General features: G+C 35.4%; 1 long non-coding RNA gene across 1 annotated transcript; it reads left to right on the top strand.

Annotated features, from left to right (window-relative positions):
- Positions 1 to 39,753: 39,753 nt before the first annotated feature.
- LOC109121345 (uncharacterized) lies at positions 39,754 to 52,950 on the top strand. Its single transcript, XR_002028744.3, has 2 exons — positions 39,754 to 39,974; positions 52,671 to 52,950. It is a non-coding gene; the product is annotated as an uncharacterized lncRNA (long non-coding RNA).
- Positions 52,951 to 72,089: the final 19,139 nt, after the last annotated feature.

Genomic DNA, 72,089 nt, shown 5'->3' with positions numbered 1-72,089 from the left:
TCCCATACTTCATTTATTTTTTTATCTTTTTTTCTTTTTGTTGTGTAGTTCAATGATCTCCTTTGATACTACGTTTTACTTACAAGTGAAATGATTCAATCTAGTCCCATACCTACAATAAATCGAGTAAGTAATCCAGAAGACTTAGGAAATGATTTGACTACCTACTCACAAGTTATATTTCATATTCTTGTTATATTGGGCATGAATGTATTTATAAGCCAATCTTTATTGATTATGCACATTCTTTGACTATTTGCATAGTATAAAGATATTGGGGCATATATTCACACTCCAAATGATTGAATAATTATGTTTTTCTCTCTTTATTGTAATAATATAAAGGTTATTTGCTATGCACATTATTTGATAATTTGTATAATATAAAGATTATGGGGCATTCATTAGCCATTATGTTTTGCTCCCTTTATTGGCATAAGACAGTAAAAGTTAAAACTTCATTCTTATCAAACACTAATGATTGATATTCATAATCTCTAGCTTGCTTAGTTCACTTGGAACTTAGTTTTGTTCTTCTATGATCTGTTGTTCACTTTGAACATGTTACGTTCTTTCTTTCTTACTTTCATGCTTAAATCTTTCTTACTGAAATAGATCATGTGAGCTAACATGAAATCCAGTGTCTTACCCACACTGAAAGGAGGTGGTTCACAAGTTAAAGTGAACTAGATCATGTGAATTAATATTAAACCTAGTTTCTTCTCCACAATGAAAAGGAGCGTTTCATCGGTTAAAGTTAACCAAGCCCAGGTCTTCCCCACACTGAAAAAAGGTGGTACATGCAAAAGTGAAACCGAATACACTCTTGAGAATTCAACCGACATAGATCATGTTAGCCAAACATGAAATCCAATGTCTTCCCCACACTGAAAAGAGGCAGTTCACCTGCCAAAGTGAAAAAGAGTGCTACCTATCTCTCTTAGGTGGAATCCACTAGCTATTTCCTATGCTGGCAGCATAATTCAAAGACTAGAAGATTTTGGAGAACCTTTTCCACCTTGGTGGTAGCCTCATCCCCTGAGGCTTACATGTTCTGCACAAGCTCATTTCTAGTCTATTGGTGCTTTTCTCAATTTCTTATAATTTATAACTTTTAGAGTTGACTTATTCATTATGGAAGATTGCTTCTTGTATGAGGTATACTTAACTCAATGGATGACTTGTCATCCCGTTGTTTACTTGATGAATGTGAACATAATCTTACATTATCATTTTAGTGTGAATGAGACTTTTCTCACGATTTGTAACACCATTTTATATGAGTATCTTTAACATAATTGTTTAGGTGAAAGTGACTTGGATGACTTCCTTTAACACCCCATTCTATATAAATTTCATAACTCATAAGCTTTTAGTTATGTCATTACTCACCTTGTCTCGTTGAATGTTCTGTGGTAGTCTTGTACCATTCTTAATGAAAGTTATGGAGACTCTTTATTGTGATTCTATGTACACAAGTTTATTTAGATAGGGTATGTTGGGACTTGTCCCAATCATTGGCATACAATTGGTTATGAATTTCATTGAGTTACATTTGTAATGCTTAATCTTTAACATGTATTTGTCCTTACAAGAAACATCATAATTTAAATTACCCATGTAAGATTGGTATGATTTAGTCATTAACCAACTTTATATCATATTTTGGAAATAATTTTGTAAGCCAATTTATTGGCATAAGCCAAACTTTCACTAAACATTGTCATGATATTTTCATGGAACCTTTCTCCAATTAACTTCATGCATATACTATAATAATCTTATCATTTTCACCAAGACAACTTTTAACATTTGATTAGATTAGATCATAAGAACATTTCAGTGCTTAGTCTGGCTAAGCTAATAAGTTAATATTGCATTGAAGATTCATTAACTAGTTTTGATGCTCATTCTTGTTTGCTCTTGGAAACATTGCCTTCCAAACACTTACAAACATATATATTGTGAAAGACAAACAGTATTCGAAAACTTTATCTTTTTCAACGTTAAACTGAATTTCATAAATGACTTATAACAATTTCATCTTCTCGAAGACAATTGGGCATTAATCATACGACTCTAACATATAGGTCTCATTCGAATTATTAAATCATAGAAACATACACATAATGATAAGTTAGCACCATATACCAACAACATGTTCGAGATTTTGCATAATACATACTACTAGAATCGGAAATAGGGATAACTTGGGAGATGAAAATTCAAAACTTTTATTGGGAACACACTCTAGTTTTGGTTTCTTGAATTCAAAAAGAGCCTCTTGGATAAAGGAAACCATAATAGAAAACCCATACCTTACTGTAGAATTGATTCTACGAAGATCACCTTATACTTTGCATGAAAACCTTGAAGAACCACCTCGAAATTGCCTAAGGAGAATTGAAAATATTTTCTATTTTTCTCACGTTTGCTTACTATTTTGGAGTCGTGCTTTTATAGTGATTAATCGTGAGTCTAAGTCTTAGGAACTAATATTGACTAATTAAACTTAGGCTAATTAACTTAATTAAATAAATCAATTATCTAATTACCAAAACACCCCTACTAATTTGACTAAAAATAGGAGAACATTTGACTTGGCAAAATATTAAATTTTCCTAACGGTTTCGGCTTTGACCTTGGATTTTAATTAATTAGTTAAGTTTATTATTTAATTAATTAATTGACCTAGGGTAATTACTACAGTAACCCTAAGTCACTAGGATTATAACCAACCTCTTTGGACCATCCTAGGTTAGGTACTAGGATATTTCTTTAATTAGTTACCCGGCTAGTTTTACCCGGTTTGATTTTAGGATCTTGGGATCACTAGTTAGTTAATTTCGGTTAGTCCTAGGTTAGTTAGTTAGTTAAGTATGTTTGTTAGAACCTAGTATTTTTTAGGAAGCTAGGCCCTATGTGGCTTTACCCGCATGTGCGCCTGCCCCCTAACCGCCCTTACCGAATTCAGTTGGGGCTTGGTCGGTTAGTCTCTTGTACATGTGTTGATGCACATTTAGTGTCCAATGAACCTCACTATGTCCTTTGGCCCTTCTTAAACTACATGATCATTTTAAATGATGATGTGAATGGAACATAGGATTGACACTTAGATGCCTCGTACCTAATGTTTGTAATATGAAGTCAAAAAATTTAAATTAGGGTCTTCATTGCAGGTACAATTCCTTAACAAGCTTGGATTAGAGCATTTAAACATCAAAGTATATCTTAATATATAGAAAATTGACTAACACCCTTAAGCCAATATTCTCTAACATGCCAAATATTGCTCAATATTGGGCATTAGGATGCCTATGTACCCAATACATATTCTTAAAACTTAACAGACTCTTCACTAGATGAGTACATTTTCTTAAATGTTACATAACTAAGCCATACATCAAATATGATGCTTAATACGAAGTAAAGGCAAGGGTTAGTAACTTAGACAAACGTAGTTGGACTAAGTTGCAGTGTGAAATTCTCTAAATGCCGGAACAAGGATTTAGAGATACCTAACTTATCACATTGCATGCAAAACACTATGAAGAATTGTTATAGCTAGAGATACGGCGTTATGAACCTATGGGGAATACTTATACCCTAATTTCTCTCACAATTTGGTAAACACCATAGATTTAATCCTTTTACTTGTTTTACTTAGCAATATTAAAAGACTTTTTTCACAAAATCCCCCTTTTATTTCCTGTGTTTGAAAAGGACTTAACTAAATAGAAGTAATGGTACATTGAAGTTAAGTCTAAACCATATTCCTCGTGTGATTGACCCCAACCTAATAGTTGGGTTCTTTACTTGAGACGACTGCTTATACTTCTTTCGGGAGGTATAATTTGAGCATCTTAGCTTACACGAGAGTCACTAGAGTGGAGATATCACCTTTATGATTGAAGTTTCTATAAGAGCTGTGTTGTCTCCCCTTCGAGATTATATTGATGATCTTGCTACTAGCGTCACAGCCTATGAGAGCAGGTAGGTGAAGAGTTCTGAGGTTTTAGATTAGAATATTGTGGTAGACGAATTGAGGAAGGATGTATACCATTTGAAGTCTACTGACTTCATATCATTGATTGCGGTTGCAGATGATGAAGATGCTCATGAGACTTCAGAGATTACTCATAACCTGAGAAGGACATAGTGGGGTTGTCGGAGTTGATGATTTAGATGTTGAGACTGCTTAAGAGTAGAAAGATGTACAAGAGGAGAGTATCGTTAGAGATCTATCTCATCTTAGAGAGGCTAAGGGAGACCTTGGAGACTTCGTTGTGACAGAAAATATCATGATAGATGTCGCAATACATGCATCAATTACATGTACACCTTTTGCTACTCCAAGAAAAGTTGAGATTTTTTAGGAGACTCTAGGCATTCAGGCTTTAGTCAAGGCTATTGCACCTGACATTGATGCCTCAATAGATGGAGCGACTTCCTGGACATGATCCGTTCTTTATCTCTCTCTCTATTTTATTGTGATTTACTTTATGGATATTTTTATACCATTTGCATTTGAGGGGATATAGTTTTTATTTGTTGTGGGGTGAGATCCACCTTTCGTGGGCTATTAGTAACTCATGTTTTTATGTATATATTTGGGTTGTTATTTTTTATTGTGTTGTATACTGCTTTTTGCGAATGTTTGAGCTTCTGTCTCCTTGTGTTTTAAACTGCAAATATTTAACCCACCAAAAAAAATATTCTTTCCGCCATTTCTTGAATGTACTTGAATATTAATGTTCTTAGGCAAATTTTACTCTCTGTTTGATCGATACTGATGACTTGGACAATGCTTGCAATCGAACTAACATGAATGTGCGGCTACAACGATGCCAAATGAAGTTTCATACACAATATGTAAACTCTTTGCATCTCGTTGTGGTGAGCCAATTATCAAATTGAGTTTCTTGCGATGAAAATTGCATACTTGCGAAAGTGTGGAGTCTTCAATTTGGTGTCAATGCCTTGTATGATGAGCATACCATGAACCATACATGATGACATCTAGAGTTTGCATTGTTATTCTAGTAGACTAAGTGATACTAATTCATGATATTATCTTAGGCCCCGTTAAAAGAGTGTGAACCAATTTGACATATAACTCTCTTGTGGCTTTCCTTGTGAGTGTGCGAACCTCTTTTGAACACCCCTTGAATTTTAGCGTTTCGTGGATGATACTTGACCTCTCTTAATCTACCTATAATACGATTGATTGGTGGTTGGATAAATATCAAACATAGTCTAAACGCCTAAGTTGGGGTGTGTTGAAAATAGAAGGCAAGTGAAAGAGTAAAAAAAAGTCTCCTTTAATCCATGGTGTTGAGAAAAATGGAAACCCTCTATAAAAAAATATAGAGAGAAAAAAAAGGAAAAATCTAAGAGAAAAAAATGACGAAAAAGATCAATTCATGGAATATTGTTATGAAAATACAAAAAGAATTGGGTATTGTGAAAGATCCATGAAAAATGAATAAAGGGATGATTTTTGAGAACAAAGAAAATAATGAAGAAAGGACAACGGAATTGTTATGAGCACCATATCTCATGAGGATAAAAGTCACCTAGCCTAAATGATCTTAGCTATAAACTCTACCCCACTACAATCCTTAAAAAAACTTTTTGATCTTGAGTGAAAGGAAATGAAAGTAGATTGGAAAAAATGGGTAAACCTAATGGTTAATTCATGCATTGTGTTAATCTTTATGAGTGTGAGCGTTGAAATTGACTTTGAAACTTTAAATTGTGAATCATTGTGTGTTAATATGGAATTATTATTTATGTGAGGGAATTTGATTACTTTGGTTGAGCTTGAACTTCCATTTGAATGTATAGTGAGCTTGAAAATCTTTTGATAATGGTGTGTCACAACATAAGTATTTGAGTTCACATTTGATCCTCCCATGAGTGAGTTGAGTCATGTTGTGCTCATTAATGATTGAGTCTTCTATAGAGCTATCTGAGACATCATCTTCGAACTGTTGAACTTTAGGAAAAGCAAAATATTAAGTTTGAGGTGTTGATAAGTCCATGATTTGTACTCATTTAGGGATACATTTTGATATATTTTGTGTCCTCAAATGCATATTTTTTCTCAAAAACAGAAAAAATGCCCAAAAGTTTTAGGTATTTAGACTTGGAGACAAAGCATGAAAAAATGAAGCAAAAAGGAACCAAGGCAGCAGAAAGATTAAAAAAATAAAGACCTAAGGATCGTTGAACTTGTTCGGCATATCATCAAAAGGTCTCATCCTTGACTTTTGTTCGAGTGAGCTAATCCCTTAAGGAAACAATCAAATGGGTACTGAAAAGCAACAATCGTCATGTCACCGAGCTATTTTCCGAAACAGTACAATGTCCCCAATGATCCAAACTACAAAGATTTTGTAGGCTAGTGCAAGACGAAGATAAACATAGCAAAGGTCGAATCCCCGAGTTCATCAATTATCCTAGCTAACTGCACCTAGTGGTCCTTCTCAGCATAAATTTTGAAAACTATAAATACTTGTTAATATTTTTAGCTTACAATCAAATTGTGTAGTTTATAATAGTAATTTTCAGACTTAGCTTCTATTTTGAGTTTTTAGAGCTTTTGGGAAACTTCGCTCTTGAACCTTGGAGACTTGAAGATCTTACCTTGAAGAAATTCGGAGTGGGTGTTGGAAGTCTTCATCCTAGACTCGTTCGAAGTGACAATAAATCATCCCCAATGGATGTTATCTCTATTTGGTATCATTTTCTTCCTTTTCTCTATTTCTACCTAAAACCCCAATTATTTAGGTGTGATTTTGTGGATATGAGTTAATTCTATTGTTCGATGTTGCTTATTGTTAGCGTATTCGTTGTTTAAATATGATTTTCATTTATTAGTTGTGTTTGAATAAAATGAGATTGAGTCTCAAAATACGATTTACCTTAGCTCTTTTAGCTTTCTTAAGAGAGGGGTTTTAAAACTAAGACTGCTAAATTGATAGCCAGTGGTTACTTGGTCGTCATGATTCAGCTAGAGAGAGTGAATCCCAGTCCATCTCCCTGACTTTTAGCTCGAGCGAGTAATTGGGATAAGGAAGAGGTTGTGCTTAAATGCTTCACTCGGTGTTTGAGAGAAACCCAGTTGATTCAGGGTATGTTGCTTGAGGGAGAAGATACCCCACCAAAGTCTAGGCTAGTCACATATATTCAACGATATACTATCAATAGAAATAACCCTAATGTGTCTTTTATCTCATATTACGATCACATACCCAAGAATATTGTTTCCCCATTAATCTCTCTCTCTCTCTTGTGTCAACACCTCTAATTTAAAATGTTTTCATTCAATAATTTCTCGTAGCTATGAATAGCATGGTATGATTTGTGCTTGGATGAATCATTTAAAAAATCATTCCCTATGGAAATGATGTACACCCTTTGTTGGGTTATATATTAAGTAACAATCGTCCACACTTAGTATTAAATGAAATGGATTTCATGACATTGATCAGTCTACCATTAGCTCTTGTGATAGTGGGGTCACATTAGAAAGTGTAATATATAGAGGAATGGTGATACAAGTTTAGAAAAGTATGAGCAATTATATTCAAAATATTCTCCAGATATGATAGAATTGATAACAATATTCATAGTGTTTTCCTTGACATCGCTTGTGCCTTCCATGGATTTTTTCAGGGTGACATTAACAAAACATTAAATGCGTGGGATTTTTATTTTGAAAATGCAATTTCAAACCTTAGTCCAAAGGAAGTTTCTCCAAAGGGATATGCATTGTTTGGTGTTTCATGATCTAGAAAGGGATATGGGAACATAAATCATTTACATGAATCACCTTGAGACTTAAAAAAATGGAGTAGACTCTTCAAACCTCAAGATGTCCATGACGTTTTGCAAGGAAATAAAGTTGGTAAATTTCATCATCTTTATTTTTGTTATACTTTATTTCAAAAAAAAATCATTTAATGTGATATACAAATTGCTTATAATTTGATGTCACTACAAGAAACTTGTAGTTTTTAATAATAAAGGAAGAAATATCCACGAATTTGGTTTGAATTTGCATCGACATTTATCCATTAGTTTTTGGGAAAAATACAAATTAATGGATGAATATACTTTTCTTCATATTTTTGTGCTAGAAATAAACCGAGGAAATTTGTTTATTTTCATTCTGATATAATCAAGGAATAATGCCCAAGTACCCCCTCAACCTATGCCCGAAATCTCAGAGACACACTTATACTATACTAAGATCCTATTACCCCCTGAACTTATTTTAGTAATAATTTTTTACCCCTTTTTATCTTACGTGACACTATATTGTGGGCCCAATGATTGTTGACTTTTTTTTTCGAACTAGTGCCACGCATGCTAAAAAGGGGTAGAAAATTACATATAAAATAACTTCAGGGGGATAATAGAACCTTAGTATAGTATAAGTGTGTCTCTGAGATTTCGGGCATAGATTAAGGGGGTACTTAGGTATTTTCCCTATAATCAATTTACTTAAATGATACAACATAGTTTTTTTTCATATTTGGGCTATTTGAATTTAATTCAAAATCTATGTTTTAAATTTTTAATTAAACTCAATATGGGTAAAAAGAATTCATTTTCAATAGAAATAAAAAAAGACTTTTGTTAATTAATAATTACAGTACTAAAAATGCTAATTTTGACTCACTTTGTTAGGTTGCTAATGACTTCTTAAGAAAGAATACAGACACACTTCATCGGTTAAATTTCACACAAAAATATTGAGAAGCCCTCAAAAATAAATTTTTATTTTTTTAAAACAAATCAATGTTCATCTGTATTATTTTATATATATTATCTTACAAAAATGAACAGACAAAGATTGAAAAATGAGGACAAGTTTGATGAGTTGTGTATGTGTTTTGCTGAGTATTTATAAAGACATAGAGGAGCATCATGACATATTTGATTTCTTGAATTATTATTTTATAAAGTGCCAAAAATTCCCCTCAACTATTTGGATCGATTTTAAACTACACTCCAACCATCTTTCAGCCATCAAATACTCATGTCACTCACATTTTGGCGAAAACAAATACCTTTATTTCTAATTGGCCAACACTATTAAGGTGTATGGAGGTTAAATTTACACTAAATCACATATGTTAAGGGAAAATTGGACCCTCATCCATAAGAATAATTTGAAAAGACTTTGGGTTCGGACTAAGTTTAAAATAATAAAAGTTAAACCACGCTACTTCTCCACTTACCCACCCCCACCTTCTAACACCTTGGAAGTTGGAAAGTCAAATTTTAAGGAAAACTTGCAGAGTTTTTACTGAATTTGTGAACTACGAGTTGAATATATGGACTATAGGAAGACCTAAGAGCAATAAAAAGGAATATGTAGAAGTTGATATTTGAGATTTGATTTTGGAATTTCATGTTTTTGAAGTTTGAAGTACGACTTGGAAAGACGAACCATAGGGACTTTGATGAGTCGTAGATAGATGTTGGGTAAATGATTGAGATTTTATTTAAAAATCAGTCCTATATATGGATTTTACAGGTCGTAGAATGGGTTTCATAGAGATATACACAGTTAGTGATATTTTTCAGTTAATATTGATGTATACGGACCGTAAAATATTTAGACGGATGGTTGGAAGGTTTCGTAGAAAGTAAGTTGAATTTGAATTTCAAGATTTCGTTCTACGCTTAACTAGTACAGACCATAGAAATTTCTATGAAACCGTAGCTCCAAACCGTACAAGACATCCAACAATTATATTTTAAGGGTATGTGCATCTTTTCCTATCCATTAAAATGTGTATACTATATCATTTTACCCCTATATCTAAATCCTATAACTACGCTTCTACTCCTAAAACTACCCCTACTCTCACATTCTCTAAGATTACTAATCCCATTCAAATTCATCCCCTGCAAATTCTTTCAAGTCTCAAGAAAGAAGAAGATAAGGTTTCTCAAGTCTCATTTTCAGTATTGCTTCTAGACTTTGAATGGAAAGCTATGTAGAGTTTCATCAATAGGTTCCATTAACCTATTAAGCCGTAGAGTTTTCTCAATTCTCCAAGTTCAATTTCATCGATTTGATTCAGGTTGAAGTAGAACTGGATTGATTCAATTGTTTGATTTTGATCTTATCATAACATTTTTTGAGCCAATTAAATGCTTTTCAATTGATTTAAATTGTATCCATGGAATTTTCCTGATTTTGATTTTGAACTCTTAAAGGCATGAGTTCTTTAAAAAGCTATTAATCTATGAATAATGTTTTTATGAAAACTATGCAAGAATTATGAAAATGAATGTTTTATATGTCACGACCGGGGAGCAGCCCCTAGAAGTAACACACCGTACTCGACCTCTAGGACGTCTTATACAGGCCCATAGACATCTTTCGATGCATTATAGTAAAACAGCGAAAAATCTAAAACTTTTCATAGCACATCATATGCTAGAATTATCACTTCATATACATATAATTATCAAAAGTACATAACTCAACTCTAAGTTTCTTTGACATCTTAAGACATAACTAAATAGAATAAAATAGGGATACGACCCTCAACAACATAAAATATAAGTCTAATCTATTATATAACCTTAAAAAAGCATCTTTACATAGGCAACCCTTGAATAATAGGGGTTACTTTACTTGAACTTGGGACAACTATCCAACCTCTTTAATTAGGAGACATCCACTAGCCATCAACACCTACAATTTGTATAAAAAATTGAAGAAGAATGGTATTAGCACAAGAATGAAATAAGCATGGAAACCATTCAAAAACATGTTTTTAAAGAGGACATTTCGTTTGAAGTTATAAAACATTGTTTTGGTAAACTTCAAGAACATAGAACCATATTAAGCACAATATAGTTCACATATATCAGATAGACATGGATACTATTTATATTAACACATAAAACCATTTATCAAACTTTGAGGCATATTCAATACATACAATGCACTACTTCTATTTTAATCTTGCTTCTTTCCATAAGTAACCCTCAAGTGTACTTAGTACAATGTATCACATTGAGGTCACCTTGCAATAGTATTTAATAGATATGCTTTATGCACACAACCACATATATTCATAAGTCTTAAGGACATCATAGGTCTCAATTCCACATAAGAACCATAACCTAAGACAACTTCTAAGTCAAACTAGTGCCATGTATAGGTATCATCCAATAATGATACTTCCACCATGTGTACCTAGGAAGTCACCCTAGACAGGGTATAACAAACTTAACAGGTCATAACACCTTTATTTATAACTAGACATAAGGCACATACTTCACATCATCATATAATGACTCTTTTTATTTTACTACAACCTTGGTCATAACACATTTAGTTCATAACATATTAAACCATCCTCATAACCCCTTCACAAGCTTACTTGTGCCATGTACACATTGTTTCCCATACCCCCTACATATACTAAGTTAACCCATTAGTTCAATTCACATGCATAATCATAATTCATATCTTGACATAGTGAAGTGACTTAACATACATTTATACGATTCATAAGTAACATCACATAAGTCTTACTTTTATAAAAGTACTAATCTTATCCACTCTTGGAGTTCAGTAGTGCAATGCATGGGTAGGGCCGTAGTCCTACTTATACTAAGTAACCTAATCAAGGAGTTTTGATTAGAGTCCATAATATTATCTTAGTTCATTTATTACTTTGGGATACATAGATATAATCGACATAGACCATGGGAGCTACATGAAATTTGTTTTCCTCCTCCCACAAAAAAAAGAGAGGGTTAATGCTTGTCTAAGGTGTAACCAATAATACATAACTATTTAGGTGTAATCCACAAGCTATAAAAAATGGGGGCACGTATTTATAGACCATGGAGATTACCAGCGCAGAGGATTCCATCTCATGATATAACATCTAAGTTCGAAACCTGGACTTGCTAAACGTGAAGGTTCTCTTGTGCAAATCCGGACTTAATAAACGTGAATCCCCCACTCTGATTTGTCATATTCACTCGCTATAAGACTCTAACTCCCATTTAAATATATTTAAGTTATTAATGCATTATTTCATAAAGAAGGCTTTAGGAGCTTGCTCATTTATACGTCATATTGCTCAAAGGTTTGTAAGATGAGAATTTCCTTTCATCATACACCCTACTTCATGTGAGAATGTCCTTTCAAATATTCATACAATCATACACCATGTGCGTGTGCATACAATGTGAGATCTACCTTAACATAACACTACTAATCACACATATTCATAACATTATTAATCATATACTTACATACATAGAAATAGGTAATGATGCATAGGGGAACTACCCTCTCCTTAGTCATCATGAATCTACCCTAATCATAGTCATACATGAAGTTTGTGTGTGCACATTAGTCAACATGATCACATAGTGGCTACAACCTAACATTGAAGAAGCCACTCGCTAAAGATCACAACACATGTACAACATTCCTCAAATATCAAGTCATACAGACATATAGAGTATTAAGGACTATAGAATACGCATGCACATTACATCATAGAAGACAAGAACATATTCAATCATTAGAATAGAAGACTCCTAAGAAACTCTGACCGCACATTTATATAGGGTTCATATAGGTAGGGGTCATACAACAAAAGTTTTCATAAATATTATCAATCTAGACAACCTATTACCCTAATATGATCATTAAATATACACAACATCATCCACCTAACTATATCATGGAACTAGTGTGGAGGACTATTCATATACATCATGTAACATCAATTCTCTTAAACATAATATTAGAATCAAGGCTAAATCCTTCAACTTTTTGTAAACATGGAAATCATCATATAAATTCATTTTTCATCTATTTCCTTATAGAACATGATCATAACATAGAAACATGTATAAGAATGTAAACACCGCCACCATAAGTGGATCATACCAACAATCACAATTCAATTTACATTCTATGGTAATAAGAATAAATAAGTCAGCTTACAAAATATCAAAGCTAATGATAATATTAATAAATTATCAACAATTAATAATCAATAAATATATATATAAGACAAGGATTAATCATTATACTATAATCAAATAACAATTGAATCATAATCTAATCAGGATCACAAGACCCATAACATATCATAATTTGGGAGGATAAAGCGATCATGGGTTGTTAAAGGAATTAGATTTAAAATCATGTTAAAACAATATATTAATGATATATTCAATGTTAGAATTCCTTTGAAATAACTTTAACAATGAACCTATGTCTAGATTGAACGATTGTATTTTTTACTTAGAATCATGTTTGAAAAAGCTTTCAAAGGACTACATAGATGAATGGTAATGTAAGGATGAAGGATTAACATACATCACATTATGAAGATCATAAAATCTAAGAGTAAATCTCAAAGAATCCACCTCCATAGCTTGTTCTTGACCTTCGTCTTCAATGGAAGTTTTGGGAGAGTTTGATTTGAGAGGGAAAAATTAGATTTGAAGAATGAGTTCTAATTAAGGTTAAAGGTATACATACTAACTTAAAAAAGATAAAATCAGTTAAACATACCATATATAGTCTAATTATAACATGGGATGAATTTCCTATTCACCCCAAAAGTGGACAATGTGCAGGCATCGGAGATTGCAGCTCAAACGATGTCCCTGGACCAGAGGGCGTCGATGGAGTGATGGGTTGTCATGCACTCCGTCGATGGTGATTGAGGCTCCCTTATTGGTGGATGATCTCACACACCTAAGTTTGGAGAAATTCCCTAGTTGATGGGGGTATCGATCAGAGTACTGGGCATCGTGGCGTAGACTGATACTCACAAGGCAATCTACTGCCAACTTTCGGGTCCTCCTCAAGAACACTTTGGGTCTATGGTATAACGTATAACATACCAAAGCATACTAGAACAATAGAATATCTAAGGTCTTACTTTATAATATCTCGGAAAATCTTGGACGTTTGACCTCCATACCACTTCAAATAAAGTATACACATTGTAAAATACTTAATTAACATGTTATTAACATTTTAGGCACATGTGAGGCTCTACACACCTATAATAATTTTGTGGGTCTTTACATTATAATCCTTGTTTATTTAAGATAAGTATAAATGAACTTGTGAAATGATATTTTCACATAATAAGGAATCGTGATTGGTGAAAGGTTTTCTCACACATGCATGGTACAAGATTCAAGGAGTTTCTATGATGACCTTAGATTGGACAAGTGTGTTAGTTGTTTTTTCCATATATGATTTTATGTTTCTGAAATTTACTACTTTGTAGGGATCTACCCTAGCATGAAGAGAACTTTGAGGTTGAGGCCTAATTATGATAGTCTCTATTAGAGGTGTCAAAAATGATCCCAAACAATGGTAACCCACCAAAAATTTTAAGGAGTTGGACTCAAGATAATTCAAAAATTGGGTTCAATATGAATCCATTCAAGCTTAACCCATTTTGCAAAATCATTAATTGAGCCTAATTCAATCTCAAATATAAACCTGTTTTAAAATTCATAACTAAGATATGTTCCGATATCAAAGTTATAAATTATTATCTATTTAACATATTTTAGGATTTATCTATCTATTTGTTAAAGTTTTTTAAAAAAATCTTGAGTTTAATTTCAAATTCTGATTGTAAAAGTTAAATATCATTATTTATAATCATTAGGATTAATCGGTTCTAATTGGGTAGGTCAAGACCCCTATTTTGAACCCATTTGAACCCAATTCGTTTGAGCTCAAAGTAAACTTGGGTGGGTAAAGACCCAATACCATTTCTATTTAAACACATTTTAGTATCTCTAGTTTTAACCTAACCCGCCCATTTGAAACACCTAGCCTCTAGTAGAAATCTCTAGTTCCAAATTTTGTGCCCCATAGGATTGCCATAAAAGGCCTAGCTAGTGGACCCACATATGATACATAGATCTATATTTGAAAGTATACTCTCTCATATTTATATATAAGTTATATTAGATTCCATGCTATAGCTTATATGGTGTATTATAGATCATAGATAATACCCCCCAAAATGAACTAAATTGCTTTCAAATATTTCTATGACGCTTTCCTTATGTTTAAAGATACATTGACCATGTTCATGACTTATGATTTTTCTTCAAAGGTTTTATATTGCTATAGGTTGTATGAATCATATTTTCTTTTATGTCCCATTATGATTATGTTTCATATATTTGTGCATATCCCTCATACTAATTGGTACATTCCCCCTACTAATGCATACTTGTTCATACACTATTTAACTAATGTAAGGTCTGAAGATCTTCCTCCTTCGGTGGATAATGCTTGATAATCCAAAGTTAAAGAAGTTTGTGATTCCTTAGGTTTCAAAACCATGTAATATTTATTTTACTTTCATATGTCATGAGTTTTCAGTCTTTTACGTCGTGTAAGTGTTATGTTGCAGCCATTTCATGATGCATTAGATTTTCTTATCTAGACTATGTTAGGATTTGTCTTTTATGTATGAATTTTTCACTATATGATACTTACTTCTACAATTCTCATGTTACAATTATATTATATATATTCATGTAGAGTGTCTTGTGTATGACATCTTGGGTTCATATACATTATATCAAATATAGGATGCTCTTTGGGTCGTGACAAACTTTGTATTTGAGCTAAGTTTTAGAAAAAAGACCGAGTTTGTCTGACAAGCCGCGTTTAGTAGAATCTAGCTTATAAGTGTAAGTTCATCACATTAACAAATAGGAGACCATAATGCATTTCAGAAACAACACTTTTTTCATTACTTTAAAGTCGTGCCTTATAGTCTATGTCTAAAAGAGTCTCTTTCTTAAATCATTCCCAATTTTTTAAGATATAGTACCCTTAATAGCCTATGTGAGTAGGAATGAGAGTGAATATGTGAAGCCCGCGGTTCCTCATGTTTTCAGAGTTGTTAGTAACTTTTCAAATATTGTCTCAACATATGAAGGAAAAACTAATAGATATGCAATTTCTCTTATGAACCCAACTGTTAGTACGACAGAGACAAGGATAATTGACTTCACGTGGATGACTTCACTGAAGTTCACTGGTTCCAAGGTTGATGAGGATATTCAAGAGTTCATTGATGAGGTGCATAACATAGTTGGAATTATAGGATTTCCTACGGTGGAGAAAGTGGAATTGTCCACTTATTAACTCAAGGAAGCTTCTCTAGTTTAGTTCAACCAATGGAAGGACGAGAGGGGGATAGATGTGGATCCTCTTGATTGGGAGAAATTAAAGGGATCTTTTCTTGATAATCACTTTTCTCTTGAGACGCGGGAGGAAACAATTCTTGAGGTCATTAATATCCTTCAAGGCATTATGATCATGAAGGAGTATTCTTTGAAGTTCACTCAATTGGATACATATGTCTAACTATGGTTGCCAACTTTAGGGAAAGGATGAGTCAGTTTATTTTGGTTGTGTCTTACTCGGTCAAAAAGAGTGTCGTATCACGATATTTATTAAATAGATGGATATCACCCTTTTGATGATACATTCCAAAATTTTTTAGAGGATAAACATAGGGAATGGGATACAGAGTGTAATAGAAAAAGGATCGGTGATGGTGACTTTTCTCATCATAGATCTGGTAGGCATAAGCGTCCTTAATATCACTAAATGTTTTCTACTCAAGGTTCTTTTAATGCTCCGGTTCCTAGGTTCAACAAAGATAGGGTTCCGAACCCTAAGACTCAAAGAGGAAGTGGAAATTGATCTTCTACATTTACTTGCATCAGGTGTGAAATGAACCATGATGTCAATTTTTTGGCCAATTGTAACGACCTGTTTAGTCGTTTTGAGCAGCAGATTTTATTCTGGAAAAACAGGCTGAGGCGACGGACCCCACGACGGACCGTCATGGGCACGACGGACCGTCGCAGGGTCTCGTTTCAAAACACTTAGAAAATCTTAAATTGGGTACTAAAAATCGATTGTCTGAACTTTGTGACGGAATGGCAGGACGGACCGTCACAGGTGTGACGGACCGTCACAGACCCTTGGTGGAAATTTGGGTCTCTGAACTCTGCGACGACCTGCAGGACGGACCGTCGCAGGCACGACGGCCCGTCACAGTTTGCATAATCCCAGTTGGAGTCGGATTTCTGGTTAAGTTTTAAGGGACGTTTTTTACTATTCTTGCCTTAATTATAAAGTTCGTGGGTTTATATTAATATCTCAAATTCTTGGGGGTTAAAAGAGGTAACCCTAAGTTAATTAGTGGGGTATTATTGCCATCTTTTACACTTAATTATATGTTAATTAGGGTAAAAGAAAGAGGGATTGAATAAAGAAAATAGAGGGAACAAGGAGAGAGAGAGATTGATCGATCAAGAGGCAGAGGGAATATCAAAGCTTGGGAAATTGCTTGTTGATTCCAATTCTTTGGTGGAGGTAGGTTATGGTTTTCATGCTTTCATAGTAAACTCTTAATAGAGAATGATATGTATTGGTAGTATTGTAAAACCCTGCTATGTGCTTAATTGTATGCATGCATGAACGTGATTATATAATTGTGATTATATTAAGCATGATGAAGCTATTGAATCCCAAATCTTGATAAAAACCTAATATCTTGTTAATGATGATGCCTTGATATAGAAAGAAGGATTGATGAACTAAAGTAATGAGATTGATGATGCCTTGGTGAGAAAGAAGGCTTGATGAATTGATAGAAAGAGATTAGGGGATCGGGTGTCACGAACCGACACGTAGATTTAGGGGATCGGGTGTCACGAACCGACACGTAGATTTAGGGGATCGGGTGTCATGAGCTGACACGTAGATTTAGGGGATCGGGTGTCACGAACAGACACGTAGATTTAGGGGATCAGAGTGTCACGTACCGACACAAGAGGATTAATGAATATGAGGGAGCGGAGTGTCACGTGCCGACACAAGAGAAATAAAGATAATGAATCTTGAAAGATGTTAATATAGTCAATCTAAAGAACATAATTCCCAAATGAGTATGGTATTGAGGCTTGAGTCCTCATGTGTGAACTTGATGGTAATTGTTAATGATATAGTACTTGTTGTTGCTACATGTTGAGTATCATAGTTGAGTTTATGATATTACTTGGTATATACTGTTTTCTATTTTGAGTTGGCCGATGATATCTACTCAGTACCCGTGTTTTGTACTGACCCCTACTTTTATGTTTTTCTTTTTGTTATTTGTGGAGTGCAGCAAACGTGCCGTCATCTTCGACTCAACAGTAACTCAAGCCAGTCTTACTACATCGGAAATTCAGGGTGAGCTAATGCTTCTAACTTGGACTGGATCTTCTTCTTCAAGTCTTGATGCCTTGAACTTCCAGCACGGACTAGCTTCTTATGTATTTTTAGCTTCTTAGAATACTTTTAGTTTAGTAATTTGATTATAGATGTTCTTGTGATGATGACTTCCAGATTTTTGGAATAATAATAGTTATTGATTTTATTAATGAGTTTAAGTCATCCGCATTACTTTATGTTGATATTACCTTGAAATATTAAGGTTTAGATTGGTTGGTTCGCTCACATAGGAGGGTAAGTGTGGGTGCCAGTCGCGGCCCGAATTTGGGTCGTGACAAACTTGGTATCAGAGCATTAGGTTCGTTGGTCTCATCACACAAGAACATGTCTAGTAGAGTCTTAAGGAACGGTAGGGGGACGCCTTTACTTTTCATTGAGAGGCTATAAGACTTTAGGAAAAATTTCACTCTTTCATTCTTTCTTTCGTGCTACTACTTGAGTCCAATTGGTATCTAGGCGATACGAATTGGTATCTGACCATCTTCACTCTCTTTTGCAGATGGTTAGAACTAGAGTAACGACTACGCCAACACCAACACCGGACAGACAAAAAACAACTGAGCCAGCCACTGGGGCTGTGGCTCGAGGAAGAACAGCGGCAAGGGGCCGTGGTAGAGGTCGTGGGAGGACGTCCTCTAGAGGAAGAGGACGAGCACCGAGCCCATCTGGTACTAGGGCGGTGACTCCTCCACCGACTGAGGAAGTGATAAGAGAGGGGGAGGATGGGGTGAATGAACAAGTGCAAAATGAGGAAATGCCACCCCAACCTACCCCAGAGATGATCAATCAGGTTTTCACTTATCTTAGCGGGTTATCTGATCAGGGCCAGACACCCCCAGTGTTTTCTGCACCAGCACCTCAGGCTCCGGAGGTACAACATGCGGCTACTATGGCTCCCCGCATAGATGTTCCATTGGAAATAGGCACATTTTCTCGTCTGACTACAGGGCCTGTAATGACAAGTAATCAGCATGAAATTTTCAGTAAGTTCTTGAAATTGAAACCTCCGGTCTTCAAGGGTGCTGAATCGGAGGATGCTTATGATTTTCTGGTTGACTGTCACGAGCTACTACACAAGATGCGTATAGTAGAACGGTTTGGTGTGGAGTTTGTGACTTATCAGTTTCAAGGGAACGCCAAAATGTGGTGGCGGTCACATATTGAGTGTCAACCAATAGAGTCACCACCTAAGACTTGGGCCTCGTTCTCTAGCATGTTTATGGAGAAGTATATCCCCCGGACATTGAGGGATAGGAAAAGGGATGAGTTCCTGAGCCTAGAGCAAGGTAGGATGTCGGTTAATGCTTATGAGGCTAAGTTCCGTGCACTATCCAGATATGCCACTCAACTCTGTTTCAGTCCTCAAGAGCGGATTCACCGGTTTGTGAAGGGGTTGAGGTCAGAATTGTGGATTTCGGCCTTACAGGTAGCGGCAACGGCCAAATCCTTCCAAGAAGTGGTAGACTTTGTGATAGAAGTGGAAGGAGTGAAGCCAGACGACTTCACCACAACATCGACATCAAAAAGGCTTCGAAAGGGAGGTGAGTTTAATGGTTCTTACACTAGAGGATAGGGTTCGGGAAGTTACTCAGTCCGACCAATTCAGTCTTCACTACAGACTGTAGTTGGGGGACCACCTCAGACCGGTCAACACTTCTCCGAGGGGCCTATGATTGACTCCAGAGAATGTTATGGATGTGGGGAGATTGGACATATTAGGAGAAATTGTCCCAGACCAAGTTATAGACCCCCAATAGCAAGAGGTAGAGGTTGTCATGGTAGAGGCCGTTATTCTGGAGGACGTGGTGGTCGAGGTAATGGTGGTCACCAAAACGGCAGAGGTAATGGGCAAACTGGGGCAACTACATCACAACATGGTAGGGGCAACGGACAGACGAACGATAGGGCCCATTGTTACGCTTTTCCTGGGCGGTCTGAAGCGGAGGCATCTGATGCTGTCATCACAGGTAATCTTCTGGTTTGTGATTGCATGGCTTCTGTATTGTTTGACCCTGGATCCACGTTTTCTTATGTATCTTCCTTATTTGCTAATGGTCTAAATTTACATTGTGAATTACTTGATATGCCTATTCGTGTTTCTACTCCGGTGGGTGAGTCTGTGGTAGTTGAAAAGGTATATAGGTCTTGTTTGGTGAACTTTGTGGGGAGCAACACTTATGTAGATTTGGTTATCTTAGAAATGGATGATTTTGATGTAATTCTGGGTATGACTTGGCTTTCTCCGCAATTTGCGATCTTGGATTGTAATACTAAAACGGTGACGTTAGCCAAGCCTGGGACAGATCCGTTAGTTTGGGAGGGTGACTACACTTCCAATCCGGTGCGTATCATCTCCTTTCTTCGTGCTAAAAAAATGGTTAGTAAAGGGTGTTTAGCTTTCTTGGCACATCTCAAGGATGACACTACCCAAGTACCTTCGATTGAGTCGGTTTCAGTAGTTCGTGAGTTTCTGGATGTGTTCCATGCAGATCTTCCTTATATGCCACCGGATAGGGATATTGACTTCTTTATTGATCTTGAACCCGGTACTCGCCCCATTTCTATACCCCCTTATAGAATGGCTCCCGCGGAGTTAAGAGAGTTAAAGGCACAACTTCAAGAGTTATTGAACAAAGGCTTCATTAGACCAAGTGCATCCCCTTGGGGTGCTCCGGTTTTGTTTGTAAAGAAGAAGGATGGGAGTTTTCGAATGTGTATAGACTACAGACAACTAAACAAGGTAACTATAAAGAACAAGTATGCTCTTCCCCGCATTGATGACTTGTTCGATCAGTTACAAGGTGCTTGTGTCTTCTCTAAGATTGACTTGAGATCCGGTTATCATCAATTGAAAATACGGGCAACGGATGTGCCAAAGACTGCTTTTCGAACGAGGTATGGGCATTATGAATTTGTAGTGATGTCCTTTGGTCTTACGAATGCCCCTGCTGCGTTCATGAGCTTGATGGATGGGATTTTTAAGACATATTTGGACCTCTTCGTGATCGTTTTTATTGATGATATATTGGTATACTCAAAGAGCAAGAAGGAACATGAAGAGAATTTGAGAATGGTATTGGAAATGTTGAGGAAGAAGAAGCTTTATGCCAAGTTCTCTAAGTGTGAGTTTTGGCTAGATGCAGTGTCCTTCTTGGGGTACGTGGTTTCTAAGGATGGAGTGATGGTGGATACTTCTAAGATTGAGACAGTGAAGAATTGGGTAAGACCTACTAATGTGTCAGAAATAAGGAGCTTTGTTGGGTTAGCTAGCTACTACCGCCGATTTGTCAAGGGATTCTCTTCTATTGCTTCCCAATTGACGAACTTGACTAAGAAGAATGTTCCATTTGTATGGTCAGACGAATGTGAGGAAAGCTTTCAGAAGCTCAAGACTTTGTTGACTACCGCACCTATCCTTACCTTGCCAGTAGAGGGTAAGAACTTCATTGTTTATTGGGATGCATCCTATTCTGGGTTGGGTGCAGTACTAATGCAAGAGAAGAGTGTGATTGCTTATGCTTCAAGACAATTAAAAGTGCATGAACGTAACTATCCAACTCATGATTTGGAATTGGTTGCGGTAGTGTTTGCATTAAAGCAATGAAGACACTATTTATATGGGGTTAAGTGTGAGATCTATACGGATCATCGTAGCCTTCAGTATGTCTTTACTCAGAAAGATTTGAACTTAAGACAGAGGAGATGGATGGAGTTACTAAAGGACTACGACATCACTATTTTGTATCATCCGAGGAAGGCGAATGTTGTAGCGGATGCTTTAAGTAGAAAGGCGGGAAGCATGGGGAGCCTAGCTCACTTGCAAGCTTCTAGACTCCCACTGGCTAGAGAGTTTCAAACTCTAGCTAATGACTTGATGAGATTAGAAGTAAATGAGAGGGGAGGATTGTTGGCTTCTGTGGAGGCAAGATCTTCCTTTCTTGACAAGATTAAGGGAAGACAGTCTGATGATGAGAAACTGCGCTGAATTCAAGATAAAGTATTGCGAGGAGAGGCTAAGGAAGCACAAATCGATGAGGAAGGTGTTTTGAGAATCAAGGGAAGGGTATGTGTACCCCGCGTCAATGATTTGATCAACACTATTCTGACAGAGGCTCATAGTTCAAGGTATTCTATACACCCGGGTGCAACCAAGATGTATCGTGACCTAAAGCAACACTTTTGGTGGAGTAGAATGAAGCGTGATATTGTTGACTTTATTGCCAAGTGTCCAAACTGTCAACAAGTAAAGTATGAACACCAAAGGCCCGGAGGAACACTTCAGAGAATGTCCATTCCGGAATGGAAATGGGAGAGAATTGCAATGGACTTTGTGGTTGGTCTTCCAAGGACAATGGGTAAGTATGACTCCATTTGGGTGATTGTTGATAGGTTAACTAAATCTGCTCATTTTATTCCGGTTAAGGTGACTTACAATGCCGAGAAGTTAGCCAAGATCTATATCTCAGAAATCGTTCGATTGCATGGGGTTCCCCTATCCATCATATTAGATAGAGGTACGCAGTTTACTTCTATGTTTTGGAAAACATTGCATGCGGAATTGGGTACTAGGTTGGACCTTAGTACTGTGTTCCATCCTCAGACCGATGGTCAGTCTGAGCGAACGATTCAAGTGTTGGAGGATATGCTTCGTGCGTGTGTGATAGAATTTGGTGGCCATTTGGATAGCTTCTTACCCTTAGCGGAGTTTTCATACAATAATAGCTATCACTCAAGCATTGATATGGCTCTATTTGAAGCATTGTATGGTAGGAGATGTAGGTCCTCCATTGGTTGGTTTGATGCATTCGAGGTTAGACCTTGGGGTACTGATCTCTTGAGGGATTCGATGGAAAAAGTGAAGTCTAATCAAGAAAAGCTTCTAGCGGCGCAAAGTAGACAAAAAGAATATGCAGATCGAAAGGTTAGAGACATAGAGTTCATGGAGGGTGAACAAGTCTTGTTGAATGTTTCACCCATGAAAGGGGTGATGCGGTTTGGTAAAAGGGGTAAACTAAGTCCAAGATACATTGGACCATTTGAAGTACTTAAGCGAGTAGGGGAGGTGGCTTATGAGTTAGCCTTGCCTCCAGGGCTGTCCGGAGTACATCCGGTATTCCATGTGTCGATGTTGAAAAGATACCATGGGGATGGAAACTACATTATCCGTTGGGATTCAGTTTTGCTTGATGAGAACTTGTCTTATGAGGAGGAGCCTGTTGCTATTTTAGATAGAGAAGTTTGCAAGTTGAGGTCAAGAGAGATTGCATCCATCAAGGTGCAATGGAAGAATCGACCTGTTGAAGAAGCCACTTGGGAGAAGGAGGCGGATATGCGAGAAAAATACCCACATCTGTTTACAGATTCAGGTACTCCTTTTCGCCCTTGTTTTCCTTCTTTTGATCGTTCGGGGACGAACGATGGGTAAATTGGTATCTATTGTAACGACCTGTTTAGTCGTTTTGAGCAGCAGATTTTATTCTGGAAAAATAGGCTGAGGCGACGGACCCCACGACGGACTGTCGCAGGGTCTCTTTTCAAAACACTTAGAAAATCTGAAATTGGGTACTAAAAATCGACTCTCTGAACTTTATGACGGAATGGCAGGACGGACCGTCACAGGTGTGACGGACCGTCAGAGACCCTTGGTGGAAATTTGGGTCTCTGAACTCTGCGACAACCTGCAGGACGGACCGTCGCAGGCACGACGGCCCGTCACAGTTTGCATAATCCCAGTTGGAGTCGGATTTCTGGTTAAGTTTTAAGGGCCGTTTTTGACTATTCTTGCCTTAATTATAAAGTTCGTGGGTTTATATTAATAACTCAAATTTTTGGGGGTTAAAAGAGGTAACCCTAAGTTAATTAGTGGGGGTATTATTGCCATCTTTTACACTTAATTATATGTTAATTAGGGTAAAAGAAAGAGGGTTTGAATAAAGAAAATAGAGGGAACAAGGAGAGAGAGAGATTGATCGATCAAGAGGACGAGGGAATATCAAAGCTTGGGAAATTGCTTGTTGATTCCAATTCTTCGGTGGAGGTAGGTTATGGTTTTCATGCTTTCATAGTAAACTCTTAATAGAGAATGATATGTATTGGTAGTATTGTAAAACCCTGCTATGTGCTTAATTGTATGCATGCATGAACGTGATTATATAATTGTGATTATATTAAGCATGATGAAGCTATTGAATCCCAAATCTTGATAAAAACCTAATATCTTGTTAATGATGATGCCTTGATATAGAAAGAAGGCTTGATGAACTAAAGTAATGAGATTGATGATGCCTTGGTGAGAAAGAAGGCTTGATGAATTGATAGAAAGAGATTAGGGGATCGGGTGTCACGAACCGACACGTAGATTTAGGGGATCGGGTGTCATGAACCGACACATAGATTTAGGAAATCGGGTGTCACGAACTGACACGTAGATTTAGGGGATCAGGTGTCATGAACCGACACGTAGATTTAGGGGATCGGAGTGTCACGTACCGACACAAGAGGATTAATGAATATGAGGGAGCGGAATGTCACGTGCCGACACAAGAGAAATAAAGATAATGAATCTTCAAAGATGTTAATATAGTCAATCTAAAGAACATAATTCCCAAATGAGTATGGTATTGAGGCTTGAGTCCTCATGTGTGAACTTGATGGTAATTGTTAATGATATAGTACTTGTTGTTGCTACATGTTGAGTATCATAGTTGAGTTTATGATATTACTTGGTATATACTGTTTTCTATTTTGAGTTGGCCGATGATATCTACTCAGTACCCGTGTTTTGTACTGACCCCTACTTTTATGTTTTTCTTCTTGTTATTTGTGGAGTGCAGCAAACGTGCCGTCATCTTCGACTCAACAGTAACTCAAGCCAGTCTTACTACATCGGAAATTCAGGGTGAGCTAATGCTTCTAGCTTGGAGTGGATCTTCTTCTTCAAGTCTTGATGCCTTGAACTTCCGGCACGGACTAGCTTCTTATGTATTTTTAGCTTCTTAGAATACTCTTAGTTTAGTAATTTGATTATAGATGTTCTTGTGATGATGACTTCCAGATTTTTGGAATAATAATAGTTATTGATTTTATTAATGAGTTTAAGTCTTCCGCATTACTTTATGTTGATATTACCTTGAAATATTAAGGTTTAGATTGGTTGGTTCGCTCACATAGGAGGGTAAGTGTGGGTGCCAGTCGCGGCCCGGATTTGGGTCGTGACACCAATATAGATGGTTTCTTTGGTTATGGAAAGAGTAGTCTTAATGTGAAGGATTATTATAGGAAAGCTCAGTCTATTTGTTCCAATTCAGGTTCTCTAAAGAATTTTTTTTATTCTTTTCAAACACGACTTGATCACTAAGGTTCTCCAGATGTTGTGACTGGTATGCCGGATGTCTTTCATTTTGATAGTTATGCTGTTCTTGATACAAGCACTATTTCTTATTTTTTTTACTCCTTATGTAGCCATGGGATTTTATATTTTTCCTAAAATCCTTTCTAATACCTTTATTGTCTCTATTCCTGTCGGTAATTCTTCTTATTTTAAGAGTTTATATGAATTTCCTTATCTCTGTTTCTTATAGAATCACTCATGTTGATCTTGTAGAGCTTGAAATGTTATATTTTGATGTTATTCATGGGATATATTGTCTTCATCCATGCTATGATACCATATATTGTAGAATCGATTGGTAACAGTCAAGGTTTCGAAAGAACCTATCATGCTATCTGAAGAAGGATATTGTGTTCTTATGGGTCAATTCATATATTTCTGAAAGGCTAGGAAAATGATTTCTAACAGCTGCATCGATCATCTTGTTCGGGTTACGGATATAGATTCTGAAACCCCAGCCCTAAAGTGACTCCGAATTGTAAATGAGTTTCTGAAAGTGTTACACAATGATTTCCTAGTATTTCTCCCAAAAGGGAAACAGACTACGATATTGACCTTCTCCTAGATACACATCTTATTTCTATTCCACCTTACTTATGTAGTTTGTAAAACTTAAGTAATTAAAGGATCAACTCAGTGACTTTCTTGATAAAGATTTATTAAAATCAAGTTTCACATATGGAGTGCTCTATTTTGTTTGTTAAAAAAACGGTTCTGTCGAAATGTGCATTGACAATTTTTAATTGAATAAGAATAGCATTATGAATATGTCACACCCGGGTCCTAGACCCTCGATGAGACCGGCGTCGTTAACATCTCAGAGGTCGCAGACAATCCTCTTCTTAGATTTCATCACAATCATATAGTTAAATTTAGCAGAAAATTTAAAACTTTGTAACTTTGATAAAGTGAACTTAGACTTCATATAATTTCTGCATAAGAGTGATATACTAATAGCTCAAACTAAACAACCATCTATTAGTATATTGAACAAATGAAAAAAAGAATTCATAATAATATTAATAGTTGCCAAATTGGCCTTAATATAAAAGCTTGAACAATGTTTTAAAGGAAACGCAAGGGACAACATCCACTAGCTATGTCTAATCTACTAAAGCTAGAATATAAGCGTAGGCATCCTCGAACTCAAGAGGACCTACAAAAGTTTGGAGGTACTAGTCCAAATGGCTTCACCTGATTCTTCAATATTCTTCAAGGACCTGCATCTATAAAAATAATAATTGTATATGGGTTAGTACACACTTGTACTCTGTATAGGTGTATGCACATAAACACATAAGGACTATGCATGATCAAGCAAATCTCTTTCTAAACAACATGCCATTTTTGAAATTGAAGTCACTTTACTTTCCTGATTCGTTATTTATGAATCATGCTATGAATATGACATATTTTTATGCCTTTTTAAAGCACACTACTCATTTTTTATATGAAAATAAGACCTTGAAATCATGAACATAATTTTAGATCAGCTATAGCAAAAGCTAATATTTTTGTTCCCCCTTAATCCGAGAGCTCCCGTTCCCATACTTAAGTTTATTTTTCAGTCTTTTCTTCTTTTTGTTGTGTAGTTCAATGAAATCCTTTTATCCTATGTTTTACTTACTAGTGCAATGATTCAATTTAGTCCCTTTCCTACATTGAACCCCATAAGTGATCCAAAAGACTAAGGAAGATTTGACTACCCTACTTACAAGTTATTATTTCTATTCTTCTTAAATTGGCATGAGTCATTATAATCCAATCTTTATTAGCTATACCCATTATTTGGTTGTTTGCATAATATAAAGATGTTGAAGCATATATTTATTGGTTATGCCTATTATTTTATCATTTGCCCCCTTTATTGGCATAAGCCTGTAACTGCTAAAACTTCATTCTTATCAAACATTGATGATTTGATATACTTATGCTTTTGCTTACATAATTCACTTTGATATTATCTTTCTTATTTTCTTTCTTTCCTTGTTTCTTTCTTTCTTACTTTCTTAATGAAATCTGTAGCATTTATCAGACATAGATCATGTGAGCTAACATGAAATCTTGTGTCTTTCCTACACTGAAAAAAGGTGGTTCACTACAGAAACTTAAATAGAATACTTCCTAACTTTCTTAGGTGGATCCACTAGCTAGTAACCTATGCTGGCAACATAGTTCAAAAACTATTATATTATTGGAGACTCTTATCCACTTTGGTGGTAGTCTCATCTCATTAGGATTACATGTGCTTGCACAAGCTCATTGATAGTCTATCGTGGCTTAGCTCAATTTCTTATACTTTAAAACTTTTAGAGTTGACTCATACATTATGGAAGCTTGTTCTCTTATGAGGTATGCTTAGCTTAATGGATGACTTTTCACCCCTTTTATACTTGATGAATCTGAAGTTAAATCTTACATTATCATTATTGTGTGAATGAGACTTGTCTCATGATTTCTTATATCCTCTTATATGAGTATCTTTAACATAATTATTTAGGTGTAATTGCAACTTGTATAACTTCCTTTAACATCCCATTCTTGGTGAATTTCATGAATCATAAGTTTTTATGTTATTTCATTACTCATCTTATCTTGTTCAATATTATTTGGTAGTCTTGTACTATTCTTTGTGAAAGTTGTAAGGACTTATTTAATGTGCTACTATGTTCACAAGTTCATTTAGATAGGGTATGTTGGTAAATGTCCCAATCATTGGCATATCCTAGGTTATGAGTTCATTGAGTTACAACTTGTCAAGTCAATCTTTAACATGTATTTGGCCTTACAAGAATTATCATAATTTACATTGGGCATATATGATTTGTATGACTTAGTCATTAGCCGACTTTATATCATTTTTTTGGAAATAATATTGCTAGCCAATTTATTGGAATAAACCAAACTTTCCCTAAACACTTGTCATGATATTCTAACCAACCAAGTCAATTAAATTCATGTATATACTATAATAATCTCATCATTTAAAGCATCCAATTTTTAACCATAAGAACAATTCAGTTCTTAATTTGGCCAAGCTATAAAGTTGATTTGGCATTGAAAACTCATTAATTAGCTTTGATTCACATCTTATTTATTGTTAGAAACATTGCATTCCAAACACCTACAAATATATGTACTATAAAACAAAAATAGTAATGGAAAATATTCATTCCTTTCAAAAGTAAACTGAATTTCATAGATGTCTCATAAAACTTTCATCTTCTCGAACACAATTAGGCATTAATTATACGGGTCTAACCTATAGGTCTAACTCGACATTATCAAATCATATAAAGGTACAAAAAATTATCAGTTAGAACCACATACCAACTAAATTCTCGAGATTTTGCATTATACATACTACTAGAATCGGAAATAGGGAGAACTAGGGAGATGAACATTCCAAATTTCATAAGGAAACCCTACTTTTAGTTTTATTGAATTAAAAATGTTTGAAAAGCCTCCTAGGAAAAGGAATTCAAGAGATAAAACCCATACCTTACTGTAGAATTTAATCTACGAAGATCACCATGTACTTTATTTGCACCAAAGTCGTGAAGAATTTGCCTTGAAATCACCTAAGCTTACATTTGTTCACTGTCTTTCAGTCTTCAGGTTTTCTACTTGATAAACGTGAGTCTAGGTCTTAGTAATTGAATATTGACTATTTAAACTTAGTCTTATTAACTTAATTAGATAAATCAATTAGCTTATTACCAAAACGCCACTCCTAAATTGACTAAAAATAGGAGAACATTTGACTTACCAAATATAAAAATTTGCTAAGTGTTTCGGCTTTGACCACGAATTTGCATTAATTAATTAAGTTGCTAATTTAATTAACTAAGTGACCCAGGGTAATTACTAATGTTCCATTAAGTCACTAGGACCATAACTAACTTTTTTGGACCATCCTAGGTTAGGTACTAGCATGTTTCTTGAGTTAGTTACTCGGCTAGTGTCACCTTGTTAGGTCTTAGGATTTTGCGTACACTAGTTAGTTTATTTTAGTTAGGACTAGGTTATTTATCTAGTTATGTAAGTTAAGTAGAGCCTAGAGTTTGTTAGGAATCTATGCCCCAGGTGGCTTGAGCCTTTTTGCGCGCCTTCCCCCTAACCACTCTAAACGAATTTGCTTGGGCTTGGTTGATTTTCTCTTGGCCAGTTAGCACATGTGCTTGCACATGTGTTGTTGCACACTTCTTGTCATCTTGTCCCAAGGATCCTTATTATTTCCTTGGTTATTTCCTAATCCACATGATCATTTTAAATGATAATTTGCTATGATACTTAAGCTTGACACTTGCATGCCTCGTACCTAATGTGTAAGCTATGAAATCAAAACTTTTAGCTTAGGGTCTTCATTGTAGGTACAATTACTAAACAAGATTGGATTGGATTATTTGAACATCAAAGTATATCTTAATTTACTTGTTAATACATAGAATTGGCTAACACCCTTAAGCGAATATTCTCTTACATGCCCAATATTACTCAAGATTGGGCATTGGGATGCCTATGTAACTCAATACATGTTCTTAAAACCTACTAGATTGTTTATTAGACAAGTACATTTTCTGGAGTGTTACATTATCCTCCCCTAAGGAATATTCGTCCCCGAATGACGCTTCACATCATTTTGAATCAAAGTGGATATTTTTTAAAATACATTAGCATACTTGAAACTTTACTCTTTGTGCATATTAGATTCAAAACATACTCTGGATGATGCACACACTAAACATGGATGCAAGCATGAACTCATATTAACTCATATAATGCAAGTATAAAGCACACAATTATGGACTTAAAACACCAAAACCTACTAATGCACAAAAATTTAGGGTTTCATAAACAAAATCAAACATAGAAAGAGTATATCTAACCTCAAGAACTGAAAAAGTGAGGGTAATAAGATCTCATGTCAGCCTCGAAATCCCATGTTTCTCTTTCAACAAGGTGGAACCTCCATAACACCTTTACGGTTGCAACCTCTTTGTTTCTCTGCTGCTTCACTTGGCGATCTAAAATTTTAACTAGAGCCTCTTCATAAGAGAGGTTCTCATCGACTCCTAAACCCTCGAAAAGTAGGATAGATGTTGGATCACCTATACCCTTTTTAAGCATTGAAACATGAAACACTGGATGAATAGAAGCCAAGTCATTAGGTAACTTCAGCTCATAGGCAACATCCCCTAGTCGTAGTAACATCTCATAAGGACCTATATATCTCAGACTCAACTTCCATTTCTTACCAAACCTCATCACCCCTTTCATGGTTGATATATTCAAGTAGACTTTGTCACCTACCTCGAATTCAAAAGCCCTTTACGTATTATCAGCATATGATTTTTGACGAATGTAAGCAGTAGCCAATCTATCACTGATCATTCTCACCTTTTCCATAGACTCATGTATGATCTCAGGGACAAGGATGGAAGACTCCCCTACCTTAACCACCAAACTGGGGACCTACATCTCCTGCCATACAAACCTTCAAAAGGTGCCTTCCCGATACTAGAATAGTAGCTATTATAAGAAAACGCAATCAGTGTCAAGTGATCATCCTAACTCCCCTTGAAGTCTATAACACATGCTCTCACCATGTCTTCAAGGGTTTGAATAGTTCGTTCTGATTTTCTGTCCATCTGAGGATCAAAAGTAGTATTGATCTTTACCTATGTACCCAAGCTCTTTTGGAAAGATCTACAAAAGTGAGAAGTGAACTGGGCTCCCCAATCCAAAATGATATATAAAGGGATCCCATGCTACCTCATTATCTCATTAATATGGAGCTTGGCATAATCTTCATCCCTGTAAGTAGACCACACAGGAATAAAGTGAGCAAACTTAGTCATCCTATTAACATTGACCCAAATGGAATCTTGCAATTTCCTTGTCTAGGCAGACCAACCACAAAGTACATATTAATATCCCCCACTTCCATTTTGGGATCTCAATTGACTGGGTAACACCTCTAGGCTTAAGGTGTTCGGCCTTAACCTGTTGGCGATTGGGGCACTCCTCCACAAACATAGAAATATGTCGCTTCATACCTTCCCACCAATAGATCTCCTTGATATCATGATACATTTTGTGTGGAACCTGGATGAATAGAAAACCTGGAGCCATTAGCCTCTGCAATAATATTAGTTCTTAGATTATCAATATTGGGCACAAAAAATCTGCCCTGGTATATGAGCACACCATTCACCCTAGGGAGAATAATTCATTCAACTTATTCAACACCAAGTCTTTTATTTCCATGAGCACTCGGTCAAGATGTTTCTTCACCTTAACATTTACAACAAATGAGGATTCAGAACAGGAATGAACTGAAACACCCCCACATAGTGTATCTACGAGCCATACACCTAACCTAGCCAATTGTTTTACCTCTTTAACTAGCTCCTTATTCTCCTCATCAATATGAGACACAGTGCGCATGCAGAATCGACTCAAAGCTCATCCACTACATTGGCCTTGCCTGGGTGATAGTGGACACTCATGTCATAATCCTTGAGCAGCTCTAGCCATCTTCTTTAACAAAGATTCATTTTTCTCTGTGTAAAAACATATTGGAAGACTTTTATAGTCACTAAATAAATCAACATGTTCACCATATAAGTAATGTCTCCAAAGTTTTAACGCATATACCACAACAGCTAACAAAAGTTCATGGGTAGGGTAATTCTTCTCGTGGATTTTTAACTATCTTGACGTATATGCAAACACTTTTCCATCCTGCATAAGAACACATTTCAAATGTAATCGGGAAGTATCATAGTACACCACATACCCTTCACCACTCCTCGACCATGTGAGAACTGGGGCTGAAGTGAGTCGGTCTTTGAGCTCTTCAAAGATCATTTCACAAGTTTCAGACCACTTAAACTTCGCCTTCTACTTTGTTAAAGCTATAAATGGAGCAGCAATAGCGAAAAAGCCCTCAACAAACCTGCGATAGTAATTAGCCAAACCCAAGAAGCTCTTGATGTCTATAGGAGTGAGGGGTCTTGAAATGTTCTTTACCGGCTCAATCTTTTTTTGGATCAACCTCTACACCCTGGTCAGATACCACATTACCGAGGAAGGTCACTAATCTCTGCCAAAACTCTTATTTCCCAAATTTCGCATACAACTGATGTTCCCTGAATACTTGCAATGTCATTCTCAAATGATGTTCATGATTTTCTTTAGTCTTAGAGTATATGAGGATGTCAAATATAAATACTATGACAAAAGAATCAAGGTATTCATGGAAGACCCTATTCACAAGATCCATAAACACGACTGGTGCATTAGTGAGACCAAATGAAATGACAATAAATTCGTAATGACCAGACCTAGTACGGAAGGGAGTCTTAGGAATGTTCTCTTGTCTCACTCTAAGATTGGTGATACTTGACATGATATCTTTTTAAGAAAAGAAACTTGAACCTTGTAGTTGATGAAATAGGTCATCAATTTTGGAAAGAGGGCGTTTGTTCTTTATAGTGACTTGGGTTAGTTGCCAATAATCGATACACATTCTAAGGGTTCCATCAATTTTCTTAACGAACAAGATTGGATCACCCAATGGGGATATGATCGGCTGGATGAAGCCCTTATCAAGTAGATCTTTTAACTGCAACTTCAACTCTTTGAGTTCATATTGATCAATTCAATAGGGAGGAATTGAAATTGGTTTGGTATTAGGATCTAAGTCAATACGAAAGTCAATTTCATGTTCAGGAGGGATTCTTGGTAAATCCTCCGGAAAGACTTCATGAAACTCATTCACTATGGACAGAGATTCTATGGAAGGAACTTCATGTTCTAAGTCATTGACTCAAACTAAGTGGTATAAATACCCCTTAGATAACATCTTATTGTCTTTAAGATGCGGAACTATTTGGCCTGTTGGATTTGAATTACGCCCTTCCCATTCCAGATCTAACTTATTAGGAAACCAAAACCTTACTACCCTATTTCGACAGTATATGGTTGCATATAATTATTGAGACAATCCATGCTGAAAATTATATCAAAGTCAAGCATGGTTCATTCTATTAGGTCAGCAGAGGTAACTCTATGAAGAACAATTATTGGACAATTTCTATATAATGTTGCAGCCCTAATGTTGTCTCCTATGGGAGTACTAACTAGAAAAGGTTCATGCAAAATCCCAAGAAGCAAGTCACATTTACTAGCTATTAAATGAGTAACAAAATAAAAGGTGTATCATGGATCTAACAATGCATACATTAGAAAAGAAAAGACATTCAAGTTACTAGTGACCACATCAGCTGACTTGTTCTGTTCCTCTCTTCCTTTCAAAGTATAGAACTTGTTCCTCTTGGGAGGCTTGGTTCCCCTTCTTGAACTTGTGTCTGTCCTGAACTCCAAACAAACTGCTACCAGTGCTTGAACCAGCCTGATCCGAGGGCCTAGGCTTCCTACCTTCTCGGTCTCTCTTCCTCCGACGACTCTCCTCCACCTGCTGTACATGTACCATCAACCTAGCAAGGTCCATGTTACCATGCAACATGGCTGCACGATATTCGTCCTCCAGATCCTTCGATACACCACTCACAATCTTGCTTATCTCATCCCTACTATTTGACACCAGAGAAGAAGCATATTTCAAAAGTTTAAGAAACTTCAAGGAGTACTTATTGAATGACATACATCCCTGACGTTGATTGATGAACTCCTCAACCTTAGCCTCTCTCTGCTCTTTGGGGAAAAACCTCTCCAGCGATGCAGTCTTAAGAATGTCCCAAGTCATGGGGACTTCTATTGGTGCTCGACTATCTACCCACATCTTGTACCATGGTCGAGCCACATCTTTGAGCTTGTATGCAGCCAACTCAACCTTCTTTTCTTTATTAGAACACATAGCACAGAGAATAGTTTGGACCTCGTCCAAAAACTCATGGGGATCTTCATTAGTTCTTGTTGAATGGAGGATTCATCGTGGTGAAATCCCTCATTATGCTAGCTATTGTGCTAGTATGTGGGTTTTTCTGGGATCACCCTCTTTAGTCGCATGGGCTGTGATAGCTTGTGCCTGAGCAGTGATGGCTTGGGCCTTCTGAACCAGTGTTGCTCTCACTTCTTCATTCGTTAACGTAGGTGGTTTGACAAGAACTTGCACTCCTGCAGCTGGGGCTTGAGGAGGAGCTTGGTTTCCACCAGCAGAAGGTTATCCAACTCTCCTACCTGCATTTCATCTTGTGTTCATCTTTTGATACGCCCAAATAAGAAGGAAGTTAGATACTGGAATGACACACAATGTCAAAGCTCTACACAGCACGATAAAGAGTAGAAATAAAGAAGATTACTAACATCACTAAGTCTCTAAGTCATGATTGTGGTTGACTTCACTTCTATAAGTTAGAAACTACGTAATGTGATTGTTTTGAGCCTTAGTTCCTAGGTTATTTAAGTTCATGCTTTGATACCAAGTTTGTCACACCCGGGTCCTACATCTTAGATGAGACGGGCGTCGTTAACCTCTTAGAGGTTGCAAACAAGCCTTTTCGTAACTTTCATCACAATCATACACTTTAATTCAGTTGAAAATTTCAAAATTTTTAACTTTAATGAAGTGTACTTAGACTTCATATAATTTCTGCATAAGAGTGATATACTAATAGCTCAAACTACACAACCATCTATTAATATATTGAACAAATGAAACGAAGAATTAGTAATGTTAGTAATAGTTGCCAAACTGGCCTTAATATAAAATCTTGAAAAAATGTTTGAAAGAAAATGCTAGGGACAACATCCACTAACTATGTCTAATCTACTAAAGCTAGAATATAAGCGTAGGCATCCTCGAACTCAAGAGTTCCTACCAAAGTCTGGAGGTAGTAGTCCAAAAACCATCACCTGATTCTTCAATCTTCTTCAAGGCCCTGAACCTATAAAAATAGTAATTGTATATGAGTTATTACACACTTGTACTAAGTATGGGTGTGTGCATATAAACACATAAGGACTATGCATGATCAAGGAAAGCTCTTCTTATGGCAACATGCCATTTTTGGAATGTGGAGTCAGTTTACTTTCCTAATTCGTTATTTATGTATCATGCTATGAATATGACATATTTTCATGAATTTAAAGCACACAACTCATTTTCTATATGAACATAAGATCTTCAAATCATGAACATAATTTTAGAACAAATAGAGCAAAAGTTAATATTTTTGCTTGCCTTAAGTCGAGAGGTCCCCTTCCCTTACTTATTTTATTATTCAATCTTTTCTTATTTTTGTTTTGTAGTTCAATGATCTCATTTGATGCTATGTTTTAGTTATGAGTTCAATGATTCATTGCAGTCCCATCCCTACAATGAATCAAGTACGTAATCCAAAGGACTAAGGAAATTATTTGACTACCCTACTTACAAGTTATTCTTTCCATTCTTGTTAAATTGGCATATGTCTTTATAATCCAATCTTTATTAGCTATGTCCAGTATTTGATCGTTTTCATAATATGAAGATGCCGGGGCATATATTTATGGTCTATGCCCGTTATTTGATCATTTGCGCCCTTTATTGGAATAAGACATTAACTATTAAAACTTCATTCTTATCAAACACTGATGATTTGATATACTTATGCTTTGTCTTACTTAGTTCAATTTGAACTTATCTTTCTTCTTTGCTTTATTTCCTTTTTTATTTCTTTCTTACTGTTGTAAAGAAATATGTAGCATTTAAGCGACATAGATCATGTGAGCTAACATGAAATCGAGTGTCTTCCCCACAATTAAAAGATGTGTTTTACCGGCCGAAGGAATATCGAATACTTCCTAGCTCTCTTAGGTGGATCCACTAGCTCGTAACCTATGATAGCAATATAGTTCAAATACTAGGAGATTTTTGGAGACCCTTATCTACCTTGATGGAAGTCTCATCTATTAAGTCTTACATTTGCTTGCACAAGCTCATTGCTATTCTATCGGTGCTATGCTCAATTTCTTATACTTTACAACTTTTAGAGTTGACTCATACATTATGGAAGCTTGATTCTAGTATGAGTTATGCTTAGATTAATTGATTACTTGTCACCCCTTTTATGCGTGATGAATGTGAAATTAAATCTTACGTTATCATTACGGTGTGAATGAGACTTGTCTCATGATTTCTAACACCCTCTTATATGAGTATCTTTAACATAATAATTTAGGTGCCAGTAAGACTTGTCTCACTTCCTTTAACACCCTATTCTTGGTCAATTTCATGACTCATAAGCATATATGTTATTTCATTACTCACCTTATCTTGTTCAATATTATTCGGTAGTATTTTTCCAATCTTTATGAAAGTTGTAAGGACTTATTCAATGTGGTACTATATTGACAAGTTCATTTAGATAGTGTATGTTGGGACTTGTTCCAATCACTGTCATATGCTAGGTTATGATTTCATTGAGTTACAACTTGTCAAGTCAATCTTTAACATGTAGTTTCCTTACAAGAAACATCATAATTTACATTGACCATATATGATTTGTATGACTTAGTCATTAGCCAACATTATATCATTTTTTTGGAAATAATACTGCTAGCCAATTTATTGGCATCAACAAAACTTTCACTAAACACTTGTCGTGATATTATCACTAACCAAGACAATTAATTTTATGTATATACTATAGAAATCTCATCATTTAAAGAAGCCAACTTTTATTCATAAGAACAATTCAATGCTTAATTTGGCCAAGCTATAAAATTTATTTGGCATTGAAGGTTCATTAATTAGCTTTGCTTTACATCTTCTTTCTTCTTGGAAACATTGCATTCCATTACTTACAAACATATGAACTATAAAACACAAACAGTAATTGAAAACCTTCATTCCTTTCAATAGTTAACTGAATTTCATAAATGACTCATAACAATTTCATCTTCTAGAACACAATTAGGCATTAATCCTACAGATCTAACCTATAGGTCTCATTCGAGATTATCAAATCATAGAAATGTACATAAAATGATTAGTTAGAACCACATACCAACAACATTCTTGAGATTTTTCAACATACATACTACTAGAATCCAAAATAGGGAGAAATAGGTAAATGAACAATAAAAATTTCATTGGAAAACCCTAGTTTCGGTTTTCTTGAATTCAAAACGTTTAAAAAGCCTCCTGGGGAAAGGAATCCAAGAGATAAAACCCATAAATTACTGTAGAATTTAATCTACAAAGATCACCATGTACTTTGCACGAAAGTCTTGAAGAATATGCCTTGAAATTGCCTAAGCTTACGTTTGTTCACTGTTTTTTATTTGTGAGGTTTTCTACTAAATAAACACGAGTCTAGGTCTTAGGAAAGTAATATTGATTTATTCAACATAGGATTATTAACTTAATTAAATAAATCAATTAGCTAATTACAAAAATGCCCCTCCTAAATTGACTAAAAAAAGGAGAACATTTTACTTAGCCAAATCTAAAAATTTTCTAAGTGTTTCGGCTTTGACCATGAATTTACGTTAATTAATTAAGTTGCTAATTTAATTAATTAAGTGACCTAGGGTGATTACTAAATTACCTCTAAGTCATTATGACCATAACTAACCCCTTTTGACCATCCTAGGTTAGGTACTAGGATGTTTCTTGAGTTAGTCAGTCGGCTAGTGTCACCCGGTTAGGTCTTAGGATTTCGGGTACACTAGTTAGTTTATTTTAGTTAGTCCTATGTTAGTTAGCTAGTTAGGTAAGTTAGTTATAGCCTAGAGTTGGTTAGGAAGTTACTCCCTAAGTGGATTTATTTGTTCACGCGCCTGACTCCTTACCGCCCTAACCGAATTTTGTTAGGCTTTGTTGCTCTTCTCTTGGCCGGTTAGCACATGTGCACATGTGTTACTGCACAGTTCTTTTCTTCTTCTCCCAAGGATCCTCACTATTTCCTTGGTAAATTCTTAAGCGACATGATCATTTTAAATAATCACGTGCTATGGTACCTAGGCTTGACACTTGGATGCCCCGTACCAAATGTGTGTAAGCTATGGAATAAATTTTTGTAGCTTAGGGTCTTCATTGCAGGTACATTTCCTATGTTAATTTACTTGATAATACATACAAATTGGCTAACACCTTAAGCCAATATTCCCTAACATGCCCAATATAACTCAATATTGAATATTGGGATGCCTATGTACCCCTATACATATTCTTAAAACCTAATAGACTTTTTACTAGATAGGTACATTTTCTGGAATGTTATAGAATAAGTATCATATTCCATGTATTGATGAATTTTATGATCAACTATAAGGTGAGAGTCACTTTTCTAAGATTTACCTTCGATCAGGTTATCATTAATTGAGGGTGAAGGGAAAATTACATTACGAACACCAATTTTTGAACTCCGTGTGGTTATTATGACTTCTTGGTGATTATTTTTGGTTTGTTAATACCCTAGTGGATTTTATGGATTTGATGAATAGGGTATTCAAGAAATATCTTGAAATTTTGTTACTATTCTTATCGATTATATCTTTATCTACTCACAAGAGCATTTGAGTATTATGTTGCAAATACTCAAGGATAAGGAATTGTACACTAAGTTTTTCAAGTGCAAATTTTTGTTGAGGTCCCTTGCTTTCCTTGATCACATTATATTTGTAAATGGTATTCAAGATGATCCTAAAGAAACCAAGCCAGTTTCGAATTGTGCTTGACCTTTGTCCGCTTCAGATACACCGAGTTTTTTTTTTGTGTTTTTCATATTATTATAGAAGTTTTTTTGAGGGACTTTGTCACCTTTGATGAGATTGACTCAAAAGAAAGTGAAATTATTATTGGTCGAAGCTTCTTAAAAGAGTTTCCAATAGTTAACACATAGACTCATTTCAGACCCTATTTTACATTATCGGAAGGATTGAATGGTGTTATGTATTAATGTGATGCTTCTATAATTGGTGTTGATATTGCTTTTATACAACATGACAAATTATGGCCTATTTACAATGTAGTTTGTTCTACGGTTGACCAGTACAAACTGTAGGTCATATTGTACATGTTATCCTAGAATTATTTATTCAGGGTATTTGGGTATTTCACTATGAATTACATGCCAATACTATGTCATGTTTTACTTATTTCTATGTCCTATAACTAGCCTTCTATGCCTAAAACTAATCCAACTCTCTCGTTCTCCCAAATTCCCAAATCTCATAAAAATTCATCCCCTTCAAATTCTCTTAGATCTCAGGGAGATGAAGGTAAGGATTCTGAATCAACTCTCTTTTTCATCACTGGTTTTGCGATTTGAATAAAAATGTATTTTCCATATACCCAATGAACCCCAATGATTTTTTAATTCTCCAAGTTAAATTTGATTACATTTTAATTCAATTTTTCACGTGTTCTAATTTTGTTTATTTTGATCTTATCATGACCGTTTCTACTCAATGTAATTGTTTTCCATTGATTTCACTTGAACCCATGCAACTTTAATGATTTTGATCATGAAATCTTAAAGGCATGAATTCATGAATAAATTTTTAATCTATGAATGATAATTTTATGAAAGTTTATGCATGAGTCGTGAAAATTAATGTTTTATGATCCATGTCGTTTTAAGATAAACATCAATGAAATTCTGAAAGGATTTTCTCACATATTAATGAATTAAGATTGGTGAAATCATTTCCCACCCATGCATGATTCTAGATTTAAATAAATACTCTATGATGATATAAGATTTGAATTGTGTCTTAATTGTACTTTTCCATGTATTATATTATGAAAAAAATTACTATTCCATTGGAATTTAACTTAGCACCAAGAGAACTTGTAGGTGGAATCTTAAATAGGGTAGTAGCAACCTCTAGTTCCAAAGTATGTACGCCAGATAAGATTGGCTTATATGTCCTAGATAGTACATTCAAATATGTCATATGAATCATAATACATATTTCTACCTTCAAAAAATAACTCTCTTCTCAATGTGGGAGTACATCGGTTTTGATGTTATGCCTTGCATGGTCTATTCGTCAGTTAAAAATAATATCTATCAAAATGAACTTAGTTTATTTCAAATGTTTCAATGAAGATTTCCTTATGTTTTTATTATTTATATAAAATTTTCATCACTTATGATTTTTCATCAAAACTTTTACTATGTTTTAGATGGTCATGCATATCATGTTTTCTCTTCTGTCCTTTTCTAATCATGTTTCATGTTTTTAGACATATCTCTCATACTTGGTATATCGAGTACTCTCACGATGTAGAGGTATCCTGTAGATGTAACTTGGGCTATAGAAACCCCAAGGACTACATACCTGTCACTTAGATCTCATAATTTAAGTAATAGAATAAAAGAGATAAGTCATAGTCTAAGAACATAAAATTATATAAACGAAAAATGGAAGTCTAACATTGTGTCTTATCATAACAATCTAATACAATAGAATGCTATCGTGTCTAACATCATGTCCAAAAGAAAAAATATATGGAAGAAACTTAAAATAATAAATCCCTCCTTGAAGCATGAGGACTTACCATACCTCGGGAAAATCACAAAATCAACTACTAGCACCACACTCAAAAACCTATCTACCAGACCCTAAATTTGGGAAAATATAATAAAGAGTATGAGTTAATCTAGAAAATGTACTGAGAATGATATGCATGCATAAAAGATTTTAAATCATGCTAAAAAGGACATTTTATTTCATGACATGCAATTGACCAAGCTAAACATAATATAAAAGAGTAATAAAACATAAGTTATAAATCATGATCAATGTTAACTAACTTCATATTTAAAAACCTTTGAACTCATGTGTAATACTTCTTGAAGTAACCTTAGTTTATTATTATTTGTGGGGAAATTAGACTTAACTGATATTGAGATCATCTGAGCTATAACATGGAATCTGGTATCTACCTTACACCAAAATAATATTTTCTAGTTGTCCAATGTATAATGTTGAACTTCTAGCTTAAGTGGATCAACTAGCTTATAAAATTGTTGGTGAACAAATTTAGGATAAGGAGAGTGATACTATGTCACGACCCAGGGGTACCAATTAAGATGTAACACGACACATGAAACCATGAAAGTCTCCACGTAAGACACTTATAATAATGTTACATAAAGTTCTTGAATAATTAAGAGTAAAGAACATTTCAAGTCTTAAAAGTTATTCATAAAATAAAGCGGAAGTCTAGACTTGTCTAAATTTAGCCATCTTTTACAATAGTTAATGGGTTAGGGCCCAACCTATTTCCAAAAAGGAAATACAATAAGGAAATTGTTTTATGAGAAAAAGACATCCTCGAACCATGAGTACTCACCAAATAGCCACTAGAATGATCACCTCGAGAACCGGACCCTACACTGAGGTAAAATGTGGAAAAAGTAGGCGTTAGTCCACAAATTCACCAAGTATGGTAGCTATGCATAAAAACATTCAAAACATATCAAAGGTGATATTTCAATATAATCATTCTATATGCCAAGTTTCAACATCCTATAAGATAGTATAAGTCATAATTTATAGACATAATCAGTATATAGATCATCATAACAAAAGTGAAACACTTCATCATTACACTCAAGGTATATTATTCAACACATGAATAATACCCCATAAATGTCACCCATTCTATGTAATCCTCTTTAGGTCATCATTCATATTCGTCACGTTTTGAAATTCTTAAATACTAGGAGGTACTTCTCAAGCACATCTAGTTTTTCATTTCATCGAACACTTCGTAGTAATTGTTTAAGAACATCTTAGTGCATTATTTTCTTGAAAACTATGAAATATTTCATCCATCATGTCTTAGTTAATTGTAATTTAACACAATTATATACCCCTTCAAGCATGTCTTAGTTCATTATTGATCATGTTATTGTTCTGATATAGCCTTAACCAACATGAGCCCATGTGAGCTATCACATGATCCCTCCTGGTGTTACCCACACAGACAAGAATTTGTATACTTACCATAGATAGAAATGATTTGTTAGCTTAGTTTGATCCGTTAGCTAAACATCCTACAAGGCACATAGTTATGGGACACGAAGGTTGCTAATAGAAATTCGAACACCAGTAGATGAAGTATTCAATCTCGTGAGACCTGCTTTGAAAAACTCGAACTCTACTAGTTGAGAGCTCCCATTTTGGAAGCCTAGACTCAACTATGTGTGAGTCTCTATATCATTTAAATATTCACTCAATGCTAGATAAATCCCACATAATATATCCATGTCATGGAAGAGAATTTTCGTATGACTCTCTTTTTCAAGAAAGTTAGACACACCTGACATAAACCTAGTCATCATAGCCCTTAAGTTTGCAAACATAGTTGGAGCATATTTGGGGAGTTTGGTTAAATTTAAAGAATACTCCTTAACACTCATACTTCCTTAATAAAGGTTGATGAACTTTTGCACATTTTCCTCCCCAAGTCTAGAGGAAAACACCTATGAAGAAATGTTTTTTTTGACAATTCCCATTCAACAAGGCCCCCTACTACAGGTCTTTCACCCTTCATTTAATCATAACACCCTTCAGCCACATCTTTTAGTTGGTAGGTGTCTAGATTTTGCTTCTCTTGATGACACCACCATAATAGAAAGTACGTTACGAACGTCTTCAATAAACCTTTAAGGGTCATCTTCAACTTTGGAACCATTAAATTACTGGGGAGTCATTATCTCTAAATCTCTTACTTTTGAAGAGGACAAATTCCCATTAGGATTCACTAGAGCTACCACCTCTTTATTGGCTTGAGTCGTCCGTGCTTGAGACAAAAATATTATAGTCGACCTACACAATGCATGGGTCACATTTTCAACTATAGGGTGAACCAGAGCTTGATAAGGATGAGGATGAACCATTTGAGTCACATTGTCATCCCGCATCTTTCTAGCATTAGCCTTTCGTGTAGTAATATCCTGAGGGCATAAGGGAAGGATTATGAGAGATCTTATAGAGTAAAACTCTATGGCACGACTTAGAGTAATGAACAAGTTATGTTTCCCAATCCTCTTATAGCCTCTCATTCATAGACGTGACTTGTGACACATTATCCTAGAATTATTCAAAACCTCATGCTCTGATTACTAAGTTTTTAACAACCTATTTATTCCCTCAATGTAAAAAGGCACATAGAACCCTGAAAGGCTTCATGTAAGCCCCTTATAACATCATTACATAAAGTTCTAGAATAATAAAGAGTAAAACACATTTGAAGTCTTATTACTTTAACATAAGAGATAGCGGAGTTCTAGATTTGTATCAATATAGCAATCAATTAAAATCTTGAAAGGTATAGGGCCTATACCATAACTCATGTCCAAAAGGGGAAATAAATTAAAAGGAAACTACATCATAAAAAAATGTTATCGTCAAAAAAGGAAGACTTACCAACAAGGTCGGCGGATATAAAAGTCCAAGCACTCTCCACATTAATGATCACCTCAAGAACTAGACCCTGAACTTAAGAAAAATGTAGGAGATGTAGTCGTTAATACAAAAATTCACTAGGTATGATTGCCATGGATTAAAACATCTAAAATATGCTTAAAGGGACATTTCACTACAAATAATCCTACATGCAAAGTTTTAACATCATATAACATAGTAGAAGTCATGAGTAATAGATATAGGCATACTTGCGCAACGAATGAATAAGAATCCATAAATCTCAGCCATGCCAAGTAAATCTCTCTAGGCCATCATTCATATTCATCACCTTTTGAAACTCTTGAGCAATATGAGGTACTTCTCAAGTACATCTTTGTTCCATCTTTCATCGAATACTTTGAGATACTTCTTTAAACACATCTTTGTTCATTATTTTATTGAACACTATGGGATGCTTCATCAAGCGTATTTTATTTCATTGTACTTGAACACTACGAGATGTTCCTTCAAGAATGTCTTAGTTCATTATTAATATTGTAATAGTTGGGATATTGCCTTAAAAAACATGAGACTATGTAAGCTATCATGTGATCCCTCCCAGTGTTACCCACACTGACAAGGGTTGGTCTACTTGCATAAGGTAGAACAGTTTTGTTAATTTAGATGGATCAACAAGCTAAACATCGTACGGGACATGTAGTTAAAAAATACAGAGATTGCTACTAGAAGCCTAGAGTCAACTAAGTGAAGGATTCTATCTCATGAGACATGCTTTGAGAGACCGGACTCTACTAGACAAGAGTTCCTAATTCAGAAACTCGGACTCAACTATGTGTGATCCTTTATTTCATTTCAAAATCAACTTGGTGAAAGGCATAAAATCCATAAAATAGTCGTTAATTTATTACTCAACTCAATTCTTATAGAAAGATGTCCTTGACAATCCATCAAAGTTAATTCATTAGAATAGCTTTTTAGACCGTGCATGAGCAACTATTACAATCCATGATCACTTTCTCTTAGATTCAATTCGGTGAGAAAAACTTTTTTGAACATAGAATTTTCCTCATTAGAGAAAATCTTTCAAATTAAGTTTATTGTAAGTTCATACGAATAACCTTTTGATAACCCTACAACAACAACCTAATCATAATGAATAATACTTCATTCTACAAGCATCATTAAAGCATGTACAAAGACTTTATAAGCATGCATTACATCATAATTTTCCCTTACAAGGATCATATTTCATATAAAATCAACACATCTATTATTTTCTACATTGGACATTGATATTAACATAATTTAAGTAACCCATTAACTACAAACGTAATCTAATAATATCATTATTTCATCAACACACCCACATTAGCATATCATAATTTGTAAAATGGGGTTTGCATGAATTCTTTGGGGTTTAAACTCAAAAACCATATTAATTCATTCATTTAATCATAATATAAAGTAATTCAAACATTAGAATCATTTTTGAAAGAAACTTGTGGATTTGAAATCAAACCCTAGCTTTTGGGGGATTTTTATTTTTGATATTGGGGATTTGAAGGGACTCCATGGATTAAGAGATGCCATACCATAGAAATGAAATTCAATGAATTTAATGAGAAAACCTTGCAACTTGAACCCTAGCTCAAACTACTTCTTCTTCCTTGAACTTTTTGACAGAGAACATTTGAAAGGGATTTGGGTTCTTTTTGCTGATTTCGAAATAATGACTTGGATGAATTATTTAGGGGTATTAAATCAATGTATATGTGCTCTATATTACGTTAAAACGACATCACTTAATATTAATTAAAATAGGAAAACCCCAAAGTGCCACAAAACTAAACCATAAAAAATGTTCCATGGCCTAAACCACAAATCCATGACCTACGGACTATGTTTGGAGCAACAGCCCTTCCTGGTTGGGCGTAGTTAATGGTAATAGAGTTTATCCCCATCCACGATACTTCTACCCATTAGGCATGGACCCACCCATGGGGCGTGAATCCTTCCGTGGCTATTGTTTTGTGGCAGTTTTCTTAGGGGCCTCCTTAAGGGTCTATGGTTGGTCCTTGAGGGTGATACCTTGAGGTTCTAACGAGACAACCTCTATTTTAACTATTATGAGTTATATTCATGACTCTAACCCTCATGCAAATCTCTAGTTCGCCCTATTATTTTCTAGATTTTTACATACTAGAAACTCGAACTCTTCTGCGGGGGAGCTTCTATCTCAGGATATTTATTTGGTTACCCCACCTCTACTACGGGATAATTTCAATCTCACTATAAAATATCAACTCTAATCTAAGAATGAAATCTCATGGAATAGTAATTTCTTACTTGACTTCATTAATCATGGAAAGGTGGCCTTGGACAACAAATAAAAGCTAGTTCATTAAGATAGATCTTACTTTTTGATACAATAAGGTAAGAAAGCCTTGCAGTCTAAGAATTATTTTTATGTGCGAAAACCTTTCACCTCATGTTATATGTGTTTATGAGAATTTACATTCAACAACACAACAACACATCGTCATTGGTACTTTACTCTCAAAGCACCTTCAAAAAATATGCATATATTACATAAAATCAAGCATAAGTCCATAATTTACCTTTTCATGTCAAAACCCATTTGATATCATAAACTTTTAGAAAACACGAGTTAAATATGGATTTAATCATAAAATTCATGGAAAACTTACAATACATGCTTATGTTTATGTAACTCTTTCTGGAAGATCAAAATCCACTTCATATGATGCATAACCTTGAAAACATGGGGTTTTATATGGGTTCATGGGGAAATCATCATAAAATCATCATGTATCATCATTTCATGCATAAGAGAACATCATTCAATATTAAATCAATAGTAAATAGAACTCATGATAATTCATGAAAACTCTAACTCAATTGGGGAATTCTACAACTTGAAAAAAGAGAGGTTCATCAAATCCATGAACAGAATGAATCTATGGATGACAAATATTATACCTTTACTCCAATTGCTAGCCTTTAATGAAATAATTTGAATCTTATGTTAAAATCCTACATGAATCCTTCTTCACCATCTTCAACTTCTAGAGATAGAATATTTAGAGAGAAATTTTGTGCCTTTTGGTAAATTTGGAAGAATCAAGTAAAAGGGTTATTTTGGGTTTGAAAAAAACTTGTATACGGATCTTAGTGAAGTGTAAATGACATATCATATAAACTAATTATTTAGTAAAATACCCTACAAACCCTAAACTAAATGTAAGTTGTCCACCAACTTACAAACCACATATTCCATTCGACGGACCGTAGTCTGACCTATAGTCTGTCTTGGTTGACCTTCGGTGGTGTTCGAAGATTTTTGTCCAATCCATGGACCCGTTGGACACAAGGTGTGTTCTCACCTACAGTCCCATAGTGATCCATGTCTTGGACACTTTTGGGTTTCCCCCTACACAAAACTAGATACGACTCGTGGCTCGCCTTACGGTTTGTGGTTGGGTCCTCATTGGTGTAACTTGTAGATCCTAAAATTTGGTAAGTTTCCCTCTTTTGAATCAAGGGTGGTACACATATTAAAACACAACATATTAGGGTAGCAACACTTGGAAAATTCAAACATACTACAGATCTATTGTAACACTTTTGATCATTTAAGTTTAAGTACCTCTTCTTGCCCAAGAGGATGCCACATATACATGTATTAAAACCATATAAATGCATACTTGTGCCTACATTGTTTAACTAATGTAAGATCTGACGATCTTCCTCCTCCTACTCATGGCTAGTGATTGATCATCCTAAGGTAGATGATTTGATGAGTCTTCATGTTTTGATGACTATTCATATTTGCTTACTTTCTTATGTTTTGAGTTTTTAGATATTGTACGTAGTGTACAGTTGATGTCCTGAAAACTTAATGATGTTTAGATTGACTTGTCGAGACTATGTGAGACTTCCACTTTTATATCAAACTCTTTTATCATATGAGACTTACTTCTTAATTCTTGTACTTTATATTATATTGTGTATATATATGTAAATTAGTTTGTGTAGGGCCTCTTTGGGTCTTATGCATCATGTCACTTCTAGGGTGTACTTTGGGTCATGAGACACCTCCTCGCTCTTCCATTTATTTCTTGTAAGATCTTGTCCACTATTTTAAATTTGATTTTTTCAGATAATGACAAATTAAATAGGGATAACAAGGGATAAAAAGGAGAATCATAACTATTACATTCATTTATAAACAATTAGTTCAAAATAAGATGATTTAACTAAGTAACTATGTATGTATACTACAAATTTTCTTTTATATGTATCCTCAATTCAAAATATAAGAATGAAATTAGTCATTTCTTTTTCTACCCTAACTCACCATGAAAATAATACAAATTAAAAGAATATGAAAATATAAGTATATATATTCAAACGGATTGAGGACAAATATTAGTTAGATCCCCACATATAAATTGGATTATATTAAATTGGGGATTGATCTAATTAGGCAATAGGAACATATGAGGAAATAATTATTTTGTAAAACATTATTATCTATCATAACGGGTTATAATATGAATCATATGTACTTTTTATTATTTATTTATTTATTTCAGAGGGGGTTTAAATTTGGATAAATCATATGTGGAAACATAATAAATAAATATTTAATAGTTTCTCCAACGGTGTTCCTAAAAATAAATAAGGGCAAATTCAAATATTTAGAGAGATTTTAGGCCCTTCTCTGCTTTTCTGGAGAAAAAATTGAAATTCATAATACTTTAAAGGACAAGTACAATATTTCAAAATGAATTTATATGATACTTTCACTAAGTAATATTCTTTTTCTGTAATAAATTATTCACCAAAACGTAATTTTTTAAGGGAAAGGAGTAAAAAGTACCTCTATCATTTGATTTATTAGTTGACTATGTCCTTATCATTAAAATGACGTTATTCATACCCCTATTTTTACTAATTTAATTATTTGTGCCCCAATATTGATAAAAATCCCTAAATCGACACCAATTAATCGGAATCTTAAAAAGCAACTCGTGCACCATCTTAAACCCAATGCCCCGACCCCACTAACATATACGTCATTCCTCTTTTACCCATTTCTCAAATTTTCCATATAAGTCGTTCCCCTTTACCCATTAACTTCTCTTTTCCTTGATCTTTATTTCTTACTCATTTCCCTTACCTCTGATTGTTCTTTCATCATCCCATCTCATTCCTTAATCTCAAATTGTTCTTCTAAAATCACAAAATAGTTATTCATTTCAATGAAATTATTCTTGTGATTTGATGGTCAAAACACAAAGTACTACATCTAATGCAGGAAGATAACTTTTCAGATGTCCTCATTCATTTTGAAGTATATGAACTGCTTTCTTCAAATTATTCAACATATTTTGTTCTTAATCTTTGTTATTATCATAATTTTTACTGCTATGGCAGTTTTCATCATGTGGACAATGGGAATGGTAAGACCAAACTTTTCCTGAAATAGCTTACCAAATTAACTTGGAGTTGCTGTTGAAAGATGACAATATTGTAATGGATAATTTGAAAACTCAAATGGAGAATTTGAAGATTGAAATGACGAACTAGAAGATTGCTATGGAAAATTTTAGGATTTAAGGAGGTCATTTGTCGGAAAAAATTACTACATTGGAGGTAACAAATCAATTCTCGGGCTATTTTGAAATTGACAATGAGGAATGTGTGAGTTAACTGGGGGAGAAGATTTGTTTTTTTTCGGGGGGGGGGGGGGGGGGAGGGCTTGATAACCCAAACATATATGCTTTTTGGGATCACGAGGAGAGTTTTGACTACATAAAACCATAAATCATTGTGCATATAGATGTGATCATGACTAAAGGCCCAAACATTATACATAGGTCTACTATCAGTACTGCGCAATGATTTAGGAGGGATGAATTTATTCTAGACTGTACGGGTTAGAGATGTTACATTATAAAAATATTTTCCTAGCTTCCACATGAGTTTAGTTGCATCAAGTTGAATTAAAATATCATTTAAATGATCATGAAAAATCTATCTTAGGGTTGGGAGAAGAGTTCTTGGGCCCACTGAATATGATATACCTATAGATAATGATAAGTTTCACATATGTTCTAATCTTGATATGATTACTAAAAATGATGTGTTTCACATATGTTTAAAACTGGATGTGGATACTAATAATGATGTAGATCATCCTAAAAACTGGAAGACACTACAGATTATTATGTCACGGAAATTTGATAAGGGTAGTCCTGCACCCTACTTTTCTTTTTATTTTGCAATATTTTTGCAGCATTACGGACAACATTATGGTGTAAATTGTGGAGTGGGGTGTGATTATTTCCTGTGTAGTAATTTATGGTTTATGATTGAGTTCATCTGATTTTATTTGATGTTCTTTGACAAAGGGTAGTCCGCTTAAACCATATATAAAAGTAGAATTTTTCTTAATTGGATCGAGTAAATAGTTATAGTTTAGTAACATTTCCCTATGATTCTGTCACGACTCAAAGTATATCCTAGATGTGACATAGCATGTAGGACTCCGAGAGGCCCTACACAAGCCACTTAGCATGCATCATACAAGATAATAGAATTTGAAGTGTTTAAAAGAAAATTATTATATCACAAGAGTTTAACAAAAAGTAAGCAGAAGTCTAACATAAGTCTCAAGCCATCTATTACATAAAGAGAGTAATTGGGACGTAACCCATACATCACATACACCATCAAAAATGAAAACACATAAAGCAATAAAGAGTCAAAGTCCTCGTAACATCTCACCAAGCGTCAAAAGTTACACAAAGTGCTTTTATCCGAATCTCCCCCCACCTTTCCAACAAGTAAGTCAAAAAATCCCTTCCATATAAACTCCTTTTTTGGTTCATTTTAGGCGGGGGAAAAATAATAGGAAAAGAAAAAAAGTTGTGCTGGGAATTTCCTTTTGAGACTCAAAGTTTTCTTTTAGAGCTGAAAAATTTGAGAGTCACCTTAAGAAAACAATGGCTAGAAAATACAGTAATACGTTCAAAGAAGAGGGTGCCTTAGTTTGGTCAAGATATCAAGCTTTCATTCCATTTGCATTTGTTTACTCGAGTTTCGCTTGAGGTCCAAATCCGTGATGGAAGTCTCCCCTAGCTCGTGCGGTCCTCTTTCATTGCCAAGATAAAGGTAGCATCGTCTTCTTCATAATATTCTTTTGCCTCTTCTTTTGTCTCGAAATGATACCTTATTATTTTAAAGCTTTCGTTACGTGTTTATTGGCTGTTAGTTGCTATTTAGTTTATAATTTTCAATATAATGTATGCCTTTTAGTCATTCTGTCAAGATGTTTACCATGTCGTGTTAAAGCTTTCCGTGGATTTATGCTCAATGTCGTGGCTTCTTTATTGATTGAGTTTGAGTTTTGTAGAGTCACTCTTTTATTGTGAAGGTTATTTCTTTTATGATATAGGGAAAGAACCATAAATCAAGTCGATATTGAGTTGTGTGTTGTGTTATTCATTGTTTGTTGGTGATAGTAACCTGTCCTTCCTCTATATTTCAAGTTCTTTGTTTGTTAGGCTCATTATCATATTGTTGCTAGAATTATATCATGGGAAATAAATGTTAATGTATGTCTACCCTTTCCTCATTCTTTTATTAATCTGCATAAGTGTTAACATCCCTGTAGTTATTCTTGTTTGGGAATTATTTGAATTATAGACTTGTTTTTTTTCCTTTTTCCTCTTTTTTTTTCTTTAATACAATTTTGAGGATTTCTGAATGTCCAAGAATTTAGTCTTTCTTTAAGTACTATATAGATGGATTGTCTTCTACTCCACTTAGCTATTTAATAGTTTGATATTAATCGATTCTATTTCATGTAGAGTTCCATGTTAGTTAAGAAGAAATGTTTGTTCATGTGTATTGCTATGTTATGGAAGTGGAATTTTTCGTGGTTATTGCGGGCTGTTTCTATTTTTTTTAATTATTATTTTTTCCTTATTTTAGTTCATCTTAAATCTTATTTTGCTCCACTTTTGAGTTTGCTGATATCCATTCATGGTAGATGATGTTGCTTTGACTCGTTTGCATTTCTCTTGATCATTAGTATCAAAGTGTTTACTCTTTTAATGCTTGATGTTTGTTTGTTGTTAGGTATGCATTGTTCATTTTAAGTCATCTAGTCATTAGTTGGCCATAATTTATCCTTTCAGTTAGAAATCAAAAGATAAGACATTAATTCATATACTTGGTATTGGTTCAATACTGACGATGGTTTTAGTGGATCAAGACTATTGAGAAAGCATTTTTATTGATTTCAAGGATTCTATCATGTTGTTTGTCTTCTAGTCATCTTGTTTAAATTGAAATGCAGTAGTATATGAGTTCAATCTACGCTATATTCCTTCTTGCATTAAATCAATGATTTTTGATTTACATATTTTCACTTTTGTGTTGCAGATGAAATCCGCTAGAGTTTGCTACAAACTCTTATCTTTCCTCTTGCATTTTTTACAGGGTTGTGAAGACTGATATTCCTTTCTATCATGTTAAGCCATGAACACTGACGTATGGATCCCAAGGATGAAGGAATCAAAGCCAATCGGAGAGTTGAAGAAGTTATGCCCAGAGGACCTACTTTTGTTATAGTTATTTTGTTAGTATAAGAGAGGTACAATCGAAGTGGGCCTAAGACACAAAATAAATGGGTCAAAAACACCGGTCCAGATGAACAGAAATCGCATTTGGACCAAACTCTCTCTTTCCCTCTCTTTTACATTATTTCGTCTTTATTTGTTGTTACTTGTCGCTAGTTTTAGGGTTAGAAAAGTTCAAATTCTCCGCAAGACGCTATTTCACTTTAAAATCTTAATTAAATCAACCAAATATAAATAAACATAGAAATTTGCGAGTCAAATCTCACTTAGCTAGTAAATTAATTCTTCACTTATAAACAAACTCTAATTAATTTCTTCTCTACAACTTAAATTAGATATTGTAGCCAAAAAATAAGTTGTCGGATAACCCCAAGTAAGCGGGTGTCTTAGGTACTTTCAAAACCTTCCTAAGATGTTAATAAGAACCCCCCAACTCCCTTTAAATTTTCATTAGATTTACTGTTTGATCTTTTTTAAAAATAAGGTTTCTTGATTTTCCTTAAAATTATGTGCCAGCTCTTAATAAATCCTTAACCTATAAATCTTTTTTCTGGAAATAAAACAAAATGACGACAATGCTTGGGATTTGAAGAATTCTAAACTTAAAACTAACTGGTTTGGCTACATAAATTAGTGTTTACTTGTTTTGTTTATCGTATTATTAAACTGTTTAATTTTCATGAAATTAATTTCGCCGAACGGCAAACAGTTTGCATTAGGATAACGGAAATTATGTGGTTTATCACGACTTCCTTTAGAAAAGACACACAAGTCTAATTTTTGGAAGTAACAAATGACATTTGGCTTGCGGTCATCCAACATATTTTATTGCTTCACCCCGTTGTTTGTTCGACTGGGGTAGCCTTCACTTCTAAATCAATTCTAGTAAACCTAGGATAGAGTGAAATGAAAACCGAATCTAAGCGTTAGCCTAAGATTTCTTAGTACCCAGGCGTATTAAGTCCATTAGTAAAACCGCAAAAATTATGTTCAAGGTTTTGACATAACGACATACCATTTTATCTGACATTTGATGGATATACGTGTAAAAAAATAATTAAGGGTGGGAAAACTTAACAAGGTTTTGTTATTTAGACATGGATCATTTTCTACGGTTCAACATGGTTGTGGAAACCCCACTCTCACTCAAGATGTGGTACAATGACCTTGACGGGGATCGTAAAAGAACATTGCCCTAACAGAAACTACTCAACATGGTGGGATGGGACAAACTCATTGAAGTCCTTACTAACTATTGGGATAATGAAAAATTTGTGTTCTTGTTTAAAACTATAAAAATTACCCTGAAAATTGAGGAACTCCTGGACTACAATGATACAGGTTGTAAAGGGTTCGAAAGAAGAGTGAGAAAACAAGAAGACATTTTGATCCCTAACACGCCTTCTGTCGAAGATATTACAAAATGACTTGGACTAGGAAAAGATTACACTTATTTGGTCCAAGATTCTCATATATCATTTATGGACCTCTACATTAGGTTCGAGAAAGCGAGCTTTGATGCATTGTATAACAAAGAGTTCAGAGTTACCCATGAAATCCGATATTTGGTGTTGCCGTCGCGTTATTAGGAACACTTTTCCACACGGCCCAAGCCAAAGTATCAACACTCGAGTGATAATGCTCACACATACATTATTCTACGGGCCCCGAAATCAAGGGCAAGTGAAGTATTATCCTATTGGTCCCCTCATTTTGTCAGACAAGTATTGAGATTTAGTAAAATGCAATGAAGGACATAATTATATTCAAGGTTGTAAGTTTCTCCTTCAATGGTGGATCCTAAGTCATTTGGCAAAAGGTCATGAGAATCAAGAACTACATACCCTGGATGATAAGAACACTCTCAAGGATTTGAAAGGCAAGTTGTTTCCTGGCAAATCTTGAAAATCAAAACACCAGAGGAAGATGGGCTCCAATTTGTTTTGAGATAAGCGAAAAAGATGTCCAATGGATGCTCGATCTCTTCATCTCAAGGTATGTCATCATAAGGGTCCGCATACGACTCGTGCTTCCACTGCCATGTATTTGGGGAATCTATCCTTACGTACCCTTATGAGTCCCATGAAAGATTGGGAGGAAACAAATCACGCCTTGAGAGGCGTACTATGGTGACTACATGTATGACATTGAAGACGATAGAATGGATGGCGCTACCGAAATTCTAAGGGAGTGGAAAGGGGCCATGCGAATGAACAAACACACCATCGCTTCAGATCAATTTGACGGGGGATATGATGAAACTTATAAGGTTTGGTTGAATAGAAATATACAAAGTATATCCTCTCCATTCCCAAACAGTTGCCATAGTGTTGAAGAAAAAAAATCCAAAGTTGTGATCGAGCTAAGGGAGGTAAAATGGGGAGCCCAAGAAATTCACGCTAAATTTTTCTCAAAAATCAATGTACTCTCGACAATATAACTAAGGAATTGGAAAGGTTGAGAAGCAGATTTCATGAGCTTGTCTTATGGTTTAAATAAAATATAGAGGGGATGCAATACGAGGATTGGAAAGAAGAAAGACACCAAAGCAAGGGTTACCTGCTGATGCTACGGTACATGTTTCAGCAATACAATACACAGGGAAGCAACGCACGAGCAGGTCCATCAAGGACAACATAGTGGATTTCACCCTTGTGTGGGTTTTTTCTATATGTATTTCTGTCATTATCAACACCTGTGTGGGCTTATGTTTCTTGTATTTCAGTATGTTTTTCAAATGACCCTGCGTAGGACCGCCCTTTATATTTTGTTCCCATTTTTTCCCTTTTTTTCAAACATTAACTATTATATGCAAAATTTCTTGGGGGTAACTTCCTGGTTCAAATCCATACGTACATCTTTCAAATGCGCTAGGCTTACCCTTGGGACAAAAGGCCCCCCCACATGTTTAGGACGTGATATATGTTCTTTAATTGTTTATGTGATAGGTTACTTTGAATGAGGATGTTGTTAACCCAATCCTTGTCAAAAATTTCCAAACAAATATATAAAAGTCACTATTAGAAAATGCCCAACCAAATTTCTAGAGTCTTAAGTTTCCCAACAAAAAAAAAGCTCCTGGTACCCAAATCATAAACATTACTCTTTCATCTTGGGACAGGAAAAATCACAGCTACGGATAAGGCCAAGAACATCAAGATTGAACCAGCCGAAGAGGATTTAAAGTTGTTTGAACAGGGTCTCCATGAAACTAGTGAAGAGGTTCGAAGTAGAGGTTGTCGTCGCAGCCTTTAAGTCTTTACAACGACCACTAGAAGTGGAGCTGGCGGCTAATACATTGAAACGTGTTATTCTGGACAAAGAGATGATCCACATGTGAAGGATGCACAGTAAGTACATAACTTTCAAAAGGATTTTGAAAAAGCATTTGCCCACAAACTTTTTTCCAAGGACGTCTAGCAGAGGGGGACCAGAAAGTCACTCTCAAAGCATATCTTCAACAATACCAAATAGGGAAGAAAGTCATTGTGTGTGTCCTCATTAATGAGCACTTTCTGGATGAGCGCATGATGAAGCCCATCGAGAGAGAATCTTACCATATCCTATCAGGGGACATCTGCAAGACCTATGTGTGTCATCCTAACCAGAAAGGGCACAAAATAAAAGAGTGGGTGGAGTTTATGAATATGGTCCGCTACCTGATCGATATGGATAGTGTAACGAACAGATGGGGTGACAGCGTTATCATTGTGTGATATGAACCAAGGTTTGACATACCATTCACTGAGAAGACTTAGTTATACCATAGGTCATTCATACCCTTCAAGAAAACAATGTTGGAAGTTTACTCGCAGTTGGTTCGAAACGGGGTCTTTGCCCCACTTTGTAAGAACGTGGGGGTGTTGTATTCCTTAAGAAACAAACTTCGAAAGTGTTGCCCCTATAAACAAGACACTGATTACATAATTGAAAGGTTCTTTCCATTTCGGCGTGACTAAAGTTGAGTTTGTTACTCGTGACTAATGATACAATAAGTAGAAGATGGGCTGAGAAAGAATCACCTTTATCTTTGGAAGCTTTATTATTTGTTTTTCCATGTACTTGTAATTGTTTGAGAATTAATGATTGAAAACAAATATTTCCCTTTGTATTCGAATTACGTAGGGCCTGAATTCTCTATTAGATACGTAGGCACCCTGTCAAATGCCCCACCCCTATCTTTTAAAATTTTCATTCTCCCCCTTTCATTAAACAAAGAAATATGACACTCTGATCGACAGACGTCGAAAGACATGCAACAAAGAAGACCTTAGCTCAATGTGATTTACACTTTCTGAGATAATCCAATATTAAGACGAGTAAACTCTTGCTTGTCATAAAAATCAGTTCCCCCCTATTCGTGGATTTGCATGTTCTCAAGCAAAGAAAGTTTTTGTGTTTATCGGTTTTCTATATGATATCTTGCAGTATGTATTCTGAAGTCACACTAAAAATTTTTCCTTTTAGTTGTTTGCCTACCATAGGTAATTAAAAGTGGCCTGTGTCGATTCTCTGGTTGTTCATGCTTACTTCAGAAGATCTAAATGCATTGCATATTCGTTTCCTGGTCAAAGTTCAAATAAGTCAAAAGCAATTATGGGGAATAAAAATGAAGAAATAAGCCTGACTGACATTGTCGTGTCTCAACCTACCTTTCAAAATTAAAATGAATTAAGAAATCGATAAAGCAGATTGAAGTAAAGTGGTCGTGTCAAGTAAATGACCCAACTAGTGAGGTTGTGATCGTTCCCACGAGGAAAATAGTCTAGACTTAACTTCAATCTATTATTACTTTTATTTAGTCAATTACTTCCTTGGAAAGAAAAAACAATAAAAAGGGGGGTTTCTATTTCTAAATGAATGAAAATAACTACCTAAATTGAAAGAGACACTTAACAGTTTTTAATTTTGGATTTAAATCAATTTAATGAAAGTAACTAGGGTTAACGTGTTTCCCACAGGTTCATAACTTGATAATTCTAACTATAACAATTCTTTCCTAGTATCTTGCATGCAAAGTGATAAGTTATGTATTTCTAATTTCATGGTCTGGCATCTAGAAAATCTCACTCCGCACCTTGGTCCGGCTACGTGTGTTGCTATCCTAACCCTTATCTTTACCTCATATTAAGTATCGTATTTGATATTTGACTAAGTTATTACCTCGTACCAATCAATACTAGCCTATTAGATAGTATACACTAAATGTATGTTGATAATTCTTTTCCTATGATCTACCACCTTGGTCCGGCAAGTAGCATTAAGGCGAGTTCTAAGATTTGCCATCCGTTAAAAAGACTTCTAAGCGAAAGAATTATTAATACATGCAAGACACTATTCTAGACTTGTTATTTTAGTTAGTTTTTATTTTATTATTATCCTATGGTTCCCACAACCCTAGTTATGGAGTTTAGTTAATCATAGTCATAATCACAATATTTAAATATATTAAATAAGAATTCACGTACTTACTTCAATGAGAAAGAGTAAAAGCTGAAAGTTTGCTTGATTAATCGCCAATAATCACTTGCAAGAATCTCAAAGTAATCAATAATCTCACAAAAAAGTCTAATGATAATCGATAATCTAATACTAATACACAGAGTCTAATAATGATCCAGAGTGTCCTCTCAAAAACGAGGTTTTTTCGAACTATTTATAGAAAATAAAAACCTAATTAAAGAAGGACTCTATTTCCTGGAAATCAGTCATAACGAGGCTGGGTCGATGGACCTCGCGACGGATCATCGTGGTCACGACGGACCGTCACGGACTCCATCGTCCCACACTTGATGAAATTTCTTCTGCTGCTCTCTTCATTACCCTCGACGGCAAGTATGACGGACCGTAATAGGCAAAACGGTCCATCGAGGGTCTTTGTTCCAAAATACTTAAAACTCTTGGAATATGGGTACTGGGATTACTTCTCTAAACTTCATGATGAACCTGCAGGAAGGACCATCATAGACATGACGGACCGTCATGGACTCCGTAACCCCACACTTGGTCAGACTTCCCCATCATCCTTCAGCATCTGCACTGCGCTGCCACCTACAGACCGTCACAAGCATGACGGAGCGTCACAAGCTCAGTAGGTGGCCTTTTCTACATTTTTTCGCTCAAAAACCTCCACATACATCTCTGAACAGATTTCCTGCAAACAAGGAGAAACTTATATAAAAATTAGCCCAAAAAGGCTTTTGGACACACTAAACTTAAGGAAAAAGTATTAATAGTAAAATCACGGTATACCAACTGCCGAAATGAGGTTTGAAATGCAGAGGAGATAAGATCTGCCTCCGTCAGGTTTTGTTGCTAATGCTTCGAAAGATGGAAGGCCTCCGCTGTACATTCCCTCTTCAAACAAGGAACAAGCTCAGAACCCACCTTGCACTCCTACTCAGAATCCCTCAGTCATCAACTTAACCACACATATTCCTCAGTAAGCCTCAGCCTCTTCCAAAAATCCACCCCTTTCTCAAAACAATAATCCTGAAATTCCACCTCCTCCTAAAAATGACAATCACTAAACCACTCTACCTTCACAAAACAACAACACATTCAATCCAAAAACATTCCTATATCACCAAAATCGACACATTAACACCAAAACATACCCCCAAAACTACCAAACCATCCAAAACGCCACATGTCAGCCCGTCGCTCCACCTCTACACTGAAAAACCACTTTCAAAGTCATGATCCTAATAAGAAGGACGTGAATGGTTCTAAGATCTATGATTATGAAAAGCAAGAAAGCGATAGAGGTCGAAGGAAGAGGATGCAAAGTTGGATATAAAAGAACATATTGAAAAACAATGGAGGAGTTTCAATGTGTTCTTGAGGATGCCAAGTTGAATTATGAAGATCTATGCATTCATCAGAATTTGTACCTTCCTGAAGGGTTCAACAATCCAAAATTTTAATCTTTGGAGGAATAGGTAATCCCTTAGCGCATCTAAGGGCCTACATTGAAAAACTCATGGGAGTTGGGAGCGATGAAGTTGTATTGATGCGGATCTTTACTAAAAGTCTGAACGGAGAGGATCTAGAGTGGTTCACATCCCACGAAACAAGGCAGTGGCCTAGCTAGAATGCCCTAGTGTCACGATCAAAAAGCACCCCCTAGAAGTTAGGGACAAACCTCGATTCATAGCAAGACGTACTTGACCCTTTGGGGTCTTGTGCAAGCCCTTTAACTATTGTTCAATACATATGACACGAAAAATAGTTCCGAACTAAAACCTTTCAAGACATTTTAATAAAAACTAGTCTTTCATAAATATTTATAGAATCTCATCGTCACAAGCCAACTTAAGGAATACCATAATATCATCGGGACACGACCCTTGACATTAAAAGAAAATACATAATAAGTCTTTAAATAAAGAAACTAACATAAGGACTATGCGCTCAAATATATGAGGACATAATTTTCCTTGAGAGATACTTTCCAAAGCTTCACCTTTTATTCTTCAACTTTCCTTAAAAAAACAATACTTAGATAGTATAGAAAAGTATGGGGTTAGTATAAAACAATTTACTAACTATGGAATATGCAAAATAATGGAAAAAGAGACATTTTATTATAAAGTACATGCTAATTAAGTAAAAGATTTATGAATTTACAACCAAAACAACCTAAGAAACATCATTTAACAATTAATAGAAGAATCTCATAAATTAAGAATTTATAGAACACATTACAATAACACTAAGAACTTTACACTGAATACATTATAGTGAATGGCATAGTCCAAGTCATGTGAACCTTTTTCCTTTGATGTTTCCCTAACCCAAGTTACCCCTAAGATTACCTAAGGTAAGACAATAAAGGACCTCCTATAAACCCCCTTCAAGTCAAGCCAAAGGAATCCTTAAGACCACTAACCATAGGCTTACCTCATATGGGAATCAAATCCACGGGCTTAGCTATACCTATGCCAAATATTCATTCGTACGAACTTCATGTAAGTACCCTTCTCCAATAGTACTTATAGGTCACACTAAGTGCAATTTGAGAGTAGAATCCCATACTACTACTCCCACTTAGTGCTCGTAATGGATTCTCGTATATTTGAGCACCTTACAATAACTTAACCACAATACAGTGAACTATACAAAATATTACAATGAACTAAAAGACTCCAAAGTTGTGAAATACCAAGGTATTGCTAATGAGGAAGTGGGCTCATTTCCGTAAACATTACCTTACTGAGGTTATCCTAATACTCTCCAAGGTATGACATAAAGGATACGTCTAAACACCTCTTTCAAGGCACACCAAGGAGATCCTTAAGACTACCCACAAATATCTTACTCCACTCGAAAGAATAAGTCACTACTCAAATCATAAGACATTAGAAGAGCACTCAACAAACCACCTAAGACATCCTTTTCGGAATGCCTAGTTAGTGCAATGGATAGACTCCGTCCCATACCACCACCTACCCTAAGCATTACACTCTTTTAGAAGATTTGGCACTATCTCTTCCCTTTAAGAGGGTCATACATAATGTAATGGATAGATAGTGTCTCATACCATCACATACCCTAAGTAGCACATTCTTTTAGAAGACTTAGTTCATTTAATTCTTTTGTGGGGGATAGATTAACCGACATAGACCATGAGAGCTAGACATGGAATCCCGATATTAACCTCTATCAGATGAGGGATCCTCACTTGCCTAGGGTACGGTCGTTCTCTTAGCTTTTAACTGGCTTGCCCAATAGCTACACCTATGCGGGAGCATAGTTAAGCGATAAGGATATTGCTACTAAGTAATTCATTCTCTAGTAATGATAGTACTCATATCAAGAGGTACATTAGAATACAACATCTCAACTCACAAAGTGTAACTACTTTTCTTCATATCCTCTCGGCGCTAGGTATAACCTCCACGGATTCTAAACATAATATACTTATAGATTAAGGATAACTAGTGAGCACCACATCTCAACTCAAGAAGGGTATACATCCTCTGATCTATTTAGAAAGCTCTTAGGATGTAGTGAGGTTACTACTAAACACTTCATCTCAATTCACGAAGAGTGTCCACCTCAAAATACCTCTAGTTACTCAACTTACCTTCAAATATTCATATAAGTGTGTGTGTGTAGTTGTGAGAACATCTTTCATGTAAGCGTAATTTCATTTGCATTGACTTCTATGTATTCTATAGACCTACTTTCATCAGTTCACACACTTTACATGTTTCACATAATCATATCCTTCATTTAGGCATAATTTAAGACAAAGATGCAATTCAATGCTTCACTAAACACAATACAAGACTCATCTTAAATATCACTTTATTTCAAATATTAGGCCTTCAAAGCCACACTCACAATACATACAAAATAATATCAAGTTTATCAAATAAACATCGCCACCATGAAGGTGGACCATAGTACTCAAGAGCAATTTATAATAAGAAATATACAATATAAGAAATTGACCACTTAAACAAATCAGCACCACCAATAACAATTTTTATAAATATTTCATCATAATAAGGATATTAGGGAATTAGCTAACTCATAATAACAACGCAAGAAAACCAAAGTTCATATTTTGTACAAACATATCCATTTAACCCATTTGTTAAATTAAAGTTTGAAATATGCATAAATATGAGTTCATTAGGGTTTTGAAATTTAAATAATCAATTCACACAAGAATAAACACATTTGAATCATTAAAACACTTTTACAAGAATATCCATGGTTAAAATCAAAGATAAAAGAAAGTAGAGTTAGAAAACCATTTTTTAAATCATGTGGAAATGACTTCTTGAATGGAAGATGGTTCAAGGTTGGTTACAATACCTCAAACACAAGTAAAACCACTAATTTTCTGTTAAGATACACGTACAAAACAGCCTTCTTGGCCTCCTTGACTCTTAGTTCAAATGGTGCCTTTGAGAGAGTTTTCTTAAGAGAGAGAGTTTGAATATTTGAAGTGAGGGGTCTTGTCTAGGTCAAGGACTTAAAAATAATCTTATATAACTTCAAAACAATAAATATATCATCCTAGATTCGTAAAGTACTTTGGTGAATTCACACAAAACACTCAAACCTAGCAGCAAACTTTCAACAGTATTTGCAGGTGTCAATCGACTACCCTAAGTTATTGGGCGTCGTTTGATCGACAGCCTGTTATGTTGGGGCGTCGATGGCTTCAGAGACTGATTAATGGGGGATAGACTCCCACTTAGTATGGTACTACGCCCCTCAAATTATGGGGCGTCATTGAGTATACGAACAGTAGATTGTGGGCGTCGATTGCCAAACTTTGGTAGCATGGGTGCTACATCTTGGGTCCTCTTCTAGAACCACTCATGGATCCTAGGTGGTGTTTTAACTGGACGTTAAACCCCACAACATATTCTTCTGTTTCTTAGGAACATCCAAAATCACTTTCGATCAAATCGAACACGTAAAACTCACTCAAACACATCATGACGCAGGAACACTTTCCAAGGCCACTTTGCGAACTTCAAAGACGTTCTCAAGCCATTTGACCTCCAACCTTAACCAAATTTTACAATATTACTAATAAAACTAATTTAAATTATTTTAATTTCAGGTTAAGTGAAGAAACACTCACGAGGATCTACTTCACCTTTGTTCATTTATGGGCGTTACATTCTCCCCCTCTTAGAACAACATTCGCCCTCGAATGATACTAAAACATCAAGAACAACAAGGAATCAATTAACATACCATACCACTTTAAAATAAAGGCTCAAACATTCACAATCTAAGAAACAACTAACAAGGTGCATAATTTCATAGTTTGAAGCACTTTGGAACTTCAGTACTTTAGCAAAACATCAAAAGTTCAAAATTCTCCTTTTTCTTTCTTCTATGGATGAACTACATTCTTCAACATTAAACGTACTCATATACAACATCTTTATACACATTTAAACTTCAACTAATGCAAGGAAATTTCTTTTCAAAATTTTTAAAACTTGCAGTGAACATCACTATAACACTGCCAAACATACCTAAAAAATTTAAAATTTCATTCTATGAGGAATTCATCAAGATGACATGATCATATCAACTATAAAACCATAAAAAATCATTTCATAACATAAAAACAACAATCATAAAGAGTTAATACTTACCAAGACCATTTACTCCAGATTAGTTATCCTTTCTAGATTCCATCCCATATGAAGGGTTCTTCTTTGGAGCATTAGGATCTACGGAAGCTTGATTGACCTCTTTCCTTCTTTCTTTGATGTTAGGGTAGTCCCTCATCTTGTGGCATTTATTACCACATGAACAAAAAGCATCTGTTCTGGCAAGACACCTACTTAAATGTTGCTTTACACAAGTAGGCCACCTAGTCCTCTCAAAAGTATGGACACCACCTTGGGAATTTTGGTTAGGGGCCTTGCCCTTATTTCCCATGGATGAATCTTTGTGATAGAACCTCTTGTTAGGTAATTGGTGACTAGAATCATCCGACATAGGCCTCTTACCCTCTTGCCTTATCTACCTAATTTTAGACTCCTAAATTTGTTGTGCATAGTCCATGAGCCTAGAGATATCCATGTCATTAGGAAACATTGACGTATGACACTCTTTATCAAACAAACTAGACACTCCCATCATAAATTTGTTCATCCTAACCGTCGAGTTGGATAGCATGGGTGGGGCATACTTAGAGAGTTAGGTTAATTTGAGAGAGTACTCTTGCATACTCATTCCCCCTTGATGAAGGATCATGAACTCAACCATCTTCTTGTCCCTCGACTCTAGGGGAAAGAAACTATATAGATTGGCATCATTGACTTCCTCCCAATAAACCCGGCCTCTTTCTAAGGGTCTGTCAATTCTCCATTGATCAAACAACACTAGAGCCACATCCTTGAGTTTGTAAGCGGGTAACTCCGCTTTCTCCTAGGGTCACACCTATAGCATCTACAACTTTTAAGACTTAATCTATGAAACCTTGTGGATCTTCATCCCCCTTAGTGCTATGAAAAGTGGGAGGGTTTATCCTCACGAAATCCAGAATTCTAGAGGTGGGAGTAGTAGCATTTGGTTGGGGCCACTCTCCTTGATTAGCTTGGCAATCAAAGTGATTATTGAGGACATGATCTTGAGCCGTCACGAGTTGCGTCAAATTAATTAGGGCAGTCCTCAACTTTGCATTAGTCATATCCCTCTCAACAAAAGGACCTTGAGGAATAGAAGGCACTTGGGGAACTTGAAACACATGGGGTTCCGGAGGCACTTGAGGTTCTTGAAGGAGAACCTCCTCATTTTCCTCCTCTAGGCCAACATTAGGAACTTGGACAACACGAGAAGGAATCCTCTCATTAGGTAAACCTCCCTCCTCCCTTTTAGCAGTCGATCTCCTCGTATTCATGTCCAATAAACACAAAGACAATAGGTAAAGAAAAGACAAATTATATCACTTAACTCTAAGACACAACATTAGAATAGAGAAGAAAGTGAAACTTCTATAATTCTATATCCTCTTGTCAATATATGTGTCTCTACTCACACCGATGACAAAGATACCATTAGATGTTGCTTATGAGACTTTTAGAACATAATCTATTTCCCATAACCTTATGCATTTATACCAAGTCTTTCACGACCAGAAATCACCCTTTAAAAGTTAGAGAGAACCCTCGCTTCGTGGCAAGGCGTACTTGACCCTTTGGGGTCTTGTACGATCCCTTTAACTATCGCTCGTTACATAAGATATTAAAAGTAGTGCGGATTTAAAACTTTTCAAGACATTTTAGTACAAACTATTCTTTCACAAATATTTAGAGAATCTCATCGTCACAAGCCAATTTAATACATGACATAATATCATAGGGACACAACCCTTTACGTTAAAAGAAAATACATAATAAGTCTTTAAATAAAGAAACTACGATAAGGACTATGCCCTAGAACATATGAGGACATAATTTTGCTTGAGAGAAACATTCCCAAGCTTCACTTTCTAGTCTTCAACCTTGCTTCGAAAAACACCTATACTTAAATAGTTATAGAAAAGTAAAGGGTTAGTACAAAACAATGTACTAAATATGTCATATTCAAAATAATGTAAAAAGGGAATTTTTAGTATAAAACACATTTTCATGCAAATTAAGTAAAAGATTCATGAATTTAGGAACAAAACAACATAAGAAACATCATTTAGCAATTGAATAGAAGAATCTCATAATTTTAGAATTTATAGAACACATTATAGTAAAATTAAGGACTTTACAGTAAATACATTATAGTGAATGGTATAGTGCAAGTCATGTGAACCCTTGTCATTTGAAGTTTCTTAACCCAAGTTACCCTCAAATTCCCTAAGTTAAGATAAATAGGGATCGCCCATACACACCCTTCAAGTAACACTAAAGGGATACTTAAAAACACCAATCATAGGCTTACATCATATGGGAATCAAATCCACACTCTAAGCTAAACATATGCTAAACATTCATTCGTAAGAACTTCATGTAAGTACACTTCTCCAATAGTACTTATAGGTCACACTAGGTGGAATGTGAGAGTAGCATCCCATACTACTACTCCCACTTACTTCTCCTAATGGATTCCCTTAGATTTGAGAAACTTATTATAACTTAACCAAAATAAAGTAAACTATACAAAACATTACAGTGAACTAAAAGATTCCAAAGATACTGAACTTTCAAGGCATTCCCTATGAGGAAGTGAGCTCATTTCTATAGAAGTTTTCCAACCGAGTTTATCCTAACACTCTTGAAGGTATGACATGAAGGAAATATTCAACCACCTCCTTCTCTGCACATCAAGGAGATACTTAAGACTTCCCACCAAAATCTTACTTTACTCGGGAGAATAAGTAACCAATCAAATCACAAGACCTTAGAAGAACACTCAATAAACCACCAATGACTTCCCTTTCGGAATGCCTTCCTAGTGCAATGTAATCATCCCATACCACCACATACCGTAAGTAGTACACTCTTTTAGAAGGTTTGACACCAAGTCTTCCTTTTTGGAAGGTCATACTTAGTGCAATGGATAGATAGCATCTCATACCACCACCTACCCTAAGTAGCACATTCGTTCAGATGACTTAGTTCATTTATTAGTTTGTGAGGGATATCTTTACCCATATAGAAAACGAGAGCTAGACATTGAATCCCCATATTAACCACTATCAGATAAGGGATCCCCACTTGCCTAGGGTAAGGTCGTTCTCTATGTTTTTACATGGCTTCCCCAATAGCAACACCTATGCGGGCGCATATTTAAGGGATAGAAAGATTGCTACTAAGTAGCTCAGTCTCTACTAACGTGGACTACTCATCTCAAGAGGTACATTGGAATGCAACACCTCAACTCACGAAGTGTAACCACCTCTTCTAAATATCCTCTCGGTGCTAGGAATAACCCCCACTCATTCTAAACATTATATATCATAGGTTAAGGATAACTAGTGAACACCACATATAAACTCACGATGGGCATTCATCCTCTGAAATATCATAGAAAGATCATAGAAAGTACTTTTGTTACTACTAAATACTTCATCCTAATTCACTATGAGTGTCCACCTTAAAACTCCTCTAGTTACTTAACTTAGCTTCATACATTCATTTAAATGTGTGTGTGTGTGTACTTGCGAGCACATATTGCATATAAGCATAATTTCGTTTATATTGACTTATATACATGATTTAGACCTACATTGATAAATTCACACACTTACATGCTACACATAATCATATTCTTCATTTAGGCATAATCTAAGCCAAACATGCAATTTAATGCTTCACAAAAAACAATACAAGACACATCTTCAATATCACTTAATTTCACATACTAGGCCTTCAAATACACACTCACAATACCTACTAAATAATATGAAGTTCATCAAATAAACACTACCACCAAAAAGGTGTACCATACCACTCAAGATCAATGTATAATAAGAATTATACAGTACAAGCAACTCACCATTTAACAAAACATCACTACTTATAACAAATTTTCTAAATATTTAATCATAATAAGGCTCTTAGGTTAGTATCTAAATCATAATAACAACACATGAAAACCAAAGTTCATACTCTACACAAACATATCCATTTAACCCATTTCATAAATTAAAGTTTGAAATATGCATAAACATGATTTCAATAGGGTTTTTACATTAAAATTATTAATTTATAGTAATATAAACACATTTGAATCATTAAAATACTTTTAAAAGAATACCCATGCGTAAAATCAAAGATAATGAAAGTAGAGTTAGAAAACCGTCTATGAAATCTTGTGAAGATGACTCCTTGAATGGAAGAGCGTTCAAGGATTTATACCATACCCAAAACATAAGGAAAAACATTAATTTTTTGTTAATACACACGTACAAAACAGTCTTCTTGGCCTCCTTGAGTCTTAGTTCCAATGGTGCCTTTGAGACAGTTTTCTTTAGAGAGGGAGTTTGAATATTTGAAGTGAGGGGTCTTGTCTAGGTCCAGGACATAAAAAAATCTAATCTTATTTCAAAACCCTAAATATATCATCCTATATTTACTTGGATGAATTTACACAAAACACCCCAACAAGGAAGCTAACTTTCAACAACATTTGTAGGTGTCAATCGACTACCCGAAGTTACAGGGCATCATTTGATCGACATCCCGTTATGTTGGGGCGTCGATGGATTCAAAGACTGATTCATGGGGTCTAGACTTCCACTTAGTATGGGACTAATCCCCTCAAATTATGGGGCGTCATTGAGTTTACGAACACTAGACTGTGGGCGTCGATTGCCCAGCTTTGGCAGTATGGGTGCTACGTCTTGTGTCCTCTTCTAGCACCAATCGTGGATCCTAGGTGGGGTGGTACCCGGACGTTAAACCCCAAAACATAGTATTCTATTTCATAGTAATATCCCACATCAATTTCGATTAAATCAAACACATAAAACTCACTCAAATACATCAACACGCAGGAACACTTTCGAAGGCACACTTTGTGAACGTCATGGACTTTCTCAAGCATTTGACCTTCAAACTTTACATTCTGCCTAACAACACTGATTTAACTTATTTTAACTTCAATTTAAGTCAAGAAACACTAACGAGGATCTACTTCACCTTTGTTCGTTTTAGTGTATTAAACCTATCTAAGGACATTATTGAAAGATTTGCCTACGACATGGAGATTTCCCTTGATTGTTATTCCCTAGAAAAGATGAAGCAAAAATCCATAGAGAGATAAACTTAGTTTTCGTACAGATGACAAAAAGAGAAAGCCAGATATCGGTCTCCTATGTCTGAAAAGGAAATGGTTGAAGTATTTGTGCGAGTTCAGGAACCCAAGTATTATGACATAATCATGCTACTTGTTTAAGCAAAGTTTGCCAAAATAGTCAAGGTAGGTGAGACTATCAAAGATGAATTAAGAATTGGGACGATTGTCTGTGTTGCTGCCTCGCCCGGATCATCGGGTTTGTTTAAAAATAAAATATAAGATACGTCTATTTGTTATTATGAGGGGAAGAAGACCCCTAGGAGATCCTCATCGTACCCAGGTCGCTCTCAACCTTCACAAATTCCATACCAGGTCTTTTATGCACAAGCCGATCATCAAAATACTCCCCCTCCAAGTTACCAAAATGCCCGTCATCCCACTTACCAAAATACTCCCTTTCACAGTTATCAAACACCACCTCCCAGTTATTAAAATTCTCTCCAGTTTACCAAAACCTATCCAATTAACCAAAATTCCTCCCTCCCCTCTGAACTACAAATCTCATTGCTAAATTACAAGAGTTATCCCTACCTGAGTTATCAAGCTCCCCCTCCTAACATTCAAAATTATCGTCAGATGCCTCCTCTACAACAAGGCAACTATGATTCTCCCCGGATAAAATTAGAGAAAAATCCCGCAAAAATTTTCACTCCGCTTGTCGAAAGTCTAACAAAGTTGTACTAGCGATTAAGTGTGGCATGTTTTATCCATCTAGTGGGGCCCAAGAAAGTGGATACCAGCTCTAGGTTTTATATACCCCATCAGATGTGTGCATATTACTCCAAAAACATTGGACGTGATACTGAGGATTATATTAACCTCAAACACAAAATCAAGGATTTGATTGACTAGAAGGTGGTCCCCTCCAGACCGCCGCACCCAACTTTAAAAGTAATCCTTAGCCAAATAATGGGGGTATCAATATCAATATCATAGAGACTGATGACGATTGGTGAATGACAAAAATGATAGTTCTGATGATGATTTTAAAGGTTTGTAGTTTTATTGGAGTTTGTGATTCTGAGACTCAAAAATTTTGTTCCTTTGGTGTCAATAGAAACTTATGCTCAACCAAGGTTTTTGATCAAAATAGCTTATGCTTAAGGCATAACTAGGTCTAGTAGATGTTAGACGCCACATGAGTTGGCTAATGGAGGACAAAAGAAAGACCAATTAAAGAGGTCGATAAGTGAGGCCGAGGATGAGGAATTTTAGAAAAGAAGCAACCTAAAGACTGTTCTTTCCTGACGTATTTGGAGAAGACCCCAACTTAGATTTTTGTGTGGGCCCTGTTGATGAGTTCGCAACTGTATATACATGCCTTAATGAAAGCATTGGATGACACGTATGTTCTTGTGAAAAAATTTGTTACATTAAAGGAGCCATGATCAGTCAGTTCATCTGTGGACATCGATTCAGCTTTTGTGATAAAGAGTTGAACGTCAAAGTTAGGATGCATAACGAAGCTTTACATGTCACCATTGCGTGTCAATACTAGGTTGTAAATCATGACATGGTTAATGATGGACCTAGACTCAACATTTTCCCGATATCGACTCTAACACAATTAATGTTTAACTTTAGGAAGCTTCAACATGACCAAGTCAATGTGAGAGCTTTCAGTGCGGTACAAAGAAACACGGTGGTGGCAGTAAACTTGGTCAATTATATGGGACAAGGAGAGTTTAGTGTGGATTTTCAGGTGTTGGACATCAACACTAGTTAAAAACTTATTTTAGGAATGTTGTTCATACAAATGGCTGGGGTTGTGGCTTCTACCTTCATCAACTGCTGAAGTTTGTCAGGAAGGAGCAAGAATTGGTCATTTATTGTGAAAGAAGCCTTTCAAGTGGGTATAGATCGATATTCAATGAAGTTTCTCAAGGATGTAATTTCTACATGTTTGAGCTGGTAAATATCACCGGTGATGATTTTGCTCTACAACCCCCTACCCTTGGTATATAAGATGATTTCTACATAGATTCTGCAAAAAGGAATTCAAACTAGGCTTTGCACTTGGAAGGAATTTCCAATGAATTGTCGAACCTATTCAAGTTCCCACCAAAGGAGCAAGGTTTGATTTAGGGTATGTCCCCACAGTTGATGAACCAAAGATGAAGAAAAAGAGTGGTTATCCATCATTGGCCAGGCCAATACCTCATCTTTACAAGTAATTTTCACTTTAAGAGCAAGCTGATTGTGATGGCCTGGGGGAAGGAATCTGGGGCGTTTTTATAAAGAACGATGTAGACATAGAGAACGAGGTTGAGAGATATGGTTTCCGCGATGAAAATGCTAAGGAGAAGCTGCGAAACTAGACTTCAACACCAGTTGTTATTAAGCGAACATCTTGGTATAAAGGACATTGTTTATGCCAATTTGAAAGTTTGTGGTAGTCCTAAAGAGTCCTAAGACCCACCATTTTACAGTTTCCTTAATTTTTTGGATTTCAAAATTCCTTCATAATATTTAAAAATGCAATATGTCCCTTCTCGATGACCAAAGTTTGTGTCAGCTTTTCAATTTTAATGAAAGCCTCTTTCATTGAAATCTTGTTTATTTTCTTATTTGCTACATTTTACTCTCCTAAATTTGTCTGTTTATGATTTTAGTAATATTAATTTAAAACCTACCAATATCAAGTCATGTCATAATCCAAAGGAACAAAATAAGGCAGGTGATGATGAAGGTGAAGAATATGAAAAATAAAATAAGGTAACAGAATATGTTGTTGAGGAATTTTGGCATTTTGAGAATCAACATAAGCGGAATTTTGAAGAAATAGAGACATTGAATCTTGGAGATGAGGAGTGCGTCAAAGAGGTCAAAATCAATTTCCATTGGAATGAAGCTCAAAGAAGCGACCTGATTCGTTTCCTTAGTGAATACATTGACGTATTTGTCTAGGCATACATCGATATGCTAGGGTTGAGTAGGAATGTGTTGTCTGATAAATTGCAGATCAATCCCAGTTTTAGTAAATTAAAACGAAATACTT

Source organism: Solanum lycopersicum, chromosome 10 (assembly GCF_036512215.1).
Source record: "Solanum lycopersicum chromosome 10, SLM_r2.1".
In the NCBI taxonomy this organism is placed as follows: Eukaryota; Viridiplantae; Streptophyta; class Magnoliopsida; order Solanales; family Solanaceae; genus Solanum; species Solanum lycopersicum.
Note: the sequence above shows the minus strand (reverse complement) of the source record. Positions and strands in the feature narration are given on the sequence as shown.